General features: G+C 34.0%; 6 protein-coding genes, 1 non-coding gene and 3 pseudogenes across 8 annotated transcripts; 4 read left to right on the top strand and 6 right to left on the bottom strand.

Moving 5' to 3' along the window:
- Positions 1-3,019: 3,019 nt before the first annotated feature.
- TRNAI-UAU (transfer RNA isoleucine (anticodon UAU)) lies at positions 3,020-3,093 on the bottom strand. The gene has a single exon. It is a non-coding gene; the product is annotated as a tRNA-Ile (tRNA).
- Positions 3,094-13,748: 10,655 nt separating this feature from the next.
- Positions 13,749-15,358, top strand: LOC145588279 (AT-hook motif nuclear-localized protein 25 pseudogene; annotated as a pseudogene).
- Positions 15,359-20,034: 4,676 nt separating this feature from the next.
- On the top strand, positions 20,035-24,882 carry LOC145589954 (protein FAR1-RELATED SEQUENCE 5-like). The gene is made up of 2 exons (XM_081646671.1): positions 20,035-22,425; positions 24,475-24,882. The coding sequence occupies exons 1-2, from the start codon at positions 20,269-20,271 to the stop codon at positions 24,646-24,648; spliced, it is 2,331 nt and encodes a 776-aa protein (XP_081502797.1). The 5' UTR covers positions 20,035-20,268; the 3' UTR covers positions 24,649-24,882.
- A 926-nt stretch (positions 24,883-25,808) lies between these two features.
- On the top strand, positions 25,809-28,180 carry LOC145589187 (chaperone protein ClpC, chloroplastic-like). The gene is made up of 5 exons (XM_081645734.1): positions 25,809-25,931; positions 26,189-26,305; positions 26,402-26,572; positions 26,677-26,894; positions 27,061-28,180. The coding sequence occupies exons 1-5, from the start codon at positions 25,809-25,811 to the stop codon at positions 28,178-28,180; spliced, it is 1,749 nt and encodes a 582-aa protein (XP_081501860.1).
- A 9,571-nt stretch (positions 28,181-37,751) lies between these two features.
- LOC145588278 (putative disease resistance protein RGA1) lies at positions 37,752-40,981 on the bottom strand. Its single transcript, XM_081644920.1, has 2 exons — positions 38,707-40,981; positions 37,752-38,174 (listed from the first exon to the last, which is right to left on the bottom strand). Exon 1 carries the CDS (start codon positions 40,300-40,302, stop codon positions 38,857-38,859), a length of 1,446 nt encoding a protein of 481 aa, XP_081501046.1. The 5' UTR covers positions 40,303-40,981; the 3' UTR covers positions 37,752-38,174; positions 38,707-38,856.
- A 6,448-nt stretch (positions 40,982-47,429) lies between these two features.
- On the bottom strand, positions 47,430-50,936 carry LOC145589184 (putative disease resistance protein RGA4; annotated as a pseudogene).
- A 1,329-nt stretch (positions 50,937-52,265) lies between these two features.
- On the top strand, positions 52,266-53,406 carry LOC145588277 (transcription termination factor MTERF6, chloroplastic/mitochondrial-like; annotated as a pseudogene).
- Positions 53,407-56,423: 3,017 nt separating this feature from the next.
- LOC145589183 (S-protein homolog 18-like) lies at positions 56,424-56,867 on the bottom strand. The gene has a single exon (XM_081645733.1). It carries the CDS (start codon positions 56,865-56,867, stop codon positions 56,424-56,426), a length of 444 nt encoding a protein of 147 aa, XP_081501859.1.
- Positions 56,868-57,837: 970 nt separating this feature from the next.
- Positions 57,838-58,347, bottom strand: LOC145589182 (protein VACUOLELESS GAMETOPHYTES-like). The gene has a single exon (XM_081645732.1). The coding sequence runs from the start codon at positions 58,345-58,347 to the stop codon at positions 57,838-57,840; it is 510 nt and encodes a 169-aa protein (XP_081501858.1).
- A 326-nt stretch (positions 58,348-58,673) lies between these two features.
- Positions 58,674-61,964, bottom strand: LOC145588276 (tubulin-folding cofactor A-like). 2 transcript variants are annotated; one of them, XM_081644919.1, is made up of 4 exons: positions 61,820-61,964; positions 60,605-60,758; positions 59,474-59,560; positions 58,674-59,169 (listed from the first exon to the last, which is right to left on the bottom strand). In XM_081644919.1, the coding sequence occupies exons 2-4, from the start codon at positions 60,755-60,757 to the stop codon at positions 59,068-59,070; spliced, it is 342 nt and encodes a 113-aa protein (XP_081501045.1). In that variant the 5' UTR covers position 60,758; positions 61,820-61,964; the 3' UTR covers positions 58,674-59,067. The 2 variants fall into 2 exon arrangements, with proteins under 2 accessions (XP_081501045.1, XP_081501044.1); XM_081644918.1 differs by lacking the exon at positions 61,820-61,964 and adding an exon at positions 61,056-61,078.
- Positions 61,965-72,089: the final 10,125 nt, after the last annotated feature.

Below are 72,089 nucleotides of genomic sequence, written 5' to 3'. Positions count from 1 at the left end.
ATAGCAGGGATTCTCTGGCTAGAAGTTGTCATATTAGTGAGCTTAATCACAATAATTAGTTTTTTGTCCAGGGTGTCCTAATGTGGGCCTAAATGTGATTATTTATACTAATTTTACGCTAATCTTGATCTATAATTATCGTTGGATGGCGAAAGAAAGGCACACACTTAGTGGGGTGGAATCATTCATATGGAAGAGGCTAGATCCATCTATGAGTTTTTATTTTTTTTTAATTATTATTATACTGTAATTATTGTTGGAGGTACAAGCTTAGTAGGTTACTACTTATATCATTTATCTAATGTGATACTAGTTATACCATTACAAAAGTTATTAGGAACTAACTACTCCGTAAGTACTTTTTTATGGTAATGATAAATTAATTAATTGACGAATTGTCTTAAAACTTAATAAGGTGGAATCGTTCATAATCAAAGCTACAATTATTTTATATAGAAAACAATTTACGCAATTGACCCTCATTTCATACCCACTTTGATTACTATTTTGTTCAACTATGTAGTTTATTTGTATATTGTAGACGTGAATTAAATAATATGTCAATATGTTATACTAGACTAAATAATCCCATGAGGACGAGGCCATAATAGGGCAAACAAAAACCTAAATATATTAAAGAGAGAGGGTAATACATGCTTCATTTTAACTTAGTTTATTACACTAATTAATATATACATAAAATAAATAATAACACAAAATGTCAAATTTTCAAACTATCAACTTCAGTTATAAATATGATCGATTATGATGTATAAATGAACTCGTGTCTATATTGAGAAACATGCATGTGCAATTATAATGAGCTAAAACTCTTTAATATGAACTCTTTCATTAAATAGGGATTATTAATTAGGGACGAAAGAAGACTTTATTTCTTCTTCTTTGATGTGAAGGAATGAAAGAAGTACTCCATGTGTTTTATGAATGAATGGATACTATCATTGACTTGAGAACCAAAGAAGGTACCCAATTTAACTAACTAGCTACTCCATTAAGTCAATTATTGTCCAAATTCTTGTGAAGGAACTTGCTAATTCGCAAGACGCAAGATGGTACCAATTCTGACACACAATTTTCTTCCTTGACTTGATGACTCACCCATTAATTAGTGTTCATCAATGACAATGAAAAAGGCAATTAACTTTTTGACAACTGATATTAAACTAACTTACGTACGCTCTTCTAGTCTCTACTCTCTTTAAATTAGTGAGGTAAATAGGTAATCACACACAATTTGTGAGTAAAACGATTATTACGAGTAATTTATAACTATATAAAGAAGTTACAATTTTAGGAAATTTCTTATTAATAACCCTTAGTTTGTGTGCAAAGTACAATATATACGACAGCTAGAAAAAAAAATGTTAAATTTATCGTATCATGTTTTTAAGTTTTAGCAAAACACGTAAAAGTCATAGTCAATTATTTCGAAGACGACAAATATAGGCATTTTATTAGAGGAAATTACTTCCAAAAATATGGAGTATAGTTGGGAAAATTGTGCGAGTGTGACACTATTGTTATCCATATTCACCGACCACCATGCAAATTCTTCTCGCCCTAATATAAGCCAAGACGAAAACCCAATTTGCACTAACCGATTCTAAAACAAAAACAATACGAAATTATGAATTGATAAGTTTTATACGACCATGTATGTTGTATGTCCGAATAATCATGTGCAACATCATGGGCTTTTTGCTCCTAAAATGCATAATTGCATATCATGTGCTTAGTTTATTCATATTTTACATCATTTTTGGTACCAAAAAATCATGTGTACATCATGGGCTTTTCCATTTCATTCACAAGGAATCCTAAAGTAGTACAAGCTGTAATTAATGGTAAATATAGAGGGAGGAACCGAGGAAGACTACAATAGGGTGTATCGTTGTATATCCTACTATCCTAGGTATGGTTTCTGTGGATTCAAAAAGCGTAAAGGAACAAACTCTGAGCACCTTATGGCTAGCGTTTATGATGGAATTAGACAATTAGTCAATCCCCGTATTTAGATTGTTTGGCAAGTTATAAATGTTGTACCCCCTCTCCTTGGTATGTTATTGTGTTAGTTTAGTAAAGAGAGCTAAACTCTCTTCTTGTTTATCTTGTAATCTCGAGTCTGTTGGGAGCTAGTCTCCTTCTATGCTCGTTGTCCAAAAAAAAAAAAAATATTGTATATCTTAAAAACCAATTGAATATAGCCATATAGGTATGATATAAAAATTACTAGGATAGATCTAGGACTATAAACTAAATATTAGGTATTGCACATGAAAGGTCGTTAAAATAGAAAAAGGATTTTAAGAGGGGCGAGGATGCATAAGACAATTTTAAGAAGATGATGGTAAGACTGATAACACAACACTTTCATTGATAGATTCTTGACTAATGTATATGAAGTACTAGTCTATGGTAAAATGACTAGATGTGAACTATACTAACAAGGGGCTTTAAATCCTTAATTCCTAGTACAATTAACATAGAAAAACAGACCAATAATGAATTATATTAGTTTGTTTCAAACATATACTATCTCTATTCTTTTTTACTTAACCTGTTTCTTTTATCACGCTTGTCAATGTAAAACTTTAGCGATTAATAACTTTAATTCTCCATAAGTTAAAATTATAAAAGTTGTATATTGTGATAGTACTTATTAAGACGAATTCAAAAAGATCCCACATGAATATATTTTTCCTTACATATCATTCACAAAAGAGGGGTGGTGAATAGTATAAAAGTCAAATCGGGTCAAATAAAAAAGAACGGAGGAAGTAAGACACATCACACATCTACTAAAAATTTGCAGCACAAGAATTTCTGAGTTGTGTACAACGTCCTTTCAAAGGTGCTTAAAGTTATATACAATATCATTTTTATTAGTTGATCATGTAATGATTTATTTTAATGCTTCAACTAGAATGATAAATATTTTTGGTGATTTAAAACACAGATGGTAGGTCAAACTAAAAAAAAAAAAAACCAAACAAAAATATAGTCCCGGCGGGGCTCGAACCCGCGACCTTCGGCTCATAAGACCAACGCTCTAACCAACTGAGCTACGGGACTTCTTGTTGTATAATTAAGTAAAGTAAATATACTTAAATCATATAAAAATCAGCTTTGTTGTAATGGGCTATAAAAGGAGGACTTTATGCACAAGCCCAAACAGATTCCCAAGGTACAAAACCCCTGCAAAAGTGCAAAGCCCATCATATGTTTTCTCGCCTTTTTCTCTCTCTTTCACCAACCATACCGTACTGTTTAACCAGAAATTCAGCCATTTTTACGAAGTTTATGTTTTGTTCTAATTATACTGTATTGTGTTAATTGCAATTTTTCCATAAGATGCAATTATTAAGTTATACACTATAGAGTATAACTCCGTTGCAATTTAAAAAATATTACAACTATTATTAGACGGAGCATCCTAGTAAAATATTAAAATGTTTCTCTGAACAAAATATTTGACACTTCTATTACGGTGTATGTACATTATTCTTATAAATGTACAATAAATAATTTCTTGCTTTTAATGTAGGATGTTGAACTTTCAATTTTTAACAATTAGGTTTTATTTAGTAATAAGAACTACAATTCCCAAGTTAGTTTCAATTTCAAAATTATTTCACAATTGGAGCCATACCTCTAAGTTGTAAGGTATTTTAATTTTTTCCTTCAAAATGTACAATAACTAACACTTGTCACAATATATTTGAAGGTCAGATTTTAACTTTTTGGCTTATAGAGTTTTAAATCACGAGTTGCGTAAAATGCTTACTATTATAATATAAAAGTTGTTTATTGAGTTGCAATATCAACGAATTCTAATATATTTATCGTTAAAAAATCAATTATTACAACGCACCAAATTAAAAATCCCTATTCACCTCACAAAAGAAACCCAAGATCATTCAATAACACTCTCACTTGTGAGTATTGCAAAAAGCTAAGTATACAACTCGATCAAAAAGCTAAAGCTTGAATAATACGGAGTATAACAAATAAAGGTAACACATATTTGGTAGTTTTCTTCTTTAGCTTAGAAATAACTAAAGAAAATTGCCAATTTAGGACAAACGACCCTTTAAAAAGTGTAGTGGGAATATTAGATGTTCGTTTAAAGAGACAAAGGTCGTTTTATGAACATGCAGTTAAGTTTTCCTTGATGACCGTGTTATTTTTACAGCCTTTGATAAAATAAAATTAGATATTCGATGCTCCATTTCTACCCATTTCATGTTGTTGGATACAATGGAGCCTCCACTAACCACATATTCTTGCTTCCATTTTTTGGGACAATCTTGTTCCTGCTGTTTTATTTTTCCTATAGTTCCAATGTTTTCTTTAATTCATTTGACTGATTTTACCACTGTTTTTTCTCTCTTTTGTATTATTAATGTTTTTGAAATTTGGATTAAGCTATTTAGAGAATCGTTCTTACATTTTGGTAATCACCTAATTCATTGAGCAAATTGCTGGCTACATGTATACTAAACAAGAATTTTCATGCGATCCTACTATACTACGAGTAATGAAATATATTATATTTTTGAAGACGTCATTTTTTGTTATCAATACATACACTGATTATTTGCTTAATTATATACATCACCAAAAAAAAAAAAAAAAAAAAAAAAAAAAAAAAAAAAAAAAAAAAAGCGTTAAATTTTATGTATGTGATTAATAAAGGATAAATTCATTAAACCAAACAACGAAATCCATCAACATATGATACAAATGCATGGGCAGTCGTCGGGTGAACAATAGTAAATCGTACTTGTACTAAATTTGAAGCCTAAATTTAATTGTACTTTCAAAGCCTAAATAATTAACTTGTACTTTCGAAGCCTTAATACTTGTGCTTTATTGAAGCTTTAATTGAGGACAACACAATCATTTTTCGGCTAGTTTTGCACCAATTAAATCTATGATTAATGATATGCTTTAATGGATTAGATTAATTAATCTACAAATGCTATAACTAATGATATATTATATGGTCAATTTTCTTTTAGCATAAGGCCACTAGCATGATGCGTCTAATTAATTACATATTCACTTGATTAAGTTACCTAATCAAACTAATGCTCATATTATAGGTTAAGAACTAATTAAGCACCTTTTGTCATCTTATCTTATTTTACTTGTTATCTTTCTCTAAGGTGTTCCACCTGCCTACCTTATACACAATATGAATTAGTTTATTGAGTTCGTGTAATCTTGAATTGTGACTGGAAATAATTAAATTTCTGTCATAGATAAGGAGAATTAGAGGCTATCACTTTCTATATAATATAACTAATATGATTGGCCTCTTTACTTTATATATGTATGTGTAGTTCATTCCACTATTTAATTTGGAATCCTACTTAATTTTTGTACTCCGGTAAGTTTTTTTTGTTACAATTAAAGTCTAATCTCTTCAGCTTAATTCCAGTTCACTTCAGCTCCAATCAGTTCAGTTCAGAAAATCAAAACAGGCCCTTAGCAAGTAGTTAAAATATTTTAGGAGTGGAACAATAGTTTCCCATAATTAATTTTGTCAATCTATTGATTTTACTTTCTCACACTTCCTAAAAATTTTATTTCTCATGAGTTTTAGTGTTAGCTGAACAAGTACTTAACACTGTAATAATGTAAAAATAATACGACCATTATTATAATTGTCAAGTGATAACACACAAAAAGGTTTTAACCAATCACTACAATTAGTGACTGTAACTCTGGAAGCCATCCTTAACTTGACATTAACGTAATTAAATAATTGAACAATCGGCTCACAATATTATTATGAAATTATATATTCTAGCGAAGTATGTGACAAAAGAGCTAAATCATGCTGCTCACCTTTTTGGTGGCTCAAGAAAGGGCACTTGTAATTTTGATTGGACATCATGTGACTTCCTTCTTGGCATCTGAGTTATGCATCTCCACTGTTATGATACGAGTATGATACAATTGGCCTTCATTTCACCCATTTAACTTGTTTCATGACAGGGAGGGAAAGCTCAAGTGGTTAAATTTTTCCTTTTCAGTTTCAGAAGATATTGATATCGATTTTTACCCCATTTTTAGTTTATGACTCTCTAGACAAAAAGAGAGAAAAAAAAATCTTACTTCGTCACTAGTCCATATTTATCCTATAAGAGTAAGAAGTATCTGTTCAATGTTTTGGTTTCGAGCTTTTTTTTTTCAATCTGAATTTAGTTATCACATTATTGTTGTAACTTCGCTATTATTAAATTGTCTCATACAATGCTGTAGATATTATATACAACCATACAAGTATTTTTCTACAGACATTGTAAGTACGTATATACTTTGTCATAATAATATAAGCTATTAAGATAATTTTTGTATATTATGGTAACTATTGATTAGTTTAGATGCAAAATTTTCTTTTAAAGTAAAATAAAATCTAGTTCCAATATTGTTCTTGCCCCATCCAATTAAGCTAAGAAATGCCATTTACATTGGAGTACGTCCTTTGAATGATGAAATTTTTTGCAAGGAAACTGTTGATAGAGTGGTGCGTGTCAATGTGTCATGATGAACATCAAATATTATACGTACGGAGTACGATTCAAACCCATGCAGCTTAAAAAAACTAATCCCCAAGCGCAAGAAGAAAAGCATAAGTTAAAGGTATGATTAAATTAATAGAGTAAAATATATATAGAGTACATATTTAAATTGTGTAATTTTAACCTTACTATTAAGTGGGGAATAATTGTCCATCAACAATAGAATGTGATCTTGTGGTCAATAGAGGAGACAATTATAACTTGAGGGAGAAAAGCAAAGTACCATTGTATAAATTCATTTTAAGAAGCAAGTTGAGTTAATTGTGAGGACAGTGGCGGATCTTGGTCGAAAATACTTAAGAGGCCAAAATTTGTATTTTTAACCTCTCATTCAAATTAATCACTTCATTCTAATATTTCTTTGAAGTAAAATACTCCATCCGTCCCTTATTTATTTGTCTATACTATTTATCTCTATTATGTGAGTAATAAATGAAAGAAATAGACATATAATTAATGAACAGAAGGAGTAAGGTCATTTAAGTTCAATAATTAATTTAATTAATTAAAATAATTAATTGGAGATCCGGCCCCGAATGGCCTCGGTGGAAGCTCCCCCTCTAGTGTTGGAATTACCAGTACGTACGAAGTAATTAAATATTTCATACTTTATATTTTACTAAAGTTGACGCGGAATTATAATTAATTTGTTCATTAGCATTTTTGATAAGTTTATTAATCATATATATCATACTTTGTACTTCATAATTCATAAACATATGTATACAAGCTCACAATACATTGCATAGTAAGGAATACAATATGAAAATCTAAAAAATTTAATGTTTGACTTCATAAACTCCGATATTGACTTGCACAGCCTTAGAATACCCCAAAAATTCCACTATGTATTCTGCCATTTTCCTTGTATCTATTCCCTTCTTTTTCTCATTTCTCCCAAAATAATTTACACAAAACGAATTTAATACATACTTACGCCCTTATTTTTACCAGTCTTTTATAACTAAAAAAAATTCCACGAGTTTAATTTATTCGAAAAAATTTACGGTGCATGATTCTAGGTACTATGATGAATTGATGAGTATGATCGCAATATGGAGGCCATGTGCTTAGATAAAAATAAATTCTTTAAGAGCTTAATGGGCCATTTAATTTCTTTAACAATCTTAATTGTTTGTCCCAATTATATTTAGATGTCGTAATTATATGGCCTTTATGCTCTTATTAGAGCTCCACTAACATTTTGTTTCCTCGTGACTGAACAATGTTACGACATTGGCATTTAACAATTATTAATCCGATACAAAAATTAGTTTAAGGTCATGGTTTGTTTCATTATTTATTTGCACTTCATTTATCTTTTTTGTTTTTTTTTTTTTTAAAAAAAAAATTCTTTTGATAGCTATTTTATTTTTTGGTAATAGATTATTATCGACATCTAATTAGGAAAAACAAATTGAGATGGAGATTTTTATAACAAGTTAAGAGGGGTATTCTACCAAATGGAGCACGTACTCAACCTTAAGTATCAGAGCCAACGTGACATAGAGGTCACAAGTTCGAATCTCATCTACCCCTCCTTTAAAGTCGAATTAATTCGCGGCGGGCATAGGAGGGCCTGTGCTGCATCCACATTTCAAGCTGAAAGGGCATTTCATGTGAGGGAAAGTGATAGAGTATAAAACATATTCCTAGACTTCAATTATCAGCTTAAACTTTTGATTGTGTTGGTCCTCTAACACTTATAATTAAAAAAAATAAAAAATTGTCAAGTATCAATTGATCTATTCATCATCTATAAGAATGTTTTAGGTTGATGTTTCTTAAATAACAGTAATGTCCACTTGACCACTTTTCTTTCCTTTTTCTTTTTTAAAAACAAAAATCCATTCCAAACCTGTTAAACTAGCAAAAAAATCTGGTAAATTATATATATATATATAGAGAGAGAGACAACTAGACAAGACATTATTCTTTCTAAGCAAAGTAAAACAGTAGTATTCTTTCAAAAAAAAAAAAAAAGTAAAACAGTAGTATGATTTACATTTTTTTTAACTGTAATAAGAAAATAATAACCCCAATAGCAGAAAACCTGCAATAAACTAATTAAATCTGCAACAGTAACAGTGAGAAGCATAGCTAGACAGAAATGGTTGTGGAAGCAGTAATAATAAGGAAGAAGAATAATGGTGGTTGGCCAAGTTCCAATGTTCCTTATCATCCCCAAGCTTCACGTGTAATCTTTGTGCTACAATCTATACCATCAAATTGCTTAATTATTTATTGATATTTCATATTTCATTCGTTCTCTCTTATACTCGGGCGTATATATGTGTATTCTGTAGTAATATTATACTTCATATTAGATTAAGGGTCTGTTGTGATTTACTGAACTGAACCGATTAAAACTGAACTGGATTGAATTGATTGGTGTTGAACTAAACTGAACTGAATAGAGTTGAAATGAATTGTTTATGAGAGGAGGAAATTAGGTGTTGAACTGAACTGATTGAAGCTGAACTAAACTAAAATTAAGCTGAATAGAACAAACCCTAATTCAACTGTTTATACACATTTCTTTTAATTTGATTATCTCTTATAATTTATATACGTTTAAAAAAAACACATGTACATTGCAAAATGCTTGATATTATAGTAAAAGAAATGGCGAAAGTAGGGATGGCAACGGGTCGAACTCGGAGCGGATTATGCTAAATACGACTCCGACTCGACAAGAAGTCGGAGGCTAAATCCGACATTCGACTCTGACTCCGACATCCGACTCCGACTTCATTATCCGACCTCTGACTCCGATTCCGATCCGACCCGACTCCGATTTTTTTTCGTTATTCAATATACTTTGAGAAATTGGGCTATTTGGGCCTACAACCCACCTCCAATGCCACCATGACCCACACAAAAACCCACTATCTATTGGAGTCGGAGTCGGAGTCGGATAATTCGTCAAAGTCGGACATTTGTCGGAGTCGGATTTTTTTCTCTGATTTTTTGTAGAATCCGACTCCGACCCTCCTCCGACTCGGAGTCAGATTATTTTAACGGAGTCGAACTCAGATTACTTTTTTCTCAAACTCGGAGCGGATTTTTTACCTCGAATCGGGGCGGAGTAGGGTTGGATCCGGACTCGATTGCCATCCCTAGGGGAAAGTATATAATTTAAATAACTACATACCTTTTTAAACTTTAATTTCTACTTCTTAATATTCTACGGAGTATTGTTTTCAATAACTATTATACTATTAAATTCGTATATATCAAACTATTTTGATTAACTATCGATTTCTTCGTTTTCCTAGGATACTTCAACTTTTTTGGATTTGATTAGACATCTTGTTCCCTATATTGACAAAGCAAATTTTTTTTTTTTCCTTTTAATTTAACAAAACCCTAGTTGCCACCTCCCAATGGTGGACCTTATGACACAAATTAAACCACAACTATTGTCTTTGCCAAGAGTTGTTATCAATAGTGAGGATTGGTTGATTAATTAATAAAGATAGATAAATAAAGTCGATTAAAGAGAATAGAAAAATTATACTCCTAATATAAGGTTAACAAAATATTAAAGTGTATGTGAATTTTAAACGAAAGTGAAAGATGAGAATTTTGTTCAATATTATTAAGGAACAAAAAGATTAATATAGAATTCATCATCTAAATAATTAATGCTAATAAGGTTTTTTTTTATTATTTTTTTTTTTTTTTTAAGAAATGCTTATAAGTTTTAGATCATTTTTATTATTATTATTATTAGAGGTTTGTAGCTAGCTAGTTTAATTTGGCTACAAAGCCATGCATGCATGATCAATTATATATGTTGCCACTAGCCAGGCCACTAAAAAATATTGAATTCAAGGCCTTAATTTATTTATAATTTACCTGGCCTTATTTTGACTTATTATATTTATATATAAAAATTCTTATGATAAGTTCAGAAAATAAAGCTCATATAAATCAGATAATTTGTATGTCGTAATTATCGTACTCCAAATTATGTAAGAAGATTTTGTATGAATGACAAGAAATTAGGATAGTCTTCTCTCAAGACCATACCCTAACTTATTAGATTTAAAATATTAATTAAAAAAGAATACTATTTATAAATGGATTGATAACTTGAATTGTTGTTGTATACTTGTATTTAGCAAGAGGTGCCTAAATTTTCTTGCAATACAATTACATGCATATCAAGTTGACCTTTTTGCTTGTCCAAAAAAAAAAAAAAAAAGTTGACCATTTTTTGATGCTTCCTGGCAATTACATACGGCCAAAATCTGCTTGCAGGAAAAACAAAAAATTATGGATAAATATCAAAATGCAAAGAAACAATCATCAAGTTTTGAACGCCAACCTTTATTTTGTCTCTTGTGAATTTTGCTTGTTTTGTTGCGCAGGTAGATAGATTAATAATTATTGTAGTATATGTGAAAGAATTCAGCAAATTATTACATTTCATAAGATTTCTTGAATGTTCAATCAATTTTATTTATTTTTTTTTTTTTTTTTTTTTTTTTTTTTTTGAATAGCGTTCAACCAATAAGTTGATTAGATGAATACGTACTCCATAACATTATTGTTCATATTGTTTTATGAGATCTGACTACACAAAGGGTGTTCGAGCAGCTATTTTTATTTGTAGTTTGAAAGCAGTCCAATCAAGTTGTTATTGTTGACTATTAACGAACATTCATTTTTCTCACATGTATTATCCCAATTTGGAAGCCACCCGATAATTCTAGCAAGATTAGTGTTGTCTGGTCTTAAGATTTTAATCCATTGTCACATTAGATTTTATATTAAATTTAATTATTTATTTTATTTTTAATTATGTTAAGACTATTTAAGACTCAATCAGATTTATCTCTTCATTCCTCAGACTTATTTTAGGTTTCTTTAAAATATTTATTAATTTTTTTTTGTATTTTAACATATATATTTCAATATTGTATGTTGTTTATATTTTTTTGTAGGCTTTTAAAGAAGACAAATAAATGATAATAAAATCAATAGGATATTTAGTTTTTATAATACATATATAGAGTAATTTTATTATGACTAGGTACATACATGATAAATATTAAAAACCAACAAACAATAACAAAAAAATAGGATAGTTAAAATACAAGATGATTTAAATTGATAATTATTGTTAAATCATGATTGGTACGTATTTTTCCTTTTTTTTGAAACAAGTTAGGTTCATAATTAAGATAAAATAAAACAAACAATATGATTTTTGTATATAAAAAATTAAAAACAACGTACATATCTATATAAAAAAAATTGAAACAATGTACATACATTTTTTTTTTAAAACAACGTACGTAGAATATTTTTTTTTTTTTTTTGAAGAAATGTACATAGATTTTAATTTATTTAAGAAATAATTTTTTTTTTAATCAAAACACTGTATTTTGATGTATATAAAGGGAAAACACTGTGTATAGTGTGTAGATTTGAGTCTTAAGTTGAGTATTGAGTTTTCAAGACTCCACTTCAAATTTTGTTAAGGCCCTGCTTCTTAAATGCATTAAAAAAACAAAGTCTTGTCTTAAAACCAAAAATTTTAAAAATGATGATGTCATCCTAAGTCTTAAGTATTAGGGCTAATCTTGCTCTAATCTCCAATTAGGTTACCCTAACTAGGCCGTTATGATAAGTAAAACTATTTTATTTAGGCTCTTCATTTGATATTGAGTATACGATATGATCATTATTAATTAATAACATCGCTTAGTTTAATTAAGAGTGGAAAAAAAAAAACACTACAAAGTGTGTTTAAAAAACAAAACTCCATCAAAGTACTATAAAATATTAAAGTTAAATTCTAATTATTATTTATATCCATTTTTTCTCTATTTTGTTACCATTCTTTAAATTTATGTCATATGCAGATTTATTCATGCAATCAAATTTAGAGATTCAAATCAAAGCAAATAATTTCAGACTCACTAAAGAATTTCAAGCTTTGATCTTATCTTACCTTTTCTTTTCCGGTGAATTTGTTTTCCTCTTCCTTATCATCTCTCTAGGTTACTCATATACCTAAGGGGGTATGTTAGCCTAGTTTATTTTACCTAGTACCAATTTTTTTTAAAAAAAAATATAATTGAGGAAATGGAACTGTATGTGGAAGTAGTGATCTTTATTTTTTATTTTTTTTAGTTTTGTAAAATAAATTAATAGGGCCAACAATTAACAATAAGTGAACCATTAATTCTTACATAACAAATAATTACAAATAAGGATTACACAATAGAATTAGCGGCTATTCAAATTTACTGAACTGAACTAAACTGAGCTGAAATGAATATTTTATGAGACAAGGAAATTAGGAGCTGAACTAAGCTGAACTTATTGAAGCTGAACTAAATTAAGCTGAAGTGAATGGACCCTTAATAATAGTTCATACGGAGTACATAGTCTCCATCACACAAGTACACAACTTATTAAAACAACAAATAATAAAGCATTTACTAAGAACCTCTTGTCAAAAAAAAATAGAAAATATAAAAAATAAAACATTTACTAATACAAAGTCACCAACACGAGTAGCAAATTAGTAACAAGTGTAACATTTGTTTATGCCTTTAAAATGTCATATTCTAGTTTAACAAAAGTATGAGTGCTAATTATAGTGTCACATAATATAATACTCTTAATAATAATATTATATAATAATATAATAATAATACTCCTTTCGTATTTTAATAAGTATTACACTTTTTCTTTTTTGGCAAAAAAATTATATTAAAATATTATATCTCTTTTCTCTCATGGTCCCTATCTAAACCCACTATTACTTTTTTTTATTATTATATTTTTCCTCTTACATTCATTATTTTTCAATAAACTATTAACCCCACTATCTTTCTTTTATAATTTTTTAATACTCCAACTACCCCACTTACCTCTTATTTTATTTAAGTTAATTTAATTGTCTAAAACTATATATCGGTCAAACTCTAACACTTAAAAAAACACAGAGAGTATATTAAGTGAGGTTCCATTGTGATAACTTGAAGCAAACCAATTAATCTCCTTTAATAATAAAATATTATATCCGCTATTTTCACCTCCAAAAAGCACAAATAGTTTCATACCGCCATACTTCTCAGTCAAGAAAGCATTTTTCTTTTTAGTATAATTAACACCCCATTCAACCTCCTTCAATTTTCTCTCTCCTCTTTCTTGAAATTCATCGTCTCTGAATTTTCTCCCAATTTTTTTTCAATTCAAACACCCTTTTCCTTAATTCATAAACCCCCATAATTTCCTGTTTCTTACACCAACTTTTCTCATTCAGACATTTCATCAAACACTTGGTAGACAACACACTTTTCTCAAATCTGGGCTTAAAAATGCTGGAGCTCCAAGTAGACACCACAAAATCCGAACCCGAACCCGCATCCACCAGCTCCGGCGGAGGAAACAGTAACAGTGGCGGCGGGCGGCGGCCCAGAGGCCGGCCTGCGGGCTCAAAAAACAAGCCCAAACCACCCATTATCATAACCCGAGACAGCCCAAATGCTCTAAGATCCCACGTTCTAGAAGTTTCTCCGGGTTCGGATGTGGTAGAATCCGTGACCCATTTCGCAACCCGAAGAGGAAGAGGTGTTTGCGTGTTTTCCGGCACCGGAGCTGTCACCAATGTCAATCTCCGGCAACCGGCGGCGCCGGCGGGAAGTGTGATGACGTTACATGGAAGGTTCGAGATTCTTTCGATTACCGGGACTGCTTTGCCACCGCCTGCCCCACCCGGGGCAGGCGGGCTGACCATATTTCTGGCTGGCGGGCAGGGGCAGGTGGTCGGCGGAAGTGTGGTGGGCCCGTTAATGGCTTCCGGGCCGGTGGTTTTAATGGCGGCTTCTTTTGCTAATGCTGTTTTTGATAGGTTACCATTGGAAGAAGGTGAGGAAAGAGAAATCGGAAATAATACTAATACTAATACTACTACTACTAATAGTAATGGTAATCCGGTGGCGCAATTGCAGCCACCGTTGCAACAAGTGCACCATCAGCAGCAGCCGACGGCTTCGCAGTCGTCGGGTGTTACTGGGAGTGTGGGACCCCTAGAAGGAGGAGGGAACTTCTCGAGTTTCGGTGGCGGGGGTGGTGGTGGAGATGGTCAAGGTGGGAATGATGTATTTGGATGGAGGCCACAAGGTTTTTAAGTTAATGGTTAACCGTGTTATCGAGTTTTTGAGGCATTTCGTCGGGTTATTGATGGTCAAAAGTGTGTCTCGATGGTGGAAGTGATGCTGAGCTCCCAAGATGAGGTACAAATTTTGTGTACAAAAATGAATGAACAAAAACTTGTGCAATCTGTAGAACTAAGAAATAGTCACTCCCATTTTTTATTTTTTTCTTTGAACCTTTTAATTTCCATGGAATTGTATTGTGCACAATTGCATGTAGTGAGGAGTGACTTAAATTTGGGGTGTTATTTTTATAATTATTATTTATTTTCCACTAATTTGTAGATTTTTTTTTAATGAATTATGGAAATTTGTTGATCATGCAAAGGTTTGGCCACTACGTATATTTTTATGTAACTAATATACGAAGTACTCATACAATCTCCTTAAATTCTAACTATATATTAATACTTTCTAGGTTCTACTGTAGTTGTTTAATGGATCAATGAATAGGAGACATTATTTCCAACGGTTGGGCCAATATATATTATAGAACTCAGAATCAAACAAACAATGTTTTTGTCATTAATTCATTAACTAGTAATTTAAGATGTTTCCTCTATGTAGACATTTGTGTCAATTTGAGTTAATTTATTGATTTTCTTGCGCTATAATAATATTGAATACACTTGTATAAATAGATGTCTCCTATATTTTTTTTTTTACGAAATAAATAAATGTCTCCTAGACATTATTAGTGTTCAAGTTTTGTAGTATAGTTGTTGTAGTATAGATGTCTCCTAGACATTTGTGTCAAAAAACCTAAATTGAAGGTTTTGGCTTGTGTGTTTTGTTGTATTGCTGTTTTCGTTATAATATGAACTTATTATTAAAAAAAAAATGGTTGGTTTTGCTTGCATTTTGCATGCTTTATGCAGTTTATTTTATTTGTTACTAATCTTTAATCCTTGTGTCATCGTGTGTATTGATATGATTCATATAACATGAATTCTGGAATCAAGTTCTTGGTTAGATTGATGACAATTTGTTTAGTTAAGGAATTTGAAGTATAAAACCCTTGATGACCTCAAATTCTTGTTTTCTCAACTTGTGTTTTTGGCTATGTTATTTATTATGTAGATGTTTTGAATTGCCTATTTTTTTTCAGAGGAATGAAGGATGAATCATTTCTACCCTCGGAACATGATTCATCGAATTCCTTTAAATCTACTGTAAGATTTTGTTTCGGATTTAGATGCTTTGCAATTTTACATCACTCTAGTAATTTAAGTGTTTTCTTGTTTTTAACTTGTAATTTTGTGAAATTCCTCCTTGCAAAGAAATACAAGCAACTTACAATAGCGATACATCATTCTACAATGATGTGACAACAATCTAAAAAAGAAAAGCATCGAGATCACTCAAACAATAGCCTCTCTCAAATTTATGCATATATCAATTGAACAGAATTTCCTCCACCTAATTAAAGAAACTCTCATTTACCTGTCTAAACATTCCGAAAGAGATAGCTTCTATTATTTTCAATTCCTGTCATAGTCAATTTCTTTTCTTTTTCTTTCATGTCAAGGGAAGTAAAATTCATTTTCCATGTTCTAATGATGAATTACCTCTTCTTTGCCTTTCTTTACTTATAGAGTAATACATATAGCTTAGTTCAGTAGGTCCCCTTTACATACATTTTTTTATTTTCTTAACACAATATGAAGGAGATTGTTTCAATACTAAAAGTATACAAATTGTTATAATTTAATATAAAGTAATACACTAATGCTCTTTTTTCGGGGAAATAATTAGTAATCAAAGTTGGTATTACAGTGAATTGTGATGTGATGGTGAGTCCTTGTCACTATAAGGTTGATTATACGTAGTATGAAACAATGGAAGTGTTAAAATTAATTCTTTAATTTGTATGAAGTTGTTTTGATTTATTTATTGTACTACTTAAATTATCATTATTATTGAAACTTATCTGAACATTTGTTTGAACTTGGACAATCATTATTGAATCTAATATAAAATTTGACAAAACTTGTTAAAACTCATTTCAATTCCTCTATTTTTAGTAGAATTTGTGTGCTTTAAGTCGAGTACACGAAACCTCGTCAAACTCTATTTGTTTAGGTTTATAATGTTCATAACAATGCTTTAAAATCAGAAAGGTTAATAACATTCAAAATACCTAAGCTAAGCTAACTTGAAAGTGATCTCTTAGAATTAAACAAAATAAATAATTAGTAAGCTAGAGTAGAAATTTTTGAATTTTTAATTGGCCTAATAACTTTATATGATTGCTGGATTACTAGAAGCAAACTCGATCTCAATGATCATTTTAATTATATGTTAATTAATTATATATCTACCTACTTATATATTATGTATAGTTTTGATAGACAACAAGCTATTATTCAGAATACTCTGTACGTACTTGTATATATAAATGAATATGATTGATCTCAATAAGTAAATTAAAAAATAAAAATAAAAAAATCTCTCGCCTCTCCTCTCCCCTTCTTTCCTCCTCTCTTCTAGGGTTTCTCCAAAACCTTGGTCCTCTCTTATTTCCGAACCTTTTCCCTTATTTTTATTTAGTTTTGCTATTTAGGTTTCAATAAATCTACACAAGTAGTGTAGATATTCATCCGTCTCCCTATGGTGGAGTCGTTAGCTTTTGTTAGTTTAGTTGTTTGTTTACGTTCGTTTAGCGTTTGTTTGTGTGTTAGGGTTTATAAAAAAGGTAATATCTTTTGCCCTATTGTCAGTTCTTTGGTAAAGATTTGTTCGGAATCGCAACGGTTGTCAAGTTTTCAAATGCGTTCAGGCGAATCAGATGAGAATCATCCTTACGGCTACAACAAATCGTTAGACTGTCTCTTCGAAAAGGTTGTATATTCCAGCGATATGTGCGAGAGATGTACCACAGTGCAAGATTTTTTCAACGATCGTAGCTTTGATGAAGGAAACCCTAATTTGATTCAATTTTATGTATTTGTTAATTTAGATTTCATTTGTAGATGTCGGATAGCTTTTTATTAATAAATTGATTTGTTTTAAAAAAAAAAAAGTAAATAAGATTTCAAATTTCATTTCAACTTTGTTTATAAAATGAATTATTGAACTTGATATGACCTTATTGACTTCAAACATAGATGATGCACTCTTATATTGTTATGTACTACTGCGTGCTAATGTAAAGACTAAAGAGAGCAAATATCTACGTGAACTAAAGATTTTTGCTGATAAACTTCAAACATAGATGAATAACAATTTATTATTTTACATGAGATGTGAGATTAAATTTCAGTTGCGACATTGTATTTCGTGACTGTTTAGAACAAAGCACAACCATGTTGTATACAAGTATACAAATAGAGCAAGTGAGAGAAGTAACACATGCAAGTTATAGTTGTTTACACTAAGGGTTTCTTCAGATTTATTGAATTAAGCTGAACTGATTAGAGTTGAAGTGAATATTTCATGAGAAAAGGAAATTAGGAGTTGAATTGAACTGAAATGAAGATATAGTGAACAGATCCTAACTCTTTTTCTTTTTTAATTTTTTTTTTTTTTTTTTTGAAAAAGTTCTAGATTATCTAATGACAAAATTGTAAATAAAATCAACATTTTTATAATTATATCAACACACATGAGGCCCATTTATAATAAAATATTGTTGATTTATTTACAATTTTACCACTTGATAAAGCATATTTTGTTTATCGAGACGAAAAATTTGTATTTTTTTTTTTTTTTTTTTTTTGAGGGGATCAGAAGCAAAAAGCAAAGTAGAAACCCTTATTGATAGAAAAGTTTGTAATGAGAGAATATGTTGTAATTTTAAGAAGTACAGTAGTAGAAAAGGAAAAAAAAATAAAAAAGGAGAGAAGCTTGAGACTAGAAGTAACTAATTTGAGGATGGGGTGCAGGCTAGCCCAATAGATTCTTTGATTGGGTCCTACATAATTACTACCTTTTCTTTGTCCCACAACTTTACTTGTTCTGATCCATTTTCAAATCTTACTGCAACTTAAAGCAGAATAATAACGATATGACCATGAAATATCAAATGTGAGTTGCAGTTGCAGATTTTACCGGTACAAGCTCAAGCAAAAGTGTAATTTAAAGTATAGTTTATCCGATTTAAGGAAATTGCAATATTTTGAATTTTGAATGACACATTTAATAAAGCACTAATTTAATTATTAATATACTTTGTAGGTAATTATGTATTTATAAAATTTGGCGTGATAAAATCAAATTTGTCGTACCAAAGCTAAGTTTTATAATAATGTTTTCAATTTGTGCTAGTTTTTTCAATAGGTGCCAAGTTTAGCACGGATTGAAAACCTCATAACCATGAGATAACATTTGTGAGATTTCTTACCGCTACACATATATTACTTGGTTATATCTCTTGTAGAGTGATAAGGTACAAGTAAATAAGATATGCTCCAATTTTCCGTCTATGATAATGTTGACAAGGATAAGCTTCTTTGAGCCTATGTCAAAAAAAAAAAAAAAAAAAAAAAAAGAGAGAGAGACTAGGTCACAAGAATAAAGCTTGTGTGTGACTTTGTTTCTATTCTTCATGTTGTAAGAGGGTAATACTATATCACACAACTACTGGTACTATAGAGAACTACTAATACTATAGAGTGTTTAGGGATTTGAAATATTCTTCGTTTATGATTAATTGTAACATTTTTCCTTTTTTATTTTTATTTGGTTATAACACTTTTAAAATATATAAATGATTTCTCTCTATCATCATCAACTATAATATAGATTTTAAAATTCTCATTTTGATTCCCACTTCTCACAATCTCACCTTATAACTTTCCTAAGACTATGTGTTAAATCTAGTGTTGCGATTAATCAGAACGGAATGAATATTGGTAAAAAATGCCTGACCTAATTTGTTTTAACTACTTCATAAATGGTTAATTCCAATCTTAAAGTAGGGTCTTTTCGAATATAAGTCATGCTATAATTCTTGAATTTGGAATTTGGATCACTTAGTTTGTGGCAAGTCATTTTCAACAGCTCTAAAATTCTAAATTCATCAGTGGATCAGGCTGCACTACAAAAAGCCCAATCCAAAACACTAGACCACATTTTTTGTGTTCACTAAATATTTGCATATTCCACTTAAAATAAAAAAACCGTCCAAAAAAAAAAAAAAAAAAATCAACGGTTGAGAATCAATCAATTTCATCAAAATTGAATCAGATGGTCATGATCAATTCTATTTTCACAATCAGATAAAGACTACCACATGAACTGATAAACTCCACCCACCATAACTTTCTCTCTCCTCCATTATCAAACCTTCAATCTTTTTTCTAATTTTTCCTCTAATCCCCTTCTTTAAACCCTTCATTTCAATTAATTTTTTTTTAAAAAAAACAATTTCCCCCCTTTTCAATCAATTTTTTTTTACAATGAAAGAAAATCCCAGAAACCCTAAACCCCATTTCCATATTTAATTCAACCCCTAATTTTTCCCCCAATTTTTTGAAATGGAAAACCAGGTCTTAAATTTCGACATAGAATTAGGACCTGGGGCTACAATTTCCGACGACGCCATTGAAATCGACGAAAATGATATCCCAGAAACTCCATTTTTAAACCCAACAACACCTTTCTCGTCAGCCATTGAAGGAGAATTGCTCGACCTTGAACCCTACGATGGCATGGAGTTTGAGTCTGAAGAAGCTGCAAAAGCCTTCTACAATTCGTACGCGCGTCGAATCGGGTTCAGCACCCGGGTCAGCTCGTCGCGCCGTTCGCGTAAAGATGGCGCAATTATACAGCGCTCCTTCGTTTGTGCGAAAGAGGGGTTTCGTAATTTGAATGAAAAAAGGACGAAAGATAGAGAAATTAAGCGTCCTAGGATGATTACAAGAGTTGGGTGTAAAGCAATGTTGTCTGTAAAAATTCAGGATTCTGGAAAATGGGTTGTAAGTGGGTTTTGTAAAGAGCATAATCATGAGCTTGTTCCTCCTGATCAAGTGCATTGCTTGCGATCACATCGACAGATTTCGGGGCCGGCGAAAACGTTGATTGATACATTGCAGGCTGCTGGATTAGGGCCTAGAAGGATAATGTCAGCATTGATTAAGGAATATGGTGGGATTAGTAAAGTGGGGTTTACTGAAGTTGATTGTAGAAATTATATGAGGAACAATAAACAGAGGAGTATCGAGGGTGATTTTCAGCTTCTAATTGAGTATTTAAATCAAATGAAGTTGGAAAATTCGGGTTTTTATTTCGCGGTTCAAGGAGATGGTGATCATAATTCTTCAGGTAATGTTTTCTGGGCTGATAGTAGAGGTAGAATGAACTATAGTTATTTTGGTGATACTGTAACTTTTGATACTACTTTTAGGTCTAATAGATATAGATTGCCTTTCGCGCCTTTTACTGGAATTAATCATCATGGTCAACCTGTGTTGTTTGGGTGTGCTTTTTTGATCAATGAATCTGAATCGTCGTTGGTTTGGTTGTTTAATACATGGTTGGATGCTATGTCGGGGAAGCATCCATTGTCGATAACTACTGATTATGATGCCACTATTAAGTCTGCTATAATGCAGGTTTTCCCTGGTATCCGACACCGGTTTTGTAAATGGCATATCTTTAAGAAGTGCCAGGAGAAGTTGTCTCATGTTCTGCTTGAGCTTCCGGGGTTTGAGGCGGATTTTCATAAGTGTGTTAACTTGCCTGAGTCGGTTGATGAGTTTGAGTCTTGTTGGTTGTCGGTTTTGGATAGGTATGATCTTAGGGATAATGAGTGGCTTCAGTTGATTTATTCTGCTAGGAGGCAGTGGGTTCCAGTGTATTTACGAGATGCATTTTTTGCTGAGATGTCAGTTACACAACGTAGTGATAGTATGAATTCGTACTTTGATGGGTATGTGAACGCGTCCACCAATCTTAGTCAGTTCTTTAAGCTTTATGAAAAGGCTCTTGAGAGTCGAAATGAAAAGGAAGTTAGAGCTGATTTTGAGACTATTAGTACTCCTCCTGCTCTTAAAACTCCTTCCCCGATGGAGAAGCAGGTCTCTGGACTTTACACTAGAAAAGTATTTATGAGGTTTCAGGAAGAGTTGGTAGGGACTTTGACTTATATGGCGACAAAGACGGATGATGATGGGCAGGTTATCACATATCAAGTAGCAAAATATGGGGAGGATCATAAGGTATTCTGTGTGCGATTTAATGTCTTAGAGATGCAAGCAACTTGCAGTTGCCAGATGTTTGAGTTCTCAGGGCTTCTTTGCCGACATGTACTGGCAGTGTTTAGAGTGACTAATATTCTAACTCTGCCCTTACATTACATTTTGAAGAGATGGACAAGGAATGCCAAGAGTAGTGTTATGTTGGATAATCCGTATGGAAGTACTGTAACTAGTTATCTAGAGTCCCATACAGTCCGGTATAATTCCCTACGTCACGAAGCTTTTAAATTTGTTGATGAAGGGGTTAGTACTTCAGAGACATATGATGTGGCAATGGCTGCTCTAGAAGAGGCAGCAGAAAAGGTATCCCAGGCTTTAAAGAGCGTGCGAAAGAGTTCTATGGCAAATGGGCCTGTTAAGGACTTAATGAGAGGAGGCTCAGGGAATAAATCCAGCCATGACAATGGTATGGGCCTGAGTCAGCAAGTGTCTGAGGTACATGAGAAACTCTCTGATAATTTAGATTACGATTTGCTCTTGCTGCTTGATATATGACAAATCTATGCTATGCTCTAGTTTATTTGCTTAACACCCCCCTCCCCCTTTTTTTTAATCAATTTTGCTGCTATCTTTTTGTTATGAATAGAGTACTTACTTGATAGCTTGGATATATTCTGTGTGGATGTCTTTCAAAAGGGAAAATAATATTTGAGATTTTGAGATCGGTTAAGCTTTTTCAAAGATGACTGTCTCTAGGAATATAGATACTAACCTAATTGTACAGGATATCCTGTCTGTTCTGTTTGACTAGAGGACAAAATACTTGAAAATATCACTGAAGTATGTATGTTTGCATAAGGAACTTTCAGTCAGGAGCAGAAAGTTGAAAACTACTTTAAGCTGGTACTTCCATCACTTGGGGGCTGCTTTCAAATTGATCTGTGGGAAACTGGGGTTCTTGGGTAACATTGCCTACTTGTGCAGCAACAGATTCTGTCATGTTTGGAATGTGAGGAGAGAGAGAGAGAGAGAGAGAGAGAGAGAGAGAGAGAGAGAGAGAGAGAGAGAGAGAGAGAGAGAGAGAGAGAAGTGCTACCTCACTAAACTATTGCTCATTTGGTCTATATGAAAGTGCTCAAACTTCAGACTCTTTAGAGTACTGGCACTCCTAAGTGAGAAAGTCTTCTTTATAAGAAAAGAATCAAAATAATGGGGCACTTCCTATGTTAATACCTCATTTAGGCTTTAATTGATAAATTTTTGAGTCTATAGTTCCGTCTCGTTTTGTTTTTAACCCATGTCAGGTTTCTGTGAACTCCCCTGCTGCAAGGGTGGCTCTACAGTCAGTCAGACATTGCTTCTTTTAAAAATAAAACCTCTCATAAAGAATTAGGGAATTGTTTAGGTTACAGAATGGCTGAACTAAAAAAAAATACAGCTTCTTGTGATCATAATGGGGCAGCAATATATGCACCATCTTGGTCTTTGCTTCATAGAGTTTGCAGCCTCATACTCCTGTTAGCAGAGTCCGCTTCCATTACGTGATTAGACTTGTTACCTGAAACCTAATTATCGAGTCATTATAATTTTGTCTATTATGATCCAAAACTCCATTGTAAGCTGTTTGACTCCCTTTGTGATGGACAATTAGTATTACATACATTTGAAACTCTCCTTGACATGGACTATTGTTGAATTGAGTTGCTTACTTTGGGCTTATAAATATATTTCAATCAGACAGAAGTATAGAGAAACTTACATGTAGCAATTTAACCTACCTTATACAAGTATGATTTCTAGGATTTGAGTGTCGATGAGCTGTATTTAAACTTGTTTTTACTTTTTTTTTTTCCCCAAATTGTAGTAAAAGAGAAGATGACAAGATTCTATAGACTGTATGATTGTGAGCTGTTTTATGGTAGTCTGATTTGGAGTAAATGGTGATAATTTTGCTGTACCTTAACTGTGTATCTTGGTTGTCACTTTTGTGGCTTTATCTGATTGAACCATCCTCCCTCTTTCATGTTTTCCTCATCCAAGCTGAATTGCGGTTCTTGAATCATCTTAGAATTATCATAGGGATCTTGCTATAACAAAAATTGTAGAGGGGAAGCAGGAGTCAAGTATATGTTATAGATTTCCTTCAGTTGATTTTATTTGAAATACCCAAATCAGCTCTGAGATTATAACTTTGGAAGCTGGACTGAATCTGCGATTACTGTTTGGGATTGGTTTGTCTTCATTGCTGCATTTGTTTAGTGTCAATTAACTAAAGGATGTTTGGTGTTTCCATTTGATTTCTTTGTTTTCTTTCACCCTTTTATTTTAATTAATGCTGATAAAATTGACAAATATGACAGTATTACCAACTAGTGTACAAGTAAAATGATTCAACACTCCTTTCACTAATTTTTTTAGTCTTTGTGTCGTTTTTATAAATGTGCTGGGAACTTAAATTTGATACATATTAAGCAATAGGCATACTGTTGAAAGCAATCAGAACTTGGTCAACTATCTAATTCATTCTCTGCAATCTTTACTTAGGACTGCATGGACCAGAAAATCAGAGAACTTAGTGAGGAGCTAGAATCAGCTAACCGAAAGTGTGAAGTTTATCGAGCCAACTTGCTTTCAGTTTTGAAAGACATTGAAGATCACAAACAACTACTAGCAGTGAAAGTTCATAATGTGAAGCTTAGCCTCAAGAATGACATTTAAAAGATACCGTGCAGTTTCCTTCCCCTGATGTACAATTGTACATTATAAGAGATTTTTTTCATTTAGCTCAATTACTCTCAGATTTTTTTTTTCCTCTTTTCTACATAAAACATTGTACATTGTGTGGATAGTAAAGAATTAGAGTTATGTAGGCCTTTGACTTACATTGTAACAGTGTGTTTCCTAACATCAATATTTGTAATTAACAGATCACACCAGTAAATCAGCTTTACCCATCTTGCGTGGATAGTAAAGAATAAACTTCTTCTCCTGTAGGATTTACCCATCTTCAAAAATAATTTCTCTTCTTAAGTTATTCTCCGGATTTGTCTGATCATGGTGACTGATCCATTCCGAGCTTCTTTATAAGTCTTAATTTTGCAGGTTGACAAAGGTTGTGGTTTCATGCAGTTAAACTCTGACACTGCTATCTATCCTGTTATTTTTTTTGTCTATATAACCTCTTTTTAAATTTTTATATAAGATTAGCTTTTGTTATTTTATTTTTATAGCCACATTAAATGGTATTTATTTGTTTTTATTGGGCTTATGAGATACAAGAGTTAATGCTATATGACTGTAAATTATTCCTAAAAAAAAAAAAAAAAGACTGAATTATGAGAGAAACATAATGGAAAACAAGGTCAAACTAGGTGAAAACACAAATATTAAGGTGATTTTTTATTTACTTATTATAAGATGGATTATAATTATTCTAATTTTTTATAGTTATACTTATACTCCGTATAATATAGACTTTATCATATTTTAATATAAATTTTATTCTTAAAAAACACTCATAATAATGTAAGATATTAATATATTATAATATAATCAAACTCAGAAATGAAAATAAATTTTTTTCTTTTTTTTTTTCAAGCTTTATTAACAATTTTTATGATATATTATATGTTTGACGTTCCCTAGAAAAACAAAAAATATTTGACGAATATATTATAAAAAAAGATAGTTTTTACATCTCCAAGATAAAAAAAAAAAAAAAAAAAAATATTATGTGTGCAATTACAATCAATAAAAAACTACACCTTTGCTTTTTATACTGGAAAAAATTCTGCATTGGCCTCTTATTATGATTGTAGAAGCATTGAATTAAAAACCTACAATAAGCTGTTTGAGCTTATTTTCATTCTCTAACTACAATGCCCCTGCGTTATAAGATCAAGATGATGTTAAAGAAAACGCAGTTTTCTACCAAATTCGAAGCAAACGAATTCGAATTGCTAAGCAAATATGGTTCAGACTTGACCAGATTGGCTGAGAAGGTAATCTATATACTTATTTATTATATACAATATTTCCTGTTACAGAGTGATAGTTTATGTATATTTGTAGAATTGTATGATTGTTAGATACGAATCATACGATAGATTGGGATAGTTTGACAACTAATTTTGAACCGAGTGAGCATATTATGTTGTCACAATGTCACTGACCGTTTTGTGGTTTCGCAGAGTGAATTGAATCCTGTTATTGGCAGGGGAAGAGAAATTGAACTTGCTATGCAAATTTTATGCAAAAGGAGGAAAAACAGCCCTTGTTTCTTGGGAGTCCTGGCATTGGACTTACTTCAATTGTTGAAGGCCTTGCGCAACGAGTTGCTGCTGATTCAGTTCCTCTTCGATTCCTGGGGAAGAAGGTAAGTTTCCGCATACTCACTACAAGCCTAATGCTAGCATTGCACAATACAATAATTCATTAAAGTAATGCTTCAAATCACACGTTGGTTGTACAGGTTATAGCGATTCAGAAGAGAAATATCTTTTCGGGTTGTGAAGCTTCTTTGTCTGAGATTGAGCAAAGGATGACTGCGTTCATTGAAGAATTGAAACAAACTGATGGAATGGTAATTCTGTTTATGGATGAAGTTGATCTTCTTTTAAGACTAGGGGACAAGATTGATCAAGTAAGCCTTCGAAACTACTTTTTGACTTGGCTTTGTTACGAGTTATTACGTTTGTGTGTAATTCTATGTGCGATTTTCTCTATTAAGAATGTATTATAAATCAGTGTGTAGGTGCCTTCACAAAGAACGAGTACCAAACTTACATAGAGTCAAATACAACTTTAAGAGAACGTTTTCAGCCCGTCGATGTGCCAGAGCCAACAGTTGAGGAGACTCTCCAATTCTTGAAACTTTTACACGTAAAATATGAAGCACATCACAATGTTAAATACTCCAAGAAGGCTTTAGTTGCTGTAGCTCAGCTATCAAGACGTTGCCATAGGTAATGTTCTAAATGACTCGTGTACGTTCTTTTGAGTTGAAACATATTTACATTTAATATTGTGTACGAAATTCCTAAATGAAATGTATCAACTAATACAGAGCGAAAGAAGTATATACTATTTTTTTCTTATGTTTTTTTTTTTAATTTGATTAATCTGCTCCAGTGATGGTTTTGTGCTCGACAAGGCAATAGACATGATGGACGAAGCAGGAGCTCGTGTGAGTCTTCAATTGACAAAAGCGGCATCAGACAAGAAAGTAAAGGTGACTAAGGAGCACATAGCATCCCTAGATAAGTCAGCTAAGCAAGTCGGAAAGTCTTTTATTCATAGAGTTGTTAGCACCCTAGAGAAGCCTAAATCACTCCTCGAAATGGAAGCATGTCTTAGGAAGCATATCATAGGACAAGAAGAAGCCATCGAAACACTTAGCAGTGCCCTCCTTCGCGCTAAAGCAGGAATCAGGGATACTAAGCGGCCAATTGCAAGCTTCATTTTCACTGGCCCAACTGGTGTTGGGAAAACAGGACTAGCCAATGCTGTAGCCATCGAGTACTTTGGATCGTTGAAGCACATAATAAAGCTCGATATGAGTGAATACAAGGAACAACATTCTGTTTCAAAGCTTTTTGGTTCACCTCCTGGATATGTAAGTCATGAAGATGGAGGTCAACTAACCAAAGCAATCATGAATCAACCCGAGAGTGTAATTATGTTTGATGAGGTCGAAAAGGCTCATCCAGATGTCTTCAACACGTTACTTCAAGTGCTCGAAGATGGTACTTTGACTGATGGTAAAGGTACCAAATTCAGTTTCACCAAGACACTCATTATTTTCACATCAAACATCGGTCACAACTTGTTCAACCAATCAAATTACGACTCAGAATGTGGTGGAGAACAAAACTATCAAGAGCTAAAGGAGCAAGTTATGGAAGAACTTAAGAAGTTTTTCAGGCTTGAACTGTTGAATCGATTAGATGATGTTGTAGTGTTTCAACAAATTAGAAAGCGTGATGACTTGATGAAGGTGTTGGAGATAATGCTTGACAAATTATACGAAAGGTTGAAAGGCAAAGACATAGCTGTAGAGATAAAGGATAATGTGAAGAACAAGTTAATAGAAGAAGGGTATGATCCTATCTATGGAGTTCGGCCATTAAGGAGGTGCATCACCAGGCTAATTGAGGATGCCTTAGCTCAGTGGATTGTCGATGGAGATGTTAAGACGGGCGATTCGCTAGTCATTGATCTCGATAGTCATGGCAATGTCATTAAGCTCTAAATTTTTTGCATTATCTACACAAAGCCTAGTTTTAGAGACAGTCTCACAATCAATGGCGGATCTTGGGCCAAAAAGTTAAGGGGGCCAAGGTTTGATCCCTCAACCTTTTATACAAAAATAACAACACTTAACCACTATGTCACAGTAATATAGCTTTTCATTATAAGGGTGATTCGCTAGTGTACTACCAGTACCATTAACTGTTGTAAAATTATAACTTTAAATCTTTAATTTGCTCTAGCGTAAAACTGAAAGAACTAATGGCTCCAAAAAAATAAGAAAATAAAAAAGATACATGCTAGCTAGGTGCAAATATGCTAATAATAATCAGTGTGCGCTTTAGTTAAAGAACGTAGTACGTCTCTATTCGTACGAATAATTTCAAGGGAGATACATATGGTATCAAGGAAAATACAAAGGAGGATTATGATGGACAAAAATAAATTAGGATGAAAGTGAAGAGATTCCTACACATAAATTAAACGGGATCTTAAGAACTATAAATATTTAATTGCAACCCCATTGGAAGATAAAATATATTAACTTGAAATAAAAGGTAGTAACAAATTTCTATTGAACAAAGAATATCGAGTACAAATGTACAATACAAATACCCTAGGGAGGGATTTACCTTCTAGGAAGGGCCTTCCCAATACCTAGAGTCGGGTCTAGAACTCTAGACTAACCATGTTTAAAATCATCGAATCAGCTGGTCTTCAAAACAAAATTATTCATCCCTTTGTTATATGAAAGTGCCCCAATTAACACAACAGTAATAACTCCAATCGACATAACGGACATGTTCCTTTTCTCTTATATATCCAACCAAGAAAGCAATTCTTGTGATATACATGAGAGCAAGGAAGCATCGCCACATTGTCCGACTTCCCAAACTCCTCTAAACATATTGAGCAATTCTCCTTAACCCCTGAATGACCATTACAAAACCGTACTCCACTTGCTTCTAGACGAAATTCTCTGTCTTCTTCCTTCTCGATAATCTCCTCATCATCACCAATGTCATCCATGTACATAGGCTCCTCTTCCTCGTCCTCCTCCATCAACTCATCATAGTCGTACGCGTGATCATCACCATTCTCCTCCTCCTCCACATGGTATGTTGGGGAATTTGTGTATGATCAAGGGTCACAAAAAAAAACAAACAATTGAACCGGAAAACTTCGAGGCGTGAACGGGATCACTTTCCCAAAAGTATAATTCCGACCCTAAACTACAACCGGGTTTTCACGGAAATTTACTAAGGAGATACAATGAAGAAACAATTGTAATCACAAGTAGGATGATTACAATACAATATATTTAAGCTTTTGTAATTTGAGATGATGACAATTATACTTTGCAAATAATAGTTTCAAGAAGAAAATAAGAAATTGCCTTGCTTTTACTTCTCGTAAGTACGGAGTATCCAACATATGTACAGTAGTACATATATATATTAAAACCAAAAGAAAACCAACATCCATGAAATAATTGCCAATACTTGAAGCAAACCGTCACTATGCAACCAACCAGATATATGCGTCCGATCGGGCTGCCATGTCAGCGACTTTGTCTTCTCTAAACAGAGAAACATGTTTCTCGTTGCCGAGAACATAAACTTCCTTCAAATATTATTTTGTCTTTAATAATCTTTATTAATTAGTTTACAACACCTTTGCCTAAGTAGACTAATTAATTAACATGAATTTGTCTAAATTCTCAAAATTATTCAACAATCCTCCCCCATTTTGAGAATTAAACTAGACACATTGCAAAACATCATCATCACAAAACAATCTTATGCATAAATGAAAGTGTACATAGACTTGAACTCCCACTTAGTGAAATATACAATTCAAGAATCCGTATCGATTTGGTATCGTAAAACGTTTGAACCAAAAGCAACACATTTGGAAACTCGAAGATATTACACACATAAGATTAATTACTTAAATACATATTAGCTTGACACTATAAGCCATGTGTCCATATCTATTCATAAGTACATCAAAGCTACACCCTAAGTAGCTTCTTGAAGCGGCAAAACCTCGTACTTATATAGGTAGAGTTCCAACATGCTCCTGTGACAAAACACTTTTATCTGGAATTCTATTAAGTTAAAAACAACATCTTTTCATCACAGAAAAACCGGAACTTTACCTTGGATGAATAAACAAGTTCCCAATCAACAATTAAGAGAATTAATCTCATTGAACTTAAGACCCAACGTCTTACTGGGCGTTAAGTTGAGATTCTCCTAATTGTGATTATTTAGGGCTCCAATCCTAAATCGATTGCCATCCTCTTATTAACGTCTCTAGCCAATGCCTTTGTAAAACAATCAGCGAGATTAAGATCCGTTCGAACATAATCAATAGTGATCACACTATCCTTGATAAGCCCTTGGATGTAACTGTGCCGTACTCCAATGTGCCTTGACTTACCATTATAAACTTGGCTGTAAGCCCTTGCCAAGGTAGCATTGTTATCACAATGTATCACTATTGGTGATATCGGTTTTGGCAACAAAGGAATCTCAAACATGAGATCCTTTAGCCATTCGGCTTCTTTACCAGCCGAATGCAAAGCAATGAACTCCGATGTCATTGTGGAGTCCGCAATGCAAGTTTGCTTCTTAGAAGCCCATGAAATGGCACCTCCCCCATATCGAAAAACCCATCCACTTGTGGAGGAATGATCTTTGTTAGAGATCCAACTTGCATCCGAATACCCTTCTACAACCGAAGGATATCCACTATAAGACAAACCATACTCCTTGGTTTTCTTCAAGTACTTCAACAAGCGTCGAACCGCTTGCCAATGTAGCATACTAGGCTTGCTAGTGTACCTGCTCAATTGACCAACTGCATAAGCGATATCCGGTCTAGTACTTGTCATGGCATACATCAAACAACCTATTACTCTAGCATATTCAAGTTGTGAAACCGCATTACCTTCATTAGGTATCAACTTTATGCTAGGATCCATAGGTGTTGAATAAAGAGAAGTAGTGTCTTCACTCACATTGAATTTCTTAAGCACTTTATCAATGTAATGAGATTGTGACAAGATTAACTTTCCTTTTTCCCTCTTTATCCTTATGCCCAAGATGACATCCGCTTCTCCCATGTCTTTCATGGAAAATTTTGAACTAAGGAACGACTTTGTCTTTTCAACTTGTGATGAATCCGTTCCAAAGATCAACATGTCATCTACATATAGACAAATTATGACACCTTGACCATTGTCATCAAATTTGCTATAAATACACTTGTTTGAATTGTTCAGCTTAAAACCATTAGACAACACAACCTCATCAAACTTTTGATGCCATTGCTTAGGTGCTTGCTTTAGCCCATATAAAGATTTAATCAACTTGCAAACCTTTTCTTCTTGACCTTCCACAACAAACCCTTCCGGTTGTCGCATGTAAACTTCTTCCTCTAGATCTCCATTCAAGAATGCTGTCTTGACATCCATTTGATGGATCACAAGATTATGGATTGCCGCAAGTGCAATCAATAACCTTATAGTTGAGATTCTAGCAACGGGTGCATATGTATCAAAATAATCGATACCAGGTTTTTGCGTAAAACCTTGTGCCACTAACCGGGCTTTGAACTTTTCAACCGTTCCATCAATCCTCAATTTCTTCTTGAAGATCCATTTACACCCAATTGGTTTACATTTTGGTGGTAATTTAGCTAAAACCCAAGTATTGTTTCCCATGATGGATTCCATCTCATCATTAATAGCTTCCTTCCAAAATGGAGCATCACGAGACCTCATAGCCTCATCATAGGTCAAAGGATCATCTTCCACATTAAAAATGTATGGGAATTTTGTCGAAACAGATTTCCTTGATCCTTCAACTAAGTATACATGAAAGTTCGGGCCAAAAGATTTTTCTTTCCTTGCCCTCTTACTTCTCCTAGGTTGTGATGATGATGTAGATGCCTCTTCTAAATGAGTTTGGTCATCCACTTCTTGATCAATGACAACTTGATCAAAACTTTGAGCATTGGTATTTGGAGTTATATCCTTTGGTCTAGGAATTGATGAAAATCGATTTTCATCAAACAATGCATCCCTTGACTCAATGGTGGTATGTACCGACCAAAAGTCATTTTGCTCTATTACATAGAACCTATAGGATTTGCTATGATCTGCATATCCTATAAAAATGCATTCAACTCCTCTTTCACCTAACTTTTTACGTTTAGGTTCCGGCACTTTTACAATTGCCCTACAACCCCAAACTTTGAGATGACTCAAGTTTGGTTTCCTTTTATACCATAGCTCATATGGGGTTACATCTTTCCCTTTCATGGGAACACGATTTAACACATAACAAGCCGTTAAAACGGCTTCATCCCAAAAACCATCACTTAAACCTGAATATGACAACATAGAATTTACCATTTCTTCTAGTGTCCTATTCTTCCTTTCCGCTACACCATTTTGTTGTGGTGTATATGCCGCGGTAGTTTCATGTACTAAACCTAAATATTGGAAATAACTTGGATCATAGTATTCACCTCCTTTATCGGTTCTTAACTTTTTAATCTTTTCATTGGTTTGCAATTCTACTTCACTTTTGTAAATTCTAAATTTATCAAGGGCTTCATCTTTAGAGAATAACAAATAAATGTAACAAAACCTTGAATAATCATTAATAAAAGTTACCAAATATTTTTTATTCCCTAAAGAAGGTGTGTTGTGAAAATCACACAAGTCACTATGCACTAAATCAAGCAATGAATTATTTTTCTCAACAACTTGAGGAAATGGTTTCCTTGTGATTTTGGTTAGCATGCATGTCCTACACTTCTCTATTCTTGGATCAAATACGGGTATCATATCATGCTTTGACATAAAATACAATTTTTTATAATTAACATGACCAAGCCGCAAATGCCATAGAGAAGAATTATCATTAACAACATACACAACATCATTCAAAGTATTTGAAATACTTAATTTAAACATACCATTACACAAATAACCAAGTCCTACAAATTGACCTCCTTTAGACAAAATAAATTTATCTGACTCAAACACCATCTTAAAACCTAATCGATTCAAGACCGCACCGGATACAAGATTTCTCCTAAGTTCGGGAGAATACAACACATCTCTTAAAATAAGAGATTTTCCCGAACTAAAGACTAGCTCCACTTGTCCTTTGCCATGCACCTTAGCTGTAGAGTCATTGCCCATATAGAGGATTTCTCCATCATCAACCTCCAAGAAGGTCTTGAACAATGATCTATCCTTGCACACATGCCTCGATGCGCCCGAATCGATATACCACGAACAATCAGCCTGTACACAATTGATTTCAGAAATCATACACACATAATCCATAAATGAATTAAATGAAATTTGTGCACAAGATTTACCTTGTTTGTCTTGGGATTGGCTAGCATTGCCATTCCCATCTTGAGCCTTCTTCTTGCTCATTTTCTTCTTCCAGATTGTGCAATCTTTCTTGAAGTGTCCGGGTTTTCCACAAACCCAACAAGCACGTGACTTTGAACCATCACCACTTTCCTTAGGCTTCTTGCCTTTATTTTTGTTTGAGTCATTACCCCTTTTTCTCACATTTTGTTTGGCATTCTCCACTACATTTACCGTAGTAGAACTAGGATTTCCATCCTTATTTCCCTCTTGCACCCGGATTTCTTCCTCAATCCGGATGTGAGAAGCCAAACTCTCAAGGTTAACATCATCCTTTCTATGCTTTAAACCACTTTTAAAGTCTTTCCAAGAAAAGGGCAATTTGTCTATTATCGATGACACTACTAAAGTCTCATCAAGAACTATGTTATGTTGTCTAAGACTTCCTAATACTCTTTGAACTTCATGAAACTGTTCCATAATTGGCCTACTTTCAACAAACTTATAATTGTTAAATTTACTAACAAGAAATTTCTTGCTAGAAGCATCTTCAGCCATATACTTAGCCTCTAATTCATCCCATAAAGACTTAGCAGAATCATTAAACTGATAAATATCAAAGAGTTCATTAGACATACCATTGAGAATATGGCCACAACAAATATAATTGTCATTTTCCCACTTGTTGCGTTTCCTTGCATCATCCAAAGTTTCCTCCTCCTTCTCCTCGGGTTTCGGAGTTGCAAGAACATAAGCCACCCCAATAGTAGTCAAGAAGAAATGCATCTTTTTCTGCCATCTTCGAAAATCAACACCCTCAAATTTGTCCAACTTTTGAATGTTGGTCATCAATTCTTTAACATTTGCCATCTTTGTATTTATACTTTTGGATTGTTGGGGAATTTGTGTATGATCAAGGGTCACAAAAAAAAACAAACAATTGAACCGGAAAACTTCGAGGCGTGAACGGGATCACTTTCCCAAAAGTATAATTCCGACCCTAAACTACAACCGGGTTTTCACGGAAATTTACTAAGGAGATACAACGAAGAAACAATTGTAATCACAAGTAGGATGATTACAATACAATATATTTAAGCTTTTGTAATTTGAGATGATGACAATTATACTTTGCAAATAATAGTTTCAAGAAGAAAATAAGAAATTGCCTTGCTTTTACTTCTCGTAAGTACGGAGTATCCAACATATGTACAGTAGTACATATATATATTAAAACCAAAAGAAAACCAACAGCCATGAAATAACTGCCAATACTTGAAGCAAACCGTCACTATGCAACCAACCAGATATATGCGTCCGATCGGGCTGCCATGTCAGCGACTTTGTCTTCTCTAAACAGAGAAACATGTTTCTCGTTGCCGAGAACATAAACTTCCTTCAAATATTATTTTGTCTTTAATAATCTTTATTAATTAGTTTACAACACCTTTGCCTAAGTAGACTAATTAATTAACATGAATTTGTCTAAATTCTCAAAATTATTCAACATGGTACACTTCAGCCTTGACGTGCATAGCAAGTGACTTACGGCCACAATCACGAACATCATCGAGCAAGAGCTCACAACTTTGTACCACAACATCAACAATTGAATCCCAAGCATTCATATTAACATCATTATCCTTGAGGCAATTCACGACGACATCTTGCGATTCCCAATAAGGGGACTCTCTCTCGAACTCTAAACTTACATTCATTGTCTTCACGCTAACGTCGTCAAGGCCGTCTTCGTGGTACGACAGGTTGACGGTAAAGCTAGAGATCATCAACTGGTTTATGGTTATCACCAGTAGTGTTGTTTGGCTCCACCCAAGATGTAACTTCTACCCCTCGTATTATTGATGAGGTTAAACACTCCATATTATTCATAATTAAGGTTTAAGGCTTAGATCGATGTTATGAAAAAGTTAAGGTTAAAGTAAAGGCAATTTTTTTTTGAACGGAGGTTAAAGGCAATTTGTTTTGAACGGAGGTTAAAGGCAATTATATATAAACAAACAATATATAAGTGTGGCTGACTTGCCCCACAAGGTCACGCCTATTTTTTTTTTTTTAAGATTTTTTTTAGATTATCTAATTAATTATAGAATATTCAATATTGCTTGGATAATTTTTTAATTGGACAGATATTTCTTGGATAAATTTATAATAACTGAAGTCGGAAAGATGAGATTCTACATTTTTTTTTGTTAATAAAAAATTATTAATTTTAGCTATAAAAAAAATTATAAAAATGAGAATAAATAAGGGAGTGAAATTAGGAAAGTTTTTCCCTCAAAAAAGAAAATTAGGAAAGTTTTGTTAAAAAAAAAAAAAGAAAAAAATTAGGAAAGTCGTCATATTATGCTTCCTTTTTATCTTCTATATCAATCATTGAAAAATTAAAAATATTATCAAATAATCTAAATGTAAACATAATAATATTATGTTAGCTTATAATAATTAACTAAAATTCATATCCATAACCTGAATTTGATCGATTTAGGTGCACAATTTGGAAGAAAAAAAATTGTAAAAATTTTACATTAGCAACTCCTTAATACGACATTATTAGCTAAATTCACTTTGATTTGACATCTATCTTATTACACTCATCCTAACCGACTATCTTTTTCTTTTCTTTTTTACAACTAATTTTGGAAATATATAATAAGAACGAAGATATTATGAGAAAGATATACAAAATCTATATAGGATTCTAACTTAAATTTGGAAGTATATTATAAACATAATTTTGGAAATTCCTTGCGTATAAAGAAAAGTTCTTTTTTTAAGGGTTTGATTTGAGAATTTTCTATTATAAACACTTGAAATTTTTGTTATACCTCAAAAGTGAAAACACCACAAATAGCCCTACTTTAATATTTCCATGACCAACCAAACCATGAATTCCCCTCTATTGTATTCAAGGTCAATTTCTGGATATGATGTGTTATCTTGGGCACTTGATGATAACTCTACTTCAACCTCAAACCCGAACCCAAACCACCAACTCAACGACGTCTTTACAATCCATATATGTTACAATGATAGTCGCTACCCTAACGGAGAAAAATTTGTTACGCATGTGTTAGATAGAAGTACTGATTTCGAAGATGAGCTTACAGAATTGGAAGTTAAGGAGTGGCTTGGAGAACTTTACGAGGATGAATATGCTGATGAGTGTGTCTATGAAGCTATAGAACAAAGTTGTGAGGAACTTCTTCAAGATGTTGAAGCTAAAACGCGTACTTCTCTTGCATTGATAGTCAAAATTGTCAAGGTGGCTGAGACTATGGATATGGATATCGAGGAAATTGCTAATAATAATAATAATAATTTCGAGGAAGAGATGAATGAGGATTATGATATCGATGAAGAGCTTAGGATGGAAGTGAAGAGTTTCCTACGGAAAAGGGAGATCCTAAGGCCTGTCAATAATGAAGGTTTTTCATCAAGTAAAGAATCAAAGGGTTGTTCGATTTGCTTGGAGGAGTTTGATAAGTCGGATGATGATTGTGAACAAGAAGGCGCGTTTCTTCCTTGTTCTCATGTTTTTCATGGGGAGTGTATGGTTTCTAGGATTCTTGAGGGGAAGAATACTTGTCCATTGTGCCGATTTATGTTTATGCCTTGTTATTTGATCTTTGTTGAAAATTAGGTTGAATTATGCCTCCTTGTGTATAAGGGTGATGCTATTGATGTATAAAAGAAAACGTTCCAATTTATTACTGAGTATATGTTCGTTGTAATCTTACTCTTTCACAACTTTTATAAAAAGCTCTGTTTTTTTTTATCCATGTTTTAGGATTTTATAACTTTTTGACAATAATTATAAATTCATCAATGATATATGGTTATAAGACGTGTAAAACTGATTGTATGAAACTTGACATTAGATTGTGACCTGTAGTAGATATTATAGCTTTGGATGCGATTGTGAAGATTTTGATGTTCTAATTTAGTAATAAACATAAAAGCAATTAATTTGAGACTATCGGAAGTCAGAGTATATATACTTTCATTCCAAGATACATCAATCATCAGTTCAATTGTTCCTACCTGTAACAAGCTTTGCATAATGAAGGAAACCATATACGTAGTACATTGAGATAAAAGAGAGGCAAGAAAAGGAGAATCTCATTAATACGTACGTTCTTCGTAGAGGAGGTAAGATTGAAGAAATTTTTATTGAACAAAGAACATCAATCAAGTACAATACGACCCTAGGGAGGGACTTACCTACTAGGAAGGGCCTTCCCAATGCCTAAGATCTTGAAAAACTGAGCTTATGAACAAAAACTAACAAATACTAATAAACAACAGAGCAATCAAAAAGAACAAATAAAAAAGAACTGATCTAACATAGCTGCAGGCTGCAAGATGTGAGCTGAGAAACATATGTACTTAACTTGTTCTGTACGAATGGAGAAATGTGGGCAGGCCTGCAGGAGGCATAGAGCTCAGCCTGGTGATCTGAATACTTGACCAACGGACGTGTTAACATCAGATTGAGGGCCATAGCTACTGTAATCAATGCTCTTGAAGGAGGCGTTACTACAGATAGTCTGCTTAAACTTCTTTTTCAAAGGAGCTGTAGCATATACAGAAATAAGTAAGACTACTTGAGAGCAAGAAAGCTGCTACATTAAGTAAAACAGAAGCTGCAAAAAGTTGGCGATCTTTACGTCTAAAGATTTTGCATCATGTTTTGCTCAGATGTACTAAGTAGTACTGGTGGAGCAAAAAGCTAGTCACAGGAATCAGGATATCCTAAGCCAATATGTACTAAAGTTAAAAAATTAGCTAAATAAAACGCCTTTTAATATAAATTTATAGTCTTCCTATACTGCAACCCCCACATTTACTAACCTAATTCTAGCTGCAAATTACATTTAGGCTTCTTGAGATAAGATATGGCAGAAAGTTCACCTAGCTTTCACAATGAATAATTAAACCAGCAACAATAACTCTATTATTAGGGAGCAAACGTACACACAATCACACCAAGATAAAACCTGTTGCACAAAGGCCACAAACATATAGATGTAGATGAAACAATGAACAAGTGAACAATGCTTAGAACTAGTACATAAACTGAACAGAAAAGTGAGTTGGATATATACCTGAAGGTGGGGGGAAAAATAAAAATGTCTATGCCAGCTGATAATAAGCAAGACAACAACTAACCAGCACAAGTAGCAGATCGAGCAATCATGACCTGTTAGAAGTTAAAAAAGGATCACAGATTGCTGTATTAGACGAAACTCAGTACCCTAGTCTGCTATTAAAATAATGGCATGTGGTTGATTCAGGAAGTGATTTAATGGCAGTGAGATGCTAAGTTGATGATTGCGATCCAACACTAATGACTCCAAGGCAGTGAGATGCTCCAACCCCCCTCTTCCAAGTTTTTGCAAATTTCGGCAATTAGAAATTCGAAGGCTTCGTAGGGAAGAAGTGTATTTCCTGAATACATCCTGTAATTCTGATAAACCCTCCACCTTCTCATTGGATTTTATGTGGAGGTAATTAAGAAATTGGGAACTGTGCATTGACTTGAGAAGACCCATATCATTTAAGTCCAAACTTTCAAGGCTTGGACAGGATGGAAACGAAGTTAACTTAGGGCACTTCAAGATAATCAAGTAGGAGAGACAAGGAAATGCGAAGCTACTCCTCAAGATATGGTCATCATCATTGTCATCCTCACCCAACTCTTCTTCCCTCCACCATCCTTTCAAACTATCGAGATAGCGAATGTTGAGTTCAAGATACCTTAAATGCAGTAGCTTACCAATTGAATCAGGCAACTTTTTTATACCAACTGACTTCAAACACAACACCCTTAGACACATCAAGCTATCAATATGAGCATCCCCTAGAGTTATTGAACGATCATATCTTAAAATAAACGAACGTATCTTACTCTTAAATAAGTAACTTTGTGAAAAATTACCATCAGCAAAATACACATGACGAACTTTATCTCCCAATTTGGTTGTATTAGAACTCACTATACCTAATTCCTCTCTCCCCACATCCAGAGCAGCATCGTGCATCAAGTCATGGATTTTCACGGACCCAATATCACCATGTTTATCCTTCTCTACATCCTGAAAGAAACATCTGCGTACCAAAATCAAAAAATGCTCCTCTGCCGCATCTTCTATGCTTTGATCTCTGTCCAGCGACACAATGTATCCTTGTGCCGTCCAAAGGCTAATTAACTCCTTCCTCTCGAGTCTATAATCTTTGGGAAAGAGTGCACAATAGTTAAAACAATTCTTCAAAGAGAAACTAAGGTTGTGGTAACTAAGCTTTAGCATAGAGATAATTTCATTATCACCTTTTCTAGTTCCAACAAATCCACTGTGCTCAAATGGGCCAAATAGAAGGCTTCCCACCACCTTTATGGCAAGCGGTATATTATAACATTTTTCAACAATCTTCTTCCCAATATCAACCAGATCAGGATGATTTATGCACGCTTGTTCCTCTTTGTCAAACGATGCAGACTCGAACAAGAGCCACAAATTCTTTGGAGACAAACCTTGCAATTTGTACACATGCTTGTCTCCGATAATTTTCGCAGTCATTTCTGAACGTGTTGTTACCACAACCCGACTACCCTCTTGATCTAACGTTAAGAACCTACATAGGCCTCGCCATTTCTCGGGATTTTCATTCCATACATCATCAAGAACAAGCAAGTACTTCATTACTCTAAATTGCTCTTAAAATTGCCTTTGAACTGAGTCCATTGAGGAGGTATCAAGAGGCCTGATACCAGAAACTAATTCTAGAATCTTACAAAGAATGACCTTGACATCAAATGGCTCCCCATCTTGATCAGACACACAAACCCACAATCTTAATTTTCATTCCATACATCATCAAATGGCGTACCTTTTTAAGGAATCTATCATCCTTGTTGCCATCAAGCAGCTTGAGCTCAGCAAGGGTGAAGAACTCATCGAACAGATCATCAGCATCATAAACAGCAGCCTTGAGGTCCTCGATATAGCCTCGTGTTTCATAGGAGAGTTCACGCTTGGAGTCAGCATCAAGGAGCACATTGTTGATGGTGGAGACAGTTTTAATGAGGTCATGGAGTTGAGATTTGTAGCCCCACATGTCACAAATCTCTTTGATGATCGCAGATCCAATAATTTCAATGAGGTTTCCAGCAATGGTGATTCCGAGTTCGGCCATTGGGGATTTGAAGGGGATAAGAATGAAAGATATGGGAAGATTTAGCAGGATGTTGTAATCTGATTAAGGAGTAATTGGGTAGTGTTATAATGTTGAATGAATAAGTATGAACTTCACCACTACCAAACAAATATAATGAGCTCCACTTGTTGATTCTTGGACAGTGTAAGGTGACCTGTGAGTAAAAATCAGCAGCTTCCTGTTGGTTTTCAATTTTTCATTAAATGAACTGCAACCACATCAACTTATGCAATTATTGAATGATACAAAAGACTGAAAAGAGTACATTGTAAGGTTATTCACATAAGTTTGAATATTCAAACTACTTTATCTACCTTTTTACAGACAAACTTTCTTTTTTCCTTTTACTTTGTCCGTTTTTTGTATACTCACTTTATATTCTCAATTTGCATAACATTGACTAAGTTATCAAACCAAAAAAATTTAAAGATGGTGATATTATGAAAACAAAATTCATTAAAGTTCTACAACTGGAGTCATGTTGGGAGTCATGGGACATAAGGTAATCATCCAATAAGTTGGACCTAAATTTGATTTAAGAAGTTATACAGCCAATCCAATAATAGTTTAGGTACTAATAATAATGTATTGGAGTAAATAATAAAATAATTAAATCATCTTCACTGATACATAATTAAAAGGATTTTTTCACATTTGCTACCACCTAAAACACCTCGCTTCAGATTCGCTACCGTTTTAAGTTTTTTTTTTTACTTTGCTACCACCCTAAACAGAGTTTGTTAGAAATTACTACCCCATGCCTTACACCATTACAATTTCCGTCAGTGGGGCCGAACCACCGTCCAGCCACCCCACTACCACCCCCTCCCCCCGCCGGCGGCCGACGCCCAAAACTACGGCCGACGCCGGTGACCCCACCCACGAAGCTAACCCCCCTCCCTTTCCCCCACCACAAACCCAACCCCCACTTGGTAAAGTAACTAAGTAATTACAATACTAGTTTTATTTTTCTGACATTTGACTCACAGGTCTTGTTTTTCAACCATTAATGATTTTAATTAGGATTTTTTCACATTTGCTACCACCTAAAACGCCTAGCTTCATATTCGCTACCGTTTTAAAAAAAAATTTACTTTGCTACCACCCTAAACAGAGTTTGTTAGAAATCACTGCCACTTAACGGAATCCGTTAGGATTTCCGTTAATTTTATTTGAAAAAAAAAAAGAAAAAAAACCCAGCCACCCTCTCCCCTTCCCTCAACTGCCACCCCTCCACCTCCCCCCTGCCGGCGGCCGGCGCCAAAAGATTCGGCTGGCGCCGGCGATCTCACCCCCCTCCCTTTTCCCCACCCACGAAGCTAACCCCTCCTCCCTTTCCCTCACCCACGAAGCCAACCCCATCATAAAAAAACACAAAAATGGTTTTTAACACTACAAAAAAAAAACTTTTATTTTAACACCACAAAATGTTTAAAAAAATGGATTTTACCACCACTTAACGGTTTCCGTCCAAAAATCTGTTAAGTGGGGTTTATTGTGCCACGTGTCGCCAGATAATTTGTTGAAAAAAAAGAAAAATTAAAAATTTAAAAAAAAAAAACAAAAACCCTAAACTAACCTAGCCACCCCCATCCCCGCCACCGGCGTCACGCCGCCGTCCACAGTCCCACCAAACCACCCCAGATCGCAGCCTCTCCCACCGCCGATTCCGGCCCTTCCATTCCCCTTCCCCAAAACTCACAGCAACGAACGCTCCTAACGGCGGCTAAAAGCGAGCGGCCGTAATTCAAACCACCGAATATCGACCACCAAGTACGCCCGATAATGGTAAAAAACAACTGATTTAGTGCCTAAGTGGTCGAAAACGACCCTTAGCAGCCATAAACCGGTCGTTTTCGACCCTTAACAGACTTTTATGGTGGTCGTTTCTAGGGGTGTGAAAAACGGCCATCCATTTTTGGTGGCCGTTGTGGTTGGGTTGTCGGTTTTAGGGAGGGGGATAGAGTGAGAGTGGATAAATCAGTGGCTAGGTTTGGGAAAGGCGGTGTTATGGTGGGTTAGTGGTGGCGACTTGCTGCCGGCGGTGGCTGGTTTAGTTTTAGGGTTTTTGTTTTTTTTCTTTTTTTTTTTATTATTTTGGACCAATTATATTTTGACACGTAGGCATTGTGGGTCCCACTAACGGCTTTCATCCCTGAACCAGTTAAATGATGGTAAAAACCAATTTTTTAAACATTTAGTGGTGTTAAAATAAAAGTTTTTTTTTTTTTTTTTTTTTTTTTTTTTTTTTTTTTTTTGTAGTGTTAAAAACCATTTTTGTGTTTTTTTTCTGGTGTTAAAATCTAAAATTTCCTAGTTATAAATCTTTTATCATATGCAATCTTTATCATAGGCAATCTTGATCATATTAACTATAAATGTCATACATTATAGATAGAGATCAAGTAGTTGTTGTTATCTTATTAAAGGAAAACACGTTAACTACAAATTATTTTATTACTCATTCTCATTTTCATGTTGTTTAGATCATCACAAATTTGACATTTTTTTATAATTATTTTGGTTGATTTCAATCATTAGTTCATTACAGACAATTTATAGCAGTAAAATATTTTAAATAATAGACAATAACAGAATACTAAACGCAATATATTCTAAATTAAATTAAAGTTTATAATTTATACTACTTAATGGTATTTTTGTGAAGAGAATTTCCGTACGGAATGATGGAGTTTGTTAAATTTCTTCTTATATTATAAAATTCACTACACGCTTAACTACACTCGATTCAATTTCGAGTTACTTCACGCTTGAATTAGATTTTTCTTTGTTTAATTACTTCTAAACACATCTATTAAGCGTCTATAAAGTCAATAACGTATCAGTACGTCTTCATTTTTTAAATTTCCACTACGAGCCTTTTCAATTGAACCTGCTACAACACAAACTCATTTACCCGATCTGTCTGACCTTGCATTACATCTTAAGAGTTATTGTCCCAAATAATTCATTTGACTTTCATTTGACTCAATTCGCTTTGTTCAATGCATTCGACTTTCATTTGACTCAATTCGCTTTATTCAATGCATTCGAATTTCATTTGACTCAATTAGCTTTGTTGAATGAATTTGACTTGCATTTGATTCAAAAAGCTTTGTTTGAATGGGTTTGAGTTACATTTGACTAAATTAGCATTTGTTGAATGCATTTGACCCTCATTTGACTCAATTCGCTTTGTTGAATGGATTTGACTTTCAGTTTATCCAAAAAGCTTTGTTTGAATGTGTTTGAGTTACATTTGACTAAATTAGCATTTGTTTGAATGCATTCGACTTTCATTTGACTCAATTAGCTTTGTTGAATGGATTTAACTTTCATTTGATTCAAAAAGCTTTATTTGAATGCGTTTGACTTTCATTTGGCTAAATTAGCACTTGTTAGTCGCATTTGACTTTCATTTGACTCAATTGGTTTTGTTGAATGCCGCTTTCGGAATGTTTGTGTTGACACTACTGATGCCTAATATACCCTTACTTATCAACACTTAAATTCAATCCCGCGTACACAATCACATTGGCTACTTTGTGCTACTAACTATCTGTCTCATTCTTTATTCTACTATCCAAAAATATAATAAATGAACGGAGGAGGTGTAAGTGCTGCACTTACTGAAAACCGTTTATTCGGTTCGGGTGAGGATGATGAGAAACGCACATATTTTACTTATTCGTTGAATATTTGTAGTGTGGTTGGTCATTGTTAGTTAACTATAATCCTGTGAAAATTCAAAATAACTTTTTAATCCGAAAATTTATATTTAAAAATTTCGGTTAATTTAATGTGTTTTGTTTTAATTTTGACAAAATAATTTTATTTTAAAATTTCGATTGTGAAAAAGTAGGAAATGTCCTCAATACTATAATTGGTCATTGATTTAATGTATTTTGGTTTAATTTTGACAAATTAATTATATTTATATTTAAATATAGCATTAAGTAAAATACATTTTATAAAAAAAGTCTTGAAGTCGAAGACGAGCAACAACAACTGAGTTCATGTAACACTTCCTTAAAGAGAGCTCCTGATGTATTTCCAGTTTAGCTTACTAAGCTCTGTAACAACTCCGATCCATTTTAGCCTTTCTATCCTGCCACCTAAGACTAGAACAAAGTATTGTTCATAATCCAATCTGGTAACAGCTCTAAAGCTGTAGTCTGGTCATGAATCAGGTATGCATGCAATTAAGCACTACCCCGATTTCAGTAGTCCACACTATATTAGGGATTAAACACCAACAAAATTTTCATTGCACAAACATATAGATGTAAATAGATCAATGGAAAACAATGCCTAGTACTTCAGAATAAAACAGAAGGTAGAATGATGCTTTTCCAAATCTAAGTTCAGAATATATTATTGAACAAAGAATATCGAGTACAATACACAGACCCTAGAGAGGGACTTACCTTCCAGGTAGGGCCTTCCCAATGCCCAGGATCTCGAAAAACTGAGTTTATAAACAAGAGCCAACAACTAAAGTTTATAAAACCAACTTACATACTTCGTATATATCTACTGTGAGTCTGTGACTACTTTCAGGAGTTGTTCTACAAATATTTTCAATCTTACATTGAATTAAAAGCAAGGCCTTTATGTTCTGAAAACTTCTAGTCCTAACATGTGCTGACAAATTATGTCTGAAACTGGATCATTAGGCAGCTACAACTGGGACAAAGAGTTAAATGTTTTGTACCTGGATAGCTCACAGTAAGAATAAATGGTAACTCGATCAATCCAAAGACTCCAATCAGATAAAAAAAAACAAAAAATCCATATCATGAATAGATCGAACATAGCTGCAAGCTTCAGCAAGAGCGCTGAGAAACAAATATACTTCTTGTTCCGTATCAACTGGAGGTATGTGTGTCTCCCTGGTGCGTCGTATAGAGCTCAGCCTGGTGATCTGAACACTTGATCCATGGATGTCTGACTGTCTGAGCATAAAAATTTTGGGCCAACAGAGAGTTTGTTGGAACTTCTTTGTGGGAGGAGCTGTTGCATATACAGAATTAAGTCTGTCTACTTAATAAAAAGAAAGCTGCTACATTAAGTAAAAACAGAAGCTGCAAACAGTTTCTGGTACCTTAAAGGATTTTGCATCATGTTTTGCATAGACATACTAGGTATTGGTGGAGCAAAAGGCTTTGTATAGGAATCAGGATATTCTAAGCCTTATTTGTTCATAAGAACAAAAGGCTAGGCTCACTCAGAACGACATTGACAACTCCACCCTTATCATAGGACCTCATCAAGAATTCACTGCAGATACAAGAGAGAGGGGTTAATAAATTGAGCACCAAACATTATAAACTTGAACCTTAGGCAGATTGATGAAAAATTGCAGTAGATAAATACTCTTAACACATATGCGACTGGACAAATTAAGAATTAACTGCCCGATTATTCATCAACAGGTACCTGATAAGATACACAAGCGAGCCACTTTCAGGTGAACAAGCCAATATGTATGTAGTAAGATACATAGACCAGAAATATTTATTGGGCATCTCAAAAATAATAATAGCTCCATTCTATGTATAAATTTATAACAAGTCCATTCTATTCTAGCCTTCCTTATCATGCAACCCCAAATTTTTAGCTCTCTTACAGATGTTACTAAGCTAAACAGGAAAGCTTGATTTCAAACTACTCCAAACTTGTTCAGTGCACAACCAAATCCCAAAAAAGGGCATTTTATCTTTAAGATATGTACATTTATCTATTATTTTTTGTAGATAGTCATATTATATAAAAGCATTGACTATTATCACATTCAACAACTATCAGAGTTAATCTTCCCAAATTGGTGTCAACAACATGATCAGAGATTCAGAGAAGCTTCTAAAAATCAAAAAGTACTTCAGTATCTTGAACATAGGATGAATAGTCACAGATCAATGTTAAAATTTATGTTAAATTGTCACAGAATAATGGTGAAATCTTAGTCAGAGTCCTTTTGTTTGCAAAAACCATGCATTTACTCACCTAGTTCACCTAGTTTCTGGAGCTGCAATCCAGTCATTTATCAGGTGTGCAAGCATTAGCTGGATTCTCTAGTCCAATCCTATATTAGAAAGCAAACACATAATCACACCAGATAAATTCTCGTTGCTCAAACATATATATAGATGTTGATGAATCAATGAAAAACAATGGCTAATACTACAAAAACTGAACAGAAAATTGACTTGGATACTTGAAGGTGGAGGGCAAACTAAAAATGTCTATGCTAGCTGATAATAAGTAAGACAACAAATGACCAGACTAGCAGAGCAATCATGCTTCCTAGAAGTTAATAAAGGATGATGGATTATTTTATTAGACAAAATTCTGTAAATTAGTTGCTGTGAATGCTTAAAATAAAATGGCATGTAATTTATTCAGGAAAAGGATGGACCAGGTAGAATTAAAGTTCTAAATAAATGATTAGGTTGAGATGGCACCGCGGAGGCAGAGGGACAAACATAAGCGTAGGCAGAGGCACACACAAAAACGATGCGGCACATGCTAAATTAAAGGTCGGGTTAAATTGAGAGTGAAGAAATATGTGACAAAATGTTTAAACGCAGAGAAGTATCAAAAATAGAATGACTCAGAAAATGTTAATGTTGGAGATGTGTTGAATCTTGGGCCAGTTCTTCCCATTGGGTTGTTTACAACTTCCTTTCAGTTCATCTGAGCAAAACATGATCTCAAGTTTCGTCTGAAGGGAGATGAGGTTGTGCATTGATTCAGGAAATGACTTGACGGCATTGCAACCTTTAATGGACAGGTACCGAAGAGATGATCAGCAACATATCCATTCAGGCAGGGCATTGAAATTCTCACAGTTTGCAAAGGCAAGGCTTCGAAGGGAGGTCAAGTACTGCATTCCCTTGGGTAGACTTTTCATATTATCTAGGCAGTTAAAAGTCAAGGAACGGAGACTTTGATGAAGGGATTTCCAAGGCATGCCGTCATCATCGACCTCGTCTTCTGAGAAGCTAAGTTGATTATTGCAAACTAAGCTTAATTCCTCCAAGGCAGTGAGATGCTCCAAACCCCCTCTTCCAACTCTCCTCAAATTCCAGCAACAAGAAATTTGAAGGCTTCTTAGATAAGAAGTGTATTTGTATTTCCGGAATACATCCCCATATTCTGATAAACTCTCCACCTTCCCATCGCCGGTTACGTGGAGGGAAGTAAAACATTGGGAGTGTATTACCTTGAGAAGACCCACGTCATCTATCTCCACCTCCCTTAATCTGACGTCACCTTGTGAATTTCCAAAATAGCCAACCTCAAGGCTTTGACAGGAAGGAAATGACGTTAATTTAGGGCACATACTGATAACCAATTTGGAGAGACGAGGAATTGCAAAGCTGTTACTCAATATACGGTCATCATCATCCTGAACCAACTCCTCCCTCCACCATCCTTTCAAACTTCTAAGATCATAAATACGAAGAGATTCAAGGGAGGGGAAGGATGTCGTCAATTCTTCTCCGTCATTGGCATTGTTGCTGCTTGTATTCTCCATATATTCCAGCTTGCGTAGAGAATAAAGTGACAGTGATTTTAGATTACGCAGTTTACTCAACAACGGTATCTGCTCCAAGTTGGTGCATAAATAAAGTTTGATCTCGACAAGATATGGGAAGGAGAGTGCCCAGTTATCCCACCTTGGAAATGTTGTGCCCTTGTAAAACCTCAAGACAAATTTCTTTAGATTTGAAGGTGGCTCTAGCTTTTCCATCACACCTTCCCACTCTAAACATCCATCATTTTCATCAAAATTTATTTCAACCTCAGTGAGATGTTTCATACCCTTCAAATATCCTCCACCTCCATCATCATTCAGGTAGTTTTTGCCGATTCTGATCTCTATGCCACCTGTTAAGTTGGTCAGGGGTTTAAGGTCTTTGAGCTCTCCCATACATCGTTCATCGGTAGAAACTCTCTTTTCCATACCCACCATAAACAATGGTAGCACCCTAAGGTTAATCAACTTACCCATGCCCGATGGCATACTAGTTAACTTATTACACCTACTTAAATCAAAGTGCCTAAGACTTGTCAATTTATCTATGCCCAAAGGCGTACTACTCAACTCACAACAATAATTTAAATTCAAGTGCCTAAGATTAGTCAACTTATCCATGCAAGGCATACCAATTAACTTTTTACAACTACTTAAATCCAAGTGCCTAAGTTTTACCAATTTGCTAAAATCTTTTGGCAACTCCCTTAGTTTTCCTCCGCAATGATTTAAATCTAATGTCTGCAGGTTATGTAGTCTAGTAATAGAATCAGGGAATGCCTCTAAATTAAAATTGAAAGAAAGATCAAGATACATTAAATGTAGTAGCTTACCAAATGAATCAGGCAACCGTACTAAACCCGCACCCCGCAAAACCAACACCCTTACACACATCCAACTATTAATCTTTGCATCCACCAAATAACCTAATTTACCTCTTGAAATAAACGAACGTATCTTACTCTTCAATGAGTAACTTTGTGAAAAGGTACCACAACCAAAATACACATGACGAACTTTATCTTCCAATTTGGTTTTATTAGAACTCACCACACCTATTTCCCCCCTCCCCACTTCTAGAGCAACATCGTGTATCAAGTCATGGATTTTCACAGACCCAATATCACCATATCTATCCTTCTTTATATCTTGAAAGAAACATCTGCGTACCAAAATCAGAAAATGCTCCTCTGCCGCATCTTCTATGCTTTGATCTCTGTCCAGCGACACAATGTATCCTTGTGCCATCCAAAGGTTAATCAACTCCTTCCTCTCGAGTTTATAATTTTTGGGAAACAATGCACAATAGCTAAAGCAATTCTTCAAAGAAGGGCTAAGGTTGTGATAACTAAGCTTTAATATAGACATAATTTTATTACCACCTTTTCCAATTCCAGCCAACCCACTCTGCTCAAATGCCTGCCACTTGTTCACAGGTTGACTAAATAGAAGGCTTCTTACCACATTTATAGCAAGCGGTATGTTAGGGCATTTTTCAACAATCTTCTTCCCGATATCAACTAATTTAAGATGATTTACTTGCTCTTGTTCCCCTTTGTTAAATGCTACAGACTCGAACAAGAGCCAAGAATTCTCTTCAGACAAACCTTGCAACTTGTGCGTATATCTTTTCCCAATAATTTCCGCAATCATATTCGAACGTGTAGTCACCATAATCCGACTACCCTCTTGGCCCAACGTTAAGAAGCTCTGCAACTTACGCCATTCCTCAGAATCTTCACTCCATACATCATCAAGAACAAGCAAGTACTTCTTTCCTTTTAATTGCTCTTGAAATTGCCTTTGCACCCATTCCTTTGAGGAGGTATCATTAGGCCTGGTACCAGAAACTAATTCTAAAATCTTACAAAGAATGACTTTAACATCAAATTGCTCCCCATCTTGATCAGAGACACAAACCACAACCTTAACTCCGGAAACTCTTTTTTAACCGTTTCATCATTGTACACAAGTTGGGCAAGAGCAGTTTTACCCATGCCTCCCATTCCCACAATAGTCACGAACCGAAAATTTTCTTGGACATCATTGGGACCTAACAACATATCAATGACAACCTTTTTATCATTGTCCCTCCCAATTATAATCTTTGCATCCACATAAGAACAAGTTTCCTCCCTCTTGCTACTAATAGGATTGTCATCTACCCAAAACTCAAATTTTTTATGGTTACTAACAATAGCATCCAACTGCTTCTTAATTTTCTTAACCTGGCGAGACAGTCTATGAGCTTCACTAATTCCATTTTTCTTAGATTTAATCAAGGATTTTATTATCCTTGTTGCCATCCAGGAGCTTCAACTCAGCAAGGGTTAAGAACTCATCGAACAAATCATCAGCATCATAGACTGCATCCTTCAACTCCTCAATATAGCGGCGTGTTTTTTCGGGCAGCTGCACCTTGGCCTCAGCATCACGGAGCACATCCTTAGCGTCAGAGACAATATTCCTGAGCTCATCAAGTTTAGATTCGTAACCCCACATGTCACAAATCTCTTTGATGACCGCAGACCCGATAACTTCAATGAGTTTTTCAGCAAGGCAAATCCCGAACTCAGCCATTTGGAGTTTCAGTGAGATAAGCAGACAAAGGGATGAGAAAACAAGGAAATCTAATGACTGTAAAGTACAAGTGTGAATGTGTGATACACTCCATACTAAACTAGCACTATTTATAAGCATACAAGTCTATTAATTTGTCGTTGGTGCACCCGGGTGCACCATGTGCATGGTGCACCCAAAAGAACATTTAGTATATTTAAAAGAACATGGGTAAAAAATGAACATGTTTTTATTTTCTTGCAACTGAAAATCCATCACTCTTTTCTCCTGCAATTTCTCACTCATATTTCCCTTCCTATTACTCTCTTTCTTACTGCCAATTTTTACTCTCCTTTACACCATCATTTTCATTTAAGAATTTCAATGAATTTGGGTAAAATCATTTCCAAAGTACTCATTTTCTCTCTCCATAACTTTTCTCTTTAACTTTTTCTATTTTTCAAAAAAATTTCAAAATAGCAAAATTGTTAATCTTCAAAGTGAAACCCAAGAAAAAAAATTGAACTTATTTCAACAAATCAACCTTCAAACTTAAGCAAATGGTGGATTCAAGTAAAATGTAAGTATAAATTTTGTACATGCAAATTGTTTTTCGTCAATAATTTTAAAGTCAAAGTGTTTAATTTTGTCAATTTGGGTTTTTTTTTTTTAAAAAAAAAAATAATTAAAGCTATAAAGTACAAGTTGTTCAAAAAATAACAATTAGAGGAGAAAGAAGAATAGTAATGAATTGAAGCCAACTGGAAGATAACCAAACAAGGTTAATTTTTCAAACACTAGCTTGTTCTTTTTCAAACACTAACATGTTCTTTTAATTCCATGTTCTTTAAAATATGCCTAATGTTCTTTTCGGAAGTCATATTCTTTGTCAAACAAAAACATGTTCTTTTGTTCAACACTATTATGCATGTTCTTTTTCAAATACTAGCATGTTCTTTTTCAAACACTGACTTGTTCTTTTTCAAACACTAACATGTTCTTTTTATTCCATGTTCTTTAAAATATGTCTAATGTTCTTTTCGGAGGCCATGTTCTTTGTCAAACACAAACATGTTCTTGTGTTGAACACTATTATGCACGTTCTTTTTCAAATACTAGCATGTTCTTTTTCAAACACTCGTATGTTCTTTTTTTTTCCCTCATGTTCTTTAAAATAAGCCTAATGTTCTTTCCGGGTGCACAATGCGCATGGTGCACCCGGGTGCACTATACTATTTTCACCTAAATAGCATTATAGCAAAGGCATAGTCCCAAAAATGATTTGGGGTTGGTTAACATGAATCGTCGTAAGAACTCGTAGTTGTTGATGGTTAGATAGCTGTTTCATGTCCAGGTTGACCTGGTACGCTGCCTTGACATTGCACATTGGTAAATAAATAGCTCAATTTCTGATTTGTAGAAAATTATGGAGGTTTGTAGCAGCCAAAACAGCAGCACTGGTGTACTGTGGTTCTTCAAGGATAAAGGATTTGATGACAAAAGCATTCAGGACATGTTCAAACGATGCAAGCGGCTCGAAGGCTTGCAAAGGGAAAGAGCTTCCCAAAGTTGGGATTATTTGAGAAGCATTGGTATCCCAGAGAGAAAACTACCATCAGTAGTTCTCAAATGCCCAAAAATCCTGTCATTCGGTGTGGATGAGACACTCGAGCCCATGGTTCAGTGCCTTAATACACTTGCTACAAAACCTGAGGAGGTTGTAACAGCTATTATCAAATTCCCCTATATTTTCTCACAAGGCAGAAGGAAAGCTGTGTCCTTTGTTAGGTTTCTTTGAGGCCCTTGGGATTCCTGAAAAGCAACTTGGTAAAATGGTGTTGGTCAATCCTAGAATCGTAAGCTACAGCATCGAGCCAAAGCTTACTCAGTTTGTGGATTTCCTTACCAAGCTCGGGCTTAATGAGGAAGGGATGATTGGTAAAATTTTGGTGAAGAACCCATATCTCATGGGTTACAATGTTCAGAAGAGGCTGCAGCCTACAGCAGAATTCCTAAAGAACGTTGGTCTTACAAAAACAGATCTTCAGAAAGTTGTTGTAAACTACCCTGAGGTTCTATGTCGAGATGTTGAGAAAGTTCTCAAGCCAAATTTCGATTACTTAAGGAGCTCTCGATTCGGTGACAATCAGATCGCAGCTTTGGTGTCTGGTTACCCCCTTATACTGATCAAAAGCATCAAAAACTCCTTGGAGCAGAAACTGAAGTTTCTGGTGCAAGTGATGGGGAAAAGCCTTCAGGATGTTGTGGAGTATCCTGATTTCTTTCGACATGGTTTGAAAAAGAGCTTGGAGTTGAGGCAAAGGGTACTGTCTCAGAAGAACATAGATTGCAGCTTAAATGAGATGCTGTACTACAATCGAAAGAAGTTCTGCTTGAAATATGGATCAACCTAGGAAATCCACAAGCGATGCAACCTTTTTTTTGCTTTTTCCAGTTCCTAATGGTATTTAGTTCTTATCAGTTCTTTTTAGTTGTAAACTACTTTCATAAGATATAATATATTGCTTTGTATGATTCTGTTTCTTCAATCAAAATGCACTAATGCAGAAATTGCAAGAATGATCTAGTACAATTGATTTTTGTATTGAATAAATCAAAACCTTCAAAGGAGAAATCAGAACGCATGAACAACTTCAATGGAGGAGGAAGACAAACCTTGCCCTTAAGGGTTAACCTTAACAATGTCATATTTCTCCGATTCTTTTAGGGTTTTTCGTTTTATATATCAAGGTGAGTAGATGACCCATATTAATGTATTGAATATACTAATTTCCATCCTTCCTAATTCCTTGTATATGCCTAAAATAATTTTAATATCAATAGCATATCAACAACTACAACAAACATTCATACAAAAAAAAAGACCGCTTACACAATTGACAAGATAAATTTATCAATATTATTAGAAAAAAGCATCGATAATATCATGTAATCATCGTCCTTTGATTTGCAATGAACTTGGAGATTCATCTTTCCATCTAACTCATTAATGATTCCTACATGCGTTGATAAGTCCCACTTCTTGAGTGCCTCGCACCTACATATTACATGTATTGATACAAATAAGAGGAGAATCATAACATGTTTATACACAATTCGATCCATTTTGGACTTCTGGAGTTAAAAACTATATCAGTAATTACCTTATTCTATATAAACTCTTATGAATTTTAAGGTCTAACTATTGAGCCTTTTATTGGGGTGGTTGAGGAAGGGATGGAGGATGAATTTCATGAATTATTTATTAAGGAAACTAATCCTTTTAGAGTTGTTTTTTTCTGAAAAATTTATGTTAGAGATATCACATGTCTCTTGTAATCTTGGTTATTATCTTTATGACTTTAATGTACATCTTAGTTATTCTGTTAGCCTTAAATGCTCAAAGTAACTGTAACATCCTAAGGGTGTTTTTTACACGAGTTTCTCTAATACTCCGTATGAAATTATAGTTCTTATCAAAATTAATTGTACTTGTAATTTGAACTTAGGTACGTAGTATGTTTTTTTTGAGGGGTAGGTACGTAATCTTTATCAATCCTTATTTTAAATTATTTTTCTATAACTTATTATTTTTCTATGCTAGATAACATATGCATTGTAAATTTTGTATTGTCAAAGAAAACATCACAAATAAGATCTGTCTTGAAATCGGAGCGATTTTTTTTTTTCCAAAAAGGTTTTGTAACAAATTTACTTTGAATATCATATATGAGCAAACTAAATATTCAACTTTTAAAAAAAAAAAAATCAAGGCTAATTAGAATTGAAGCTGCATTTTACTTCATAAAAAAAGAAATGAAGCTGTTTCAATAAGTTTGATATAAAATTAAACCATTACACAATTAAAGTTATAATTGTAGGATTATTATTACACACTATAATTAATATAAAATTATAATCAAAATTTCAATGTTAAAACATAACCCGCCGTCTTAATGTCAATATAACATAATCATCTATTTTTTCCAATCCGAACATTCACCTCCATCATACCTACAAGGCCCTGTCTCATAAATATTCCACACACAAGCAGTTCCACATTTATCATCATCTCTTGAAGATTTATAAACATCAAATCTCTTAAACGTTTTTCCCCATCTAAAGCCACAAAAGTATAAAGTTGAACCAAAGAAGTTTGGTTTGAACCTAAACACATATGCTCCGTTATATGGGATGTTATGTGTCCCTAGATCATCGTCCCTCGATTTGCAATGAACTTGAAGATTCGACTTCCCCTTCAACTGATTATAAATTCCAGCCATATATTTTGCCTCGCATGTACCAATTACATGGAGAGATACAACTAGGAGGAGGAAGAAAATAGCGTGTTTATGCATAATTTGATACAATTTGGTGTAGGAAATTAAACTGAGTTTAAAGGTTTTTTTTTTTTTTTTGTTGATGGGATTTAAACCTATACTTTTACTTGGCTTTTATAGGGCCATAATAATTATGAAGAGAGATTGAGAAATGGAAGATTATTGGACTAGGAAACTCTTTGTTCAAAGTTGAATATTGGCTTCTATTTGTTTGGAAAATCTCCAAGCTTTTCGCGGTAGTTAAGGCAAGTAATTCATAATCCGGAGATTAATGGGGAACATACGCCTAGAGTTAAAAATGAGTAACAAATTATGTCTTTAGAAATCATATACAAGTTCCTTTAGAAAACTTTTTTAAAAATGGAGATGAACTTACTTAATTATAGCCCGTTTAATACGTCTGAAAATTATACACGGTATATCAAATTATCGGACATCATGCAAATTATTGATCGTTACTGTAAAAAGTTTTTATCATTTGATGAAAATTTACAGCCATATAAATGGAAATAAATTTAATTTGAGGATGAGGAATACTTCATGCATGCATCAGAATTACAATAATAATTCAATGTCAATCAATATTTCTGAAATTTACTTATTTTATTAAGTTTGAGTAATTAATTAAATTGTTACCCTTGAACATTTGATCATTAATCATATTTTTAGGTCTTGATTAAAAATCCAGTGTTGGTTAGTTCATTGGTTTACTTTGTTTGATCAATTATATTTTATTACTCCCTTCACCCCTTATTAAAAACCAATTCATTGCATTTTATCAATCATTCGATCCTCAATCAAATGTATAAGGAAAGGTGTAGGTCTTTATTTTTCAGGTTATTGCCCTTAATTATTAATTGATAGGTCGAGCTAGTTTACTCTGCCCTACTTTTGAATTAAGGTAGTCTGACTTAAACTCGAAACCAAATATAAATCATAATCCTCCAAAAACTATAACTATATAAAAATCCAATAATTTAAGGTACACGGTATATCCAGGATTGGAGCATATCGAAATAACAACTTTTATTATTAATAAAAGATAAAATTTACAAATAAATAATCATGCATGTCTAATCTCCCCATATAATTTTACTTTCAAAAATTCTCCCCATAGTTTGATAATTATTAATCTCATTATTACACTAGGTACTAAACATATAAATTACTAATTGTTCCAAGGAAAACACTGATAAGGACCACCATTGAATTCATTAATACCACTATCAACCCCATAAACATAGCAAGGACCAGTTTGATAAATAATCCACCAACACATTCTCCAGCAAACATCATGTTCCCTGCGTTCATTGTATATTTGAAACCAATGTGATTTGTTATCAAACACAAACTCATAATTATACTTGGTTATACCAAGTATACTAGGCGTAAACCCGAATTCGTACAAGCCTTGATATGGAACATCCTGCTCCGCTACATCCCCTCCACCGTGTTTTGATAGACAACGAGTTCGAGCATTGATCCCCTCCATCATGTTTGTGATTCTTACATGAGCTCGTGTCGCGTCAGACCATGTCACTGCTTGCAGCAGCAGGAGTAGGACAAATAGGACCATGGTGCTACGTTCATGTACACGGTTATCGTACATCATGTATGTGAATAGCTAGTTAACTTTATTTTTTAAAACCACAGCTAGTTAACTGCTATCTTTATTTTATAGGAAAATGACATTGTATAAATATTTATTTGATTGTTTGAGTTGATTTTGTGGTAAAAAAATGTTGAATTTATAAGAGAGAATCTGCCATCAATGGTAACAAAAATTATGAGCTCTAGCTGGAATCTGGATATTCGATGATTATAGACGTATATTCTTTGTTTGTGTGAACCTTGGATAATAATATAACTAGTGTGTGCCGTTGAATTTGGATTAGCAATAATTAATTGATTATACTTCATATATTGGCTAATATTCATTCGTTAAGGAGTACACACCAATATAAATGAATACTCTCCTCTTCAAAAAAATAAATTTGTAAGAGAATTCAATTCCATAACTTACAACTTACTAATTACATGAGTCAATTTCTTTTTAACATTATACAATAAGTGTGTGTTTTATTCTAAAGTACGTTCGTTGTCTATAATAAAATATAACATTTTCATAATCGAGAGCAACATAAATTTTTAAAGAATTGTTATATGTTCTGATCATTTGATCGAATATTTGCTCAATTTTTTCCGTACATAGACGCACGAAATTTAGTCACAAGAGCTAGATGACTTACACTCTATATATAATTTATGATACAATTACATTGAATGTGGAGATTTACACACAAACAAATTATATACAACATACAATATTCACAAAATGTTCACACATTAACCATTCTTCTTTTCCTCTCTATTACTTAGGAGATTAACCCATTAATTACCCCAGCAATGAGTGCTGTAGGATCACCCAAGATTGCGGACACAATGATATTAACACCACTCCCTGCAATCTCACAACACCTGTGCAAAATTCCGCCATCACCGCGATGACTTCTCGAAGTCCCCTTAAGACTAGGTATCCTAGCCTCCAACTCCCTTACCAAGCTCTTGTCAACATTCAAGTATCAAGCCTCCCAACTCTCCAAAAGCGTTTCTTTAACACAGGATACATGGAGATTATACATCTTGCACTCAGATACATAAGCCCAACCTTGCCCTTTCTTACTACAATAATGGCACGGCCTCGATAGCTTGTTATGCAAGTAAAGATCACGTTCTCTATCATTCAGCACTTGAGGTAAACTCGCACAACAAGGATGAAGATCAAACCCACACTTCTTACAATGGTACACGAACCCTTGAACTTCGTTATGGCAAGCATCACATAGCCTTAAGATCGAGCCTAAGGGAATCTTGTGGAGTTTGAAATGACATTTCTTGTAGAAGGGGTGGTTTAGGGTCGAAGGAGCTAAGGCACATACCTTGTGAAGGTTGAAATCGCAAGCATGGCATTTGTATGTTAACCCAATTCCAGCTTCCTTGCATCCGTTGCAATTGAATGGGATCTCAGTATTCTCTAGCTTTAGCTTGTGTTGTGGGTGAATTGGGTGGGAAAACTCCTTGTTGATCTTCATGATTATCCTTACATTTCTTGCAAGCAAGCATCTTCTTTTGGCATGTTGTGTATATATATATATGGTGGGAGTTGGAAATAGAACCAAGATATTGTAGAGGAGTTAGAAAAGCTATTTTCATCTAGGCGAGTATTTCGATCTTTTGAACCATCAAACAACATGTCTTTTATCCAGAAGTCAGTCAGTATTTCAATCTTTTATAGGCAATCAAGCAACATATCTTTATCAGAGTCTTCACAGAAAAGTATCATAACGGTTAAACATCAAGTATAGATATTGAAAACTCGGCCAAATGAGAACTAATATCCTCAAATTAATGCATCACAAACAATGAAGTATAGCTCTGTTATCTTCAGTAAAAATCAGAATTGAACATTAAGATCAAAAGTTTTACACAATTTCTTGATATGCAACATCAAACTAAGGTAATTACTTTCAATTATTTACTCAATACGTAGTACAAAGTATTAAGAACACTGATTGAGTTTGATTTTCTAAGTCAACAAGAAGATCAGTCAGTTTTCAAAAGGCCAGAAAAGCAAGGAAGTTCATGTCATAGGCTAAAAATAAATGAAAATATATAAACTGTGCCATCCACACCTGAGAACTGACAGCTTCAGTAATTTCTACAATTACACCACAAAACCTCAACAGACTTCTTTCCTGAGCGCACAACCTCTTACATTAGATAGAATCTTAATTTGTGATTCAAATTTTTTACTATACATCTCCACTTTCGAACACTTTCTCAACATCCGCAATGGTACTTCGAGCATCATCAATATCTGGTCCTTCTTTCTCGCCAGACTCTTCCAGCTCCGCCTGCAAGTAGATTGATTAAATGGATATAACGAAAAAGAGAACTCCATTTAATCCTAATAGAGCTATAGTTTTTAGTAACTGTGTAATAAGACATTAGCAACAGAAGAACTACATTTCATCTTGATCACCTGTGTTATGTTGTCTATTCATTGAAATGTGTTCATGTCCTAAGACAAACAGGACAGTGGTTTCATGCCTCTAGCACTCTAGCAGAAGTTTACCCCCTATGAATATTGAATAATGTACAAAATTCTGGCAGCTGAGAAAGAGATATCAAACATGTGGAGGATGAAATAAGTTGTACCAGTGTTCCCTTCAAGTCAGCCAGTGCAGACTCCAGGCGCTTGCGACAGTCAGGAATCATCATCCTAGATTCAGCCAACACATTCTCCTGGAAGTAGAGAATAAACGAGCATTGAGAACAGCAATCACAGAATCACTAAAAATAGTTGTTTCCAAAGGCATATGGCTGATGTAGAATCAAGCAGGCTAGAGAGAAAAAATGCTTTTTCTTTAGAAGTTAAAAAGTAAGACTGTACTCTAGCAACTGCTACTTAATTCTATCCAAAAGGCAATATTATGGTGTAATTGAGAGAAAAATACAAACATTTCTAGAATGGATGTAACATTGATAACATGATAAGTCATATAGCTGCAATTACAGTTGGAAAGGTGATGACAAAAGGATATGGGTAGCATACTACTCCCCTTTGCATCACTTCCCTATGAGACTCAATAATAACAACCTAATAATGGCATCATTGATCATTTATATAATGAATATTGGGAATTAAGCAAAAGCCTTTGGCATTTGCTTCAGAGCCTAAAATAATTTTTTAAGTCGGACTCTGTAATCTGGGATAAAGAATACAATTTAGACTGAAGTTATCCAAAAAGTTACCTTAAGTCTTTAACTGCTTTGTCATCATATATTAAGACTAAAAAATAGTGCAAAACCAGCTCACATTTAATCAGAGAACGGTGGCCCCAACTCCCAAGTCTGTGCATGTAAAAAATTTCAAAAGAATTGAGGTAACTTTTGTGCTATTGCTTAACATAGTTAACAATAGACCCTTTGAACCCATTTTTCTTTTACTAACGTCTCAATAGATCTAAACTAAATAATCAAAGAAGCAACTAAGTTCCTTTCTTAACTCATCATGTATAAAAGTTTCTGCCTTAACCAATGTTTCTCAGAAAACTTTTGTAATAAACAAGCCTATGGTAGAGAGACACTCTTGGACTCTTGGTAAAACAAATTAGTATGTCATTCTTAAATTGAGAGGAAGGCAGCTAATTGTTTAGACGTGCGAGAGGGAAAAGAAGAGAGAAAATATATAAATAGAGGAAATCGGTTAGGGAGGAAATGAACATAAAATCATAAAATAAATTTAATTTTTGTTTAAGTTGGTTCATGGGGACTGTTCAGACATACCTGTTGCTTAAGGTCATAAGGATCAGCACTTCTCTCCTTCATCTCGGCTGTTTTAGCAGCTTCTCTTTTGACCTCTATCTCATACGAGTTTAGCTCTTTAACAAGACGCTTAGAAGTGCTAGTCTTTATCTTCAAGTTTCTCAAGGTCGACATCCTGCCATTACAATCCACAACCCAACATTAGAAGACCTGTACATCCAGACAAACCACTCATCAGAGTCGTCACCAATCAACACAAAAAGAAAAAAAGATTATATGAGTAATATCTATGGCCGAAGCACAAAAATTCTCATATGAATCATGTATAAAGCATGTCACACTTTTTTTTCTATAATCATCTTTATGAAGCAGTCTATATACTGGTCACTATCAAAGGGGTGGGGGAAAAGTAATAATAGTAAAAAGGAAAACAGGGAAAACATGTGGAATTCAAGGTTTAAATTACTAATACATGGGCATGTAACAACTTCATGCCTTTCTCCAACCCTCACTCTTGCGTCCTGCTTAGGCCCGTCCCTGGAAGAAGGGGCAGCCGCCCTGCCATCAAAGGCAAATTTGATTCTGCTATCAACTAAGGCTTAAAAAATCACATAACTTTAGGGAGTAAAGGTCCAATTTCATAGTTCCATCCTAACATTGAATGCAATTTTATTCAATTATCAAATTAGGCTAAAAATTCACATAATTTTAGAAAATAAAGGTCCAATTTCATAGTTAAATCCTAACATTAAACGAAATTTTATTCAATAATCAAATTAGGCTCGAAAATTAAATAATTTTAGGGAATAAAGGTCCAATTTCATAGTTATATCCTAACATTAAACGCAATTTTATTCAATTTATCATATAAGGCTCGAAAATCACATAATTTTAGGGAATACAAGGTCCAATTTCATAGTTCCCAACCCCAAAGGAAAATTTGATTCAATTATCAAATTAGGCTTGGATAATCACATACTGTTAGGGAAAAAAGGTCCCATTTCATTGTTCCATCCTAACATTAGTGAAAAATTTGATTCAATAATCAAATTAGGCTCGAATAATCACATGATTTTCTTCTCTAGCAAAAATGATATTTCGTAACCCTAGTATGACAAATGGTTCAACAATCAACTTTTGAAGAACCCTAAACTGACTATATTGAGATAAAATCAACGATATATCCTAGAATGTGAAATTCATATTCGATGATTACAAAAATAAACAACATCTTACCTCAAAAGCTGCTTCAATGGAGGATAGAATTATCAATGGAGAACGTGGAGTGCGCTTCGATGGGAATCTTACAGAGAGAGATCGAGCGGGAGACTGGGAGAGAGAGGGGAAGAGCACAAATACTCCCTAAAATTATGTAACTTGTTTTTTTTTTTTTTTTTTTGATAACCTAAATCGCGTTATATGACGCACACCAAAAAGATTAAACGGGTAACTCTTAATCAACCAAGTAACTTCCAATTGAGTAATCCCTGACCAAGTGAGTAACCCTGACTCAAGTAGCCCCTGATTGAGTAACCCCTAAACAAATAATCTCTAACGGTTTAAACCATGATCGAATAACCCATGGATAAATAACCCCAATCACAAATAACCCCAATCACACAGTGTGGTAAGTCATATATGAAACTTTATGTGACCCAAAATGTACTTTTACTTCGTAATACTTTGACTAGATAATGATTAAACGTAAACTACTTTCTTATATTGGTTGGGTGAATAAACAATTCTCATCGTATACGATACGTACAATTGGTGGATGTTTATTTTTTAAATTATCTGAGGCTAAAAATGGCTAATAACAATAATAGTTCATTTACAAACCTACTAGTGATATTAACGGTATTGTTATTTGCGGTTTTCATTTAACAATAGTTTCACTTGTAATTGGTCGAACACTACCATTCTAAGTTTCCTTTGTAATCCCCCATATTTTTAATATATTTATTTATTAATTATAAAAATATTTTTTTCTATTTTAATTTCATAGTATGAATTATTTTGACTAAACAATAAGATTTTCAAGCCAAAATTGTGAAGTGTTAAATTTAAATTATAATCCCTTTTAAGTTACTAGCCCAAACACTCAATCCTTATTCAAGCCCAACTACCCAATACTACTCCTAATGAAACTAGGAAAAATAAAACCCCAAAACCCTCACTCACTTCTCCCCTTTCACGTAAAAAAAAAAAAAAGAACAGCAAAGCTGCTTCTGCTCACTGCTCACTGCTCACCACCGCCGCACCACCGCCTGCTGCTGTCCGCCTCTTTCCTTCCCTTTTTCCTCACTTCTCTTGTTTTGTTATTTTGATTTAAAGCTTCAATTTTTATTTGATTTTGTTCTAAATTATATTATGATGGTTTGATAGTATGTTTAAGTTATAAAAGATTATAAATTTATAAGTTTTAGCATATCTAATTTATTATATAAAATTTCAGATTATATATGTTGTATAATTTAGGGTTTTAAACTTACTTTTTTCATGTTTTAGGGCTTGATAACGTACTAATCAAGTTATCTTATTATTCTATGTTTAAATTGCATCAAAGTATCATTATTTTGTTTATATATAAATTTTCAGATTATTAAAGTTTTAATTTTTATGAGCAAAGTATGTTAATTTCATGTTTTTATGCTTCTAAGCCTATAAAATAATTATTGTGGGTATTTTATGATTAAAAGCTTTGAACTTTAAATTACAACCTCAAGTATAAATTTTCAGATTTCATACTTTTTATTTTGAAGCCTCTAATTACATTGAATTGACATATTTTTGGGTTTTTAACACACTAACTTGCTATATAACAATATTTTCAAGTAAGTATGCTTATGGGGTTATATACTTAAACTAAATTTTCAGATTTATTTACCTACTTTAAAGTTGCTGGAATTTCATGTTATACACTATATTTTCATAATTTTAACATATAAACTTATAGTTGGGATGTTATATTACTACTATTGACTATTGGGGACAATTTCAAGGCTTTATTTTGATGATTTAAGAGGTTTTAAAGTAATTTAGTATTGCTGTAAATTTATGCTTGGGTATTGATTTATTTCTAATTGTTTGGTTTAGGAGAGGACTTTGTAGAAGGCGATTTCTAGTTTTAAAGTGGCCAACCGGATTGTTTACACAAGGTACGTACAAGTTAAGAAACCATGCTTGTAGGTGCATGTTTAAGGACGGATCGAGAACTTAGTATCATGTATAGGGATGACTGGGTTAAATTTTTTGGTTATACATTGTGAATTTCATATGGTGTGCACTACCCTATATTGCAAATGTTGTTTATGCTCTAATTATGCAAGGTGCGCTTAGAGGCAAAGGTATGTGATTGGTGAAATGATTTATTAGTTACTCATTCATGATTTATGAAGTAGGATGAGTAAAGGAGGAATTCAAGTCTTATAAGACGAGGTTTAAGTTTTGGGGTTCCTTATGCACTCAAGGTGTTAATAAACCGAGGTAGTAAAAGAATAAATAATAAATGTTGCTTACCACTAATAAATCAAGAATTGGAATTGGAAAGTTGTTTTACTTGTTGAATTGATTATGGATTGATTGTATTGTTTGCATTTGAGTTATCACCAAGTCCAAACCTGTAAATCACGTAAAGTGCAAGATGGATGAGCAATAAAACTCTGGATTAGTGCACATCTGGAGTAATGACAATCAGGGGTTGGGGTACATGGGGTATTAGCCGTGTACTTTTCTCGAGGTCGTTTGATCCACGAGTCTCTTATTTCAAATATAATTTCTTTAAAAACTAGGAGTTAGATGAGATCTCATACTAACTACGGTCACGGAGTCGCGCCCGTGGTCGTTGGATGTTTATTGATGTTTCCGAAAGGAGGCATGGGGTTTTTCTTATATTGATGTTCCAAATGGAACATGGGTTGGACAACCTTGTCTATTGCTAATCCAAAGAAATAAATAAATGATTTAGTTAATATCAACTAGTGAAGTCTTAATAAATTCGATGGATGAGTCATGTGTTGAGTCAGTAATCTAATGATGTGTGCGATTGATTATTAGTAGCATGTTAGGGATTTCTTAGTTTATTTCGCAGCTTGTATGTACTCAGCTTTGCTGATTGCGTGCTTTTGTGTGTGTCTTTCTTTGGTCATGACCTTCGCCTTACAATGACCCTGTGACGATCCAATTTTTACACTCGTAATATTGGGGAGCAGATTAACCACAGGTTCTTATACATGCAGCATTCACACCAGAGTTGTGGGATCTTAGTGGAGAGTTGATTGACTGCAGTTTATTTCTTTTGCAAGTTTGAATTTATTTGAACACTAGTCTTATTTACTCATTACTTTTGGTGGATTTTTGAATAAGGGCCATAATGGTTCCAATTTGTAACATTTAGTTTGGTTTAAGCCTTTGGTTTTGAAACTTATTTTTATAAACTGATTTAGTTTTTCCGCTGCTAATTTCTGATATAGCCTTAACGTTTGAACACGTGGCGGTAGCACGCCAGTAATTCTCTTGGAATTGTTCAGGTTATTCACAGGTTTGAAGAGAGAATTATTGGGGTGTTACAAAGTGGTATCAGAGCATAGGTTAGATTTAATTACCACTAAAGCCAATTAGCTTAGTATGTTTTAGGCGCCTAACTAACAGTTGAGGATTTAAACTCAAAGGCTAAAGTGATTTTTTTCGAAACTCAGTATGTTTTGAAACGTTTTATCTAAAAAGATTTTGAAGTTTATTTTGCTTACTTGGTGAGCTTTGGGTAGACTTAAGAAGGGAATGCATGCATATTTCATACATATCTTTTCATTAATTATCACATGAAGTGTTATTTTTCTTATTTATTTAACATGTTGCAATTAATGTTCTAATTGATTTGCTTTGTGATGTGCTTGTGTTATGCTTTTTGAATGTTCGTTGTGTTGGGTTGACGTAGAAAAGAAATGAGTGACTCAGTAAGCACGTCTGCAAGCACGAATAATGGTACTAGGAACAACCCCGTTGTTGTGTCTGAGGATGAGAATGATGCTCGAGGTGAAGATACTCTAGAGAGGTTTGAAAGGACTATCACGCCAGCTAATCCTGATGAGGAAGATTACCAGTATATACATGAGTTTAAGACTGCAAAGAACAAAAAGCATAAGATTAAAACTTACCAAAGAATGTTCCATGACTATACTCTTATTGAATTTTCAGATGAGAATAACCTTGAATGGCTACAACCACCACCTGAAGATCCAAATGCTGGAAGGAGAGCTACTAGGAATCCGAGCTCGCTCTACAAGGCAACAATTATTGAAGACTCAGATGATGAGAAGGATCCCGATTTTGATGTTAATAATTATGATGAGAAGAAAGATAAAAACAGCAATGTGATACCTTGAGGTTTATTTTTGTTAGGGTAGAGTTAGCATGAATGAGGCAATTTGCTATTAATAATGGTTATTAGAACTTCATTATAGTATGATTTAGATGATTAATTTAAATAAGTAGCCAGTGCTACAGAGTTATTATTTGGGATTGATACCTTTATTCAAGTTATAATAAGAAGTTGATATTTTATTTTAAGAGCCTTATTTTACTTTTCTTGTGAGTAAGATCAAGTCTAATTTTTGTGATCATATAATTTTGGGAAAAATTTCTTTGTTTATGATTAAACTTAGTATGAGTGGCGCGGGATGGGGGAAATATTTTCTTAATTTCATTTAATCCTGCGTATGAATTGTGTTTATAATGTATGGTTCGCTTGGAACAAGGGGGTGCAACCTCAAAGTACCCTTTTGAACCAATTTATGTGACGAATACAATATTGTGATTCAATGAATATGTGTGAACAGTATTTGGATTTCATTTAAAATAGAGTGCACATTTATTCTATTTCAGGCGTAGCACTAGAATGGCTGGGAACGCTGCCTTAGCTGATGCTATTCGTTTGCTGGCTGAAAATCTTAACCAAAATCGGGGAGACCAAGTCGACCCACAATCAGAGATGTTTAAGAAGTTGGCCCAGGTTAGGCCACCAGTTTTTAAGGGAGGTGCTGACCCTACTTTCCTAGAAAACTGGATTAGGGAATTTGATAAGCTGTTTGTGGCACTAAACTGTCCTGAGGGCATGAAAGTGGACCAGGCAGCTATGTACCTTAAGGACGAAGCTGATATATGGTGGAGAGATAACTCTGAACTAGTGAGAGCTGTAGGAGTTTATAGGTACTACGCAGCGGAAATAACATATATGAATCATATTCAATAAAGTACCTAATCCAAGGATCGCATGCATAACACACAAGACACATAATCACACCTTTGAAGCGTGAATTCCACGAAGTTATTCGACAGGCAAATCAGGGAGAGAATAGAGCCCCAAGTGTTGCTCCTCTACTTAGTCCACGAGATTCGAACGAGCCGTCCACCAATACTAGATTGGTCGAGTGATTGAGGAAAACCGCGATCACCACCTTTTCGGACAACCGACCACCGCACGAACCACCACCACCACGAGACACCACCGCGCCTAGGGGAGGAGAGAGCCGTGTGAGAGGGAGTATGAGAGGGGTTGGTTTCGTGTTTGCTAATTAGGGTTTGATCTAAAAATAATCAGTCAATTCCTTGCTTGCAAACCTAGGCACCTAGTCTATTTATAATCTCATTATAATTAGACTAGGGCACGAAGCTCAATAGCCTCTTAAAGCCCCATATGGCCGGCCACCTAGAGTGATGAGGCCCGTGATGGGCCTCGTCCTCTAATGCTCGATCTAGCCCCTTTGTGTGACCTTATAGGATCCGTCCAATTGGGTTTTGGCCTATTTTACTAGTCCAAAGATCGTAAGTACCTCTAGCTATGGCAAAACGACGACCCAAATGTCCGGACTTAATTATCTCCATAATTTGATCCAATTATATATCTAGTAATTGCACACGACGAAGACATAACTCCTTCAATCTCCCACTTGTCTGAGACAAGGGTGCAATATTCAAATTCCTTAAGTCAATGTATATGTCGATTTGATAATATGATTGCATCACATGTCGAGATCATATTAATCTACAAATCGTTTTTTGAAATCTGAGTTAGAATTACAAAACCAAATGATTACTGAGTAATGCATTTGAACGCAGCCACGTATTTTCTGAATTCTCCCTCTTCAAGCGGCCATGACACATTTCCTAATTTAATAGGTAGACTCAATCCAATCTTATGGCAACCAAAGCTCCCACTCAACTCATGAAGTAACCGGGAAACATCCTTTATAATCTCCAGTTACGGCCAGACGTTTGAATGTACCACAGTTAAAACAATCATTGAATGAGATCAATGTTCCACTCATGTCAAAGGAATCTACTAATATATATGGAAGCTCTATACTTGAACTTCAAAGTGGGTCAATAGTTCGATCATGCATCATTCATGCATATCCAAGTGATTGACCGAGCATCACTATGCCCCTACAGCCCATGAAACTGCGCTATCCAATCAATCTTACATGCTAGTCCATTTATTGAAATCATTTATGCCTATTTTAATGATTTCGAACTAGGAACTTAAATAATATATGAATTTTGTTCACCTGTGGGGTTTCATTCAAAAGGTCATCAACCTAGTGAGCCCATCAATTCATAATTATTTTGGACATTTTATTTAATTTCAAACCATAATTAAATAAGAGAAATAATAATTTCTATTTTAAACATAATTCTGCAAATTGATGTATTTTCTTATGTAATATGTTTCCACAAACATACACAACTTAAATTTACATAATTTGCTTCAATCCAAGACTTCAATATGACTTTCATACATTTGTCTATGGAAGGGGTTTGGTGATTTCTCACTCATAATAAAACTTTGCAGAACGTGACCTTCCGCTGGTCAATGATCTCATAACTGAGGCGATATCTCATATCCATTTGTTTGGATTTGTGATGTGACCCTGGCTCCTTTGTTCTTGGGCAAAGGCGACCCTTTAGTCACATGACATTTTTAATCCAAACTTCCTCTAAAACTATCCGACTATAGCTTAATATACATATTCTGACATTGAGCATGCAATAGTGCTCTGCTTTGAACTTTTCAAGCTCACTATACTTCTCCATACTGACAAAATTGTGCATCTAGATCAAAATCTAGAGTCATCTTGCCTGTTTGGAAAAACTTGCATTCGTAAAACTTTTGAAAACTTGTTTACCTTTAACACCATAAACTAGAAAAATTCCTTTAGTGCTTCTCAAGTACTCAAGGATTTGTTCTTGGTAACTTTCCGTATGCTTATTCTGTATTTGCTTGAAACTTGCTACACATGCACAAGTCATATGTAACAACTTGCTTTGTACATTTCATGGCACATGTAATGGACCCTTTTGCAAAAGCATTAGGTACACTACCTTTACAATCCAACTCTACTAGCTTTTAAAGGCATAGAGTTTTACTGAGTGTAAAACCATGAGGGATGGAAAAAATTCCTCTCTTAGAGTCTTGCATCTTGAACTCGTCAAGAATCTTATCAACATAAGTCTCTTGATTAGGTCCAGTCATCCTTCAAGATTCACTTTGTGGATTTTGATTCCAATATGTACTCAACATATCCTAAGTCTCCCAAACAATCTTTCTAACCATTGCTTGACTTATTCAAGCATTGATATATCATTTCATATGAAATGTATGTCAACTACATACTAGACTAAGAAGACCAATTGCTCCCACTAAACTTCTTGTCTCTACAAGATTCCTTTTCATTCTTCCAAGGTAATCAAACTGTTTGATTTCCTAATGAATATTCCAACTTCCTAATGCTCACTTCAATCCATAAATGAATTTCTGAAGTTTGCAAAACTTTCTAGGAATTTCTGGAATTCAAAATCTTAAGTTGTATCATATACATCCCATCCATCAAGAACATTTCATGAAGGTGAATTTGATTTCCAAAACTAGAAATAATCCAGCTTACATGACTAATAGGTTTGACCCCATTTGCAAGACTATCATGGACTAGCACATTTTTTTTTTTTTTTTACAGACATGGAGTCCATCCTGGATTTCTTGGCTTTAAGCCATTTCCTGAGTTGGCACTCGTCCAAAGCTTTCTTGTAGGTATGGATTCCAACCATTCCAATAGGAAAATTTTAGAATCCACCTTTTACTAGAATTCCAACAAACTGTTTGTTTTAATCCTAAGTAACCTACGATAGGTATGAGCGACAATAGAATTATTCTCTTCAACTCTTTGAAGCCTTTCATTCTAGTAGGACGATAGAAGTCTCGCTACTTGAATTAGCTTGCTTCGACACATGTTTTATCAAATTAGCTGATTTCATGCGCATTCGTCTCTAATGTAGTGTTATCTACATCCATTTGTTGCTCGTCTCGAATCTCATCGAGATCTAACTTTACTCCCACTTGGCTTTGTAGGAAGACATTTCTTTCTATAAAGACACTATCGCGAGCAACAAACATTTTGTTTTTACGCGATTGTAGGAATAATACCTCTGATTTAGGGTTTAATCTTTGTAAACATTTTACGTAGATTTCATAACCCTTGAATCCTGTTAGAAAAGATAACTTTGGAACATTTCCAATCCATAACTCTTATGACATCTTTCTACTACTTTGGTTAAGTTTCTGTTTAGTATATTCACAATTGTTGTTGTTCTAATGCATATCCTCAAAACGATATTTGTAAATCATTAAATCTTGGATCGAACCATGGCAAGCAAAGTTTGATTCCTGCTTTATACATACATTTTAATTGTAATGTTCCTGGATTGTGAACAAATTCAACAATTCCTTTAGATGATCATTTGTTTTGAGTTAATTATTTATTACAACAATCATATTGTGGTGCTAAATTGTTTATCTCAAACTTGATTTTACATTTCATTTTGGAAATTTTGAACATTTCAATGATTCCAACTTTTATTTCATTAAGTAATTATCGACATATTTACTTAAATCGTTAATAAAATCAATGAAAAAGTAAAATCTTTTGCTAATTTTGAATTATGGTACACTCACATCATATGTTTGTGTTCTAAAAGGTCATTTTTAGCTCTTTTACCCTTTCAACTAAAAGGTAACTTGGTCATTATACCTTATTTAGCACGACTTCTAATTCTCAAGTGATTCATAATCATATAAGAGTAAGAGTCCATCCATAACTTTGGATGTGCAAATGGTTTATGTGACCTAACCTTACTTTGTTATAAGTAAGTTTACTTTGAATCATCTAAATTTACTTTTGTGATCTACTTATATCAATGTCATAAATAAAATCAACTCATATCTAGCAAAATGAAAACAATTTATTACCTTGGTCATGGATCAACGTTTGTCCAAGCCAAGTAAAACCAAATCAGTATTCAAAACAAGAAAACCGAAATATTGTCTCATCAAAAACTGGAAATAGTTCTAAATGTCATGATAAACTAATCAGAAATTAAAACTATGAAGCTATCTCTGGCCACTCAAATACTTCTAGTGCACCTTCAAGCTCCATCTCCATGCTAGCTTCACTTGTTTGCAGTTCCTGCGCAACATCATAATGTTAAGCTCTGCAACTTGGTATCACATACCTTAGTGAAAGTTAAAATGTTTATAACATAATACTTGAGGTTGATGCTCCATTCTTCTTCTTGAGGAAATCAAGGTATTTCTGGCAATTGCGTTTCCAATGCCCCTTCTTCTTGCAGTAAAAGCATTCACTCTCACTTGCAGTTTTGGGTTTTGGATTCGCCTTAGGCTTTTCAGGAGCCTTGGCAACTTGCTTGCCCTTGCTCTTGGCACTAGCCTTTTGCCCTTTATTCTTGAACCCCTTTCCCTTTTGAATCATAAGAACTTCTTTCTTAGGTTCCTTAGGGATTTGTTTCTCAGCACTAACCAGCATTGCATGCAATTGATTCATAGTCTTTGCATTCGCAGTCATGTTAAAGTTCATGATAAACTGGTTGAAACTTTCTGGAAGTGAGTGGAGAATGATGTCTGTTGCCAAATCATCACTAATTGGGTACCCCAGTTTCTCCATACTTTGAATTAGGCCGATCATTTTGAAAACATGATCATGAACTGTGGCACCCTTCTCCATTCTACAATCCAGAATCTCACGATGAAGCTCATACCTTTCAACTCTAGCTTGTTTCTTAAACAAAGCTTTGAGCTCTTCCATGATTGAGTAGGCATCCTGGTCTTCAAAACGTTTTTGAAGACTAGGTTCCATGGTAGCAATCATTAAGCAAGTGATAGGCATAGCTCTATCATGAGCTTCCTTGTGCTTCTTGATATCTGCCGCAGTTGGATTTTCTGGCAGAGGTCCTGGTAATGGGGTATCAATGACATCCTCCTTACCTTCAGATTTCAGAACAAGCCTTAGCATTCTTTCCCAGTTGGAAAAGTTTTCCCCTGTCAACCTATCCTTCTCAAGGAATGGTCGCAAATTGTAAACGTTGTTGTCATTGTTATTACGGCTACCCATCTATGTCAAAATAAGGCAAAGTTTAAAAAATATGTTTAATTAAAATT

The sequence above is a fragment of the Chenopodium album genome, chromosome 17, assembly GCF_948465745.1.
Source record: "Chenopodium album chromosome 17, dcCheAlbu1.1, whole genome shotgun sequence".
Classification (NCBI taxonomy): Eukaryota; Viridiplantae; Streptophyta; class Magnoliopsida; order Caryophyllales; family Amaranthaceae; genus Chenopodium; species Chenopodium album.
This window is presented reverse-complemented; position numbering and strand designations above follow the sequence as displayed.

Bases quoted from the DNA above. Each gene is read 5' to 3' on its own strand.
- LOC145589182 (XM_081645732.1), bottom strand. From the start codon at position 58,347: ATGAAGATCAACAAGGAGTTTTCCCACCCAATTCACCCACAACACAAG.
- LOC145589954 (XM_081646671.1), top strand. From the start codon at position 20,269: ATGGAAAACCAGGTCTTAAATTTCGACATAGAATTAGGACCTGGGGCT. The intron at 22,426-24,474 runs GTACATGAGAAA...ATCTTTACTTAG, and splicing joins TGAGTCAGCAAGTGTCTGAG to GACTGCATGGACCAGAAAAT.
- LOC145589187 (XM_081645734.1), top strand. From the start codon at position 25,809: ATGCCCCTGCGTTATAAGATCAAGATGATGTTAAAGAAAACGCAGTTT. The intron at 26,306-26,401 runs GTAAGTTTCCGC...TTGGTTGTACAG, and splicing joins TTCGATTCCTGGGGAAGAAG to GTTATAGCGATTCAGAAGAG. The intron at 26,573-26,676 runs GTAAGCCTTCGA...ATTATAAATCAG, and splicing joins TAGGGGACAAGATTGATCAA to TGTGTAGGTGCCTTCACAAA.
- LOC145589183 (XM_081645733.1), bottom strand. From the start codon at position 56,867: ATGATGTACGATAACCGTGTACATGAACGTAGCACCATGGTCCTATTT.
- LOC145588278 (XM_081644920.1), bottom strand. From the start codon at position 40,302: ATGAAGTACTTGCTTGTTCTTGATGATGTATGGAATGAAAATCCCGAG.
- LOC145588276 (XM_081644918.1), bottom strand. The intron at 59,561-60,604 runs GTATGTCTGAAC...CTCTACTTCCAG, and splicing joins CTTATGACCTTAAGCAACAG to GAGAATGTGTTGGCTGAATC. The intron at 59,170-59,473 runs GTACAACTTATT...ATCTACTTGCAG, and splicing joins CTGACTTGAAGGGAACACTG to GCGGAGCTGGAAGAGTCTGG.